Genomic DNA, 69,905 nt, shown 5'->3' with positions numbered 1-69,905 from the left:
CCAATTCACCTCCACTCGACATTACATCAGCACAGAGGATTCCTAATGCAGGCAGATTCCAGATTCAACCCACTCTGCCAGCGCTAAACCCTCCTGGGATCCAGGAGTGATCCAAAATCCCAGGAAAGAGAGAAATCCCTGCTGGGAGCATGTCACAGCACCCTCTTTCCCAGGCTACTGGGGCAGATACAGCAGGGTTCACATTCACCACTAACAGCCGCCCTCTGCACTAACATGCACTGTCGTGTGCAAACCGGGGAGTGAATGGAGCTAAAGGACCCCTTCACTGCCACAGTCCTCAAGGGTGAGTTTCCAATGCTGCAATAAGCAGGTGTCGACACTGAATTACTGTGGCTCATTTCAGCCCGGCCCTGGGCATGACCCAGCAATGCCAGGAGAAGGCTCTGGCTGGTTTACTCAGGTGACAGGCTGCAGTGTAGAGGGCTCATTGTTATCTGAATCTTGTCCCCCTAACCACCCCCAGGAAGTGACTCCTGCTCATGGGGGCATGGCAAAGGGGACCTAGGCCCCCCCAAGTGCTGCAAGTTCTGCGGGTGGCAGCTAACATGGATCCGCTCATCCCGGCGCTATACAGAGGCCTCACATGCGGTCTCTGGGAGGGAGCGGGAGAAGGGTCTGCAAGGAACATCCTCCAGGAATCCTCTGCCAGCTGCTGAAGCGAGACAGGCCATGAGGAGAGACTGACTACGGTAGCTCCAGGGGAGGGGAAAGACAGGGGCGGGGGGAGGGCACTGGAAATTCACCTGCCAGGACGAGCGATGGCAGCTATCAGAACCAAGGACACGAGAGGTGAGGACAACAGCACGATGATGGTGCGTGCTTTGTGTGTCTTGCAGTTACGCAGGAGTGTTCACAGAAACACAAAGACCCGCCAGGCCGGGCCGCAGGGACACGTCTCACTGACAGCACCAGGGCTGGAGCTGCCCTAGAGACATGCCCCGCTTCTGTCGATGGCTCCTTCCCTCCCAGACGCTCTGGGAGAGGGAGCCCGGAGTGCTCAGGCAGGCTGGGGCTGGCAGAACAGTCCCTCCTTCCCCTCTCAGCCCAGCACCCTCCCGGGCAATTCCCAGCCAGGCTGTCACGGGGCCTGGTGAGCTCAGGGCACAGAGACAAGGACCCTGACATGTTCTGCTGGCAGGAGCTCAAGCGCTGCCCTGGTCACCTGCCCTCCTTGCTCTGCCCTCGAGCGCTGGCTGGGCCCACACTGCCGAGTGCACCTGTCCCCACACACTGGGGTCTACCACACTGGCCACACACAGCAGAAGGGGGAGGATGAACCAGGCAGAGCTGGGCCAGGGCCATCCCAGGAGGTCTGGACACACCCAGCCCAAAGGCCCCTGCACAGCCCCACGAGCACCGCTGTGTGCGCCAGGCAGCAGCTGTGAGCTGGGATCGGTGCCCTGAGAGCCCCTGGGAGATCCAGTCCCTGCTGCCCACAGACGGGGGTTGCTGGGCACTGGCTGCTGCCACTGAGAACATGGCCCCATGTGGGGGCAGCCTCAGGAGTCTCTCTCCAGCCTGGTCCCAGGCAGCGACACCCCATTGGCCTGAAAGCTCTCGACAGTCTCCTGCTGTCCACTGTCACCATTACCAGGGTACCCCCACTGCAGCTAAGAGCATTTCACTCTCAGCAGCCCCAGTTGCTGACTCCATTGTCTCTCTTGGCGACACTCAGGCTACATGATGCTGCACCGCAATGCTGGGCTGGGATCCAGATCCTCTGTCTGGACTGGGTCCAATTCAGCGGCAGCAGTGAGGCCAAACTGGGGCAGGGATCCTGACCCTGGCTCACGCTCTCGTTCTGGACTCTCCAGCCAATGTGGAAGCTGGAAACAGACCAAGCAGGGTGATTTGTGGTTTCTCATTCCCTGCCCAGCAGCCCAACTCCCTGCTAGAGGTGGTGCCATGATGATTAAACCCCTTAGGGCCCTTGACATTGGCCCCCTACACCGCAGCAAGGGCTTTAGAGACCTAATCTGGCTACTAGACCCCACCCATCAGGAAGCGGGGGGAGAAAAAGAGATATGGTTGCCAGGTACCTGGTTTTCAACCAAAAGTCCAATTAGCCACAGCAGCCAGCTCCACAGCAAGATGTTCCTCTGGCTCGTATAGAAGCGCCAGAGCACAGCCAGGGGCTCCGCACACTGCCCCTACCTTCAGCGCGTAGCATCAACCCCACAGCTCACATTGACCAGGAACCACAGCCAATGGGAGCAGTGGGGCAGCACCTGCAGACAGGGGCAGATGCTACAGAGACTCCCCTGGCTGCCCCTAGGAGCCAGAGGCATAGGCGCGTAGGTTATATCTGTGTGCGGTGCTCTGAGCCCTGGCCCTCGGGGCACTGCCGGGCCCGGGGCGCTGCCAGCGGGCAGGGGCAAGCTAACAAGCCTGTTTACATTTAAAGACATCGTTCGGAATGGAATGTAAACAGTAGTTCTGTTTACATTTAAAAGACACGTTCGGAATGGAATGTAAAGCAGAAACTCTGTTTACATTTAAGGTAAGACACGTTCAGAGAATGGAATGTAAACAGAAGTTCTGTTTAGGCGATACAAGACACGTTACTGCCTGAAATGGAATGTAAACAGAAGTTCTGTTTACATTCCATTCGAACGTGTCTTTAAGGACATTCCGACTCATATGTTACTTAGCAGCAGATCTCAGTGTGCAATGTCTCTCTCTGCTAGTGAGTTCTGCTTCGCCAAATCTTGACAGGCAGTGAGCTTGAGGCTCTCTCTCTCTCTCAGTGGTTATTGCAGACAGATCAGTCACACACACATTGCACTGTGCTATCCAGGCTGAACTTTTGGAAGCAACTGCCCTGGTCAGAGCCTGTGCTCCAGTGCGCATGTCAACATTTCCAGAAGCACCAGTCTTGTTACACAGTGACCTTGGGGCACACTGTGGAGGTGCAGCACGGCCCCCTTGCACTGTTTCTGGAGTACAGTCAGTGGAGGTGCATGAAGGTCTCAGCCACACATGTGCCATGATCCCACAGCACAGTCATTACAGGGAGCATAGCCCCCGACCTGCACATTTCTATCCCCAGGGTGCAGTCACTCTGGGGTGCCTTGCCCCCCCATCCAGGGGCGGCCAGGAATCCGGCAGCCCAAGCAAGGCGGCATGCGCCCAGGGGGCACGCTGCCGGGCGCCCGGGTCCCGCGGCTCCAGGGGACCTCTTGCAGACTTGCCTGTGGAGAGGGGCCACATTGGTCCCGTGGCTCCAGTGGACCTCCCGCAGAGCATGACTGCAGAAAGGTCCGCCGAGCCGCCTGCCGCCTCTGCTGGCAAATGCTGTGCCTCTACCGAGCGCGCTTGCAATGCAGCCACTGGGGTCTAGAGTCGGCCCTGCCCCTATCTCACTGATCCTGGGGTGCAGTCAGTGTTTCACCCCAACCCCTGGTCTCTATTCTGCCCACCCTCTGATTCCCTGGCTGCCCGGTCTATGACAGTGCTCTCCCCCTTAAGACTTTATGAAATATACTTTATGAATGTATATATGACATAAACTGGAATATGTTTTTATGCGCACATATGTCATGTAAATATATATCTGTAAAGGTTATGAATCTATCAGATCTATTCATCCTATTTGTATGCATGTATCATTTTTGTATTTGAAGTTATGAATATTGTGGCTGTGTACTGGCTTGATTTTTAAATAACCTTGCGTAAGGCATTTTGAGTCAGCTTCTTTAGAAAGGAATTCTGCAAAGTTAAGTGCCCAATCAAAGAACCACCTAAGCCAACAATGACTTGAAGATGCCAATCCACATCTGAGCTTTCCCAGAATGTAGGCTTGGCTGGTAAAAACTGTTGAGTCCTGCATGTACATGTGCGTGCTGGTGACTCCCAGAACTCCATCTTGGAGCTGGACTTTTGCATAGGAGAGAAGTGGGGCCCCCACCACAAAGGAGATTCTATTCAAGCCCATGGGAGACTCCTGCATTTTGTCTTCAGCTGGCTAAAGAGAGCCTCTCACCCTAAAGAGTACCTGAAAGAAAGTGGAACAAAGGACAGTAATCCTTCCTACTGGGGTATGAGCGATTGCTGGACCCAGACTAGGAAGGAGGCTAGTCTGTAAAACAAAGCTTACTGGAACTGTTGAGGTTTTTATCTGTATTCAGTTGTATTACTGTATTCTGGACCTACACTTTCATGCAGGTTTTATTTTATTTTGCTTGGTAACTCACTTTGTTCACTGTAATAACAAGACTGGGTGCTTCCTGAAATGTTGACATGCGCACTGGAGCACAGGCTCTGGACCGCAGTTGCTTCCAAATTTCAGCCTGGATAGCACAGTGCAATGTGTGTGTGACTGATCTGTCTGCAATAACCACTAAGAGAGAGAGCTCTAGCTCGCTGCCCTGTCAAGATTTTATGAAGCAGAACTCACTTAGCAGAGACATTGCAATAATTTAGATCTGCTAAATATGAAATGGAATGTCCTTTTTAAAGACACGTTCGAATGGAATGTAAAATAGAACTTCTGTTTGCATTTAAAGACACGTTCGAATGGAATGTAAACAGAACTTGCTTACATTTAAAGACACGTTCGAATGGAACAAACAGTTCTGTTTACATTTAGCTGCAAAGAAAGCGTATCACCCACGAAAGCTCATGCTGCAAAACTTCTGTTAGCTCATATAAGGTGCCATGAGGATTCTTTGCTGTTTCTACAGAACCAGACTAACACGGCTACCCCCTCTGACACTGCTTATTTAAAGATTACCGTTCGAATGGATCAAACAGAAGTTCTTCATTATTTAAAGATTATCGTTGAAATGGAATGTAAACAGAAGTTCTGTTTACATTCCATTCCGAACGTGTCTTTAAGGACATTCCGACTCATATTTAGCAGCAGATCTCAGTGTGCAATGTCTCTCTGCTAGGTGAGTTCTGCTTTGCCAAATCTTGACAGGCAGCGAGCTAAGAGCTCTCTTTCTCTCAGTGGTTATTGCAGACAGATCAGTCACACACACATTGCACTGTGCTATCCAGGCTGAACTTTGAAGCAACTGCCCTGGTCAGAGCCTGTGCTCCAGTGCGCATGTCAACATTTCAGAAGCACCAGTCTTGTTACACAGTGACCTTGGGGCACACTGTGGGGTGCAGCACGGCCCCCCCTTGCACTGTTTCTGGAGTACAGTCAGTGGAGGTGCACAGTCCCACACACATGTGCCATGATCCCACAGCACAGTCATTACAGGGAGCATAGCCCCCCCGACCTGCATTTATCCCAGGGTGCAGTCACTCTGGGGTGCCTTGCCCCCCATCCAGGGGCGGCTGTAGGAATCCGGCAGCCCCAAGCAGGGCGGCATGCCGCAGGGGGCACGCTGCCGGGCGCCGGTCCCGTGGCTCCAGGGGACCTCTTGCAGACTTGCCTGTGGAGGGGCCACTGGTCCGTGGCTCCGGTGGACCTCCCGCAGGCATGACTGCAGAAGGTCTGCCGGAGCCGCCTGCCGCCCTGCTGGCAAAATGCTGCCCCACGTAGCGCAGGCGCTGGGGTCTAGAGAGTCGGCCCTGTCCCCATCTCACTGGTCCTGGGGTGCAGTCAGTGTTTCACCCCAACCCCTGCCCTATTCTGCCCACCCTGATTCCTGGCTGCAGTCTGTGACAGTGCCTCCCATAAGACTTTATGGAAATATACTTATGAATGTATATATGACATAACTGGAATATGTTTTATGCGACATATGTCATATAACATATCTCTGTAAAGGTTATGATCTACTGAATCTATTCATCCTATTTGTATGCATGTATCATTTTTGTATTTGAAGTTATGAATATTGGCTGTGTACTGGCTTGATTTTAAATAACCTTAGTAAGGCATTTGGTCAGCTTCTTTAGAAAGGAATTTGCAAAGTTAAGTGCCCAATCAAGCACCACCTAAGCCAACAGTGAACTTGAAGATGCCAATCCACATCTGAGCTTTCCCAGGAATGTGGCTTGGCTGGTAAAAACTGTTGAGTCCTGCATGTACATGTGAGTTGCCCGGGTGACTCCAGAATTCCATCTTGGAGCTGGACTTTGCATAGGAGAGAAGTGGGGGTCTCCACCCACAAAGGAGATTCTATTCAAGCCCATGGGAGACTCCTGCATTTTGTCTTCAGCTGGCTAAAGAGATAGCCTCTCCACCCCTAAAGATACCTGAAAGAAACTGGAACAAAGGACAGTAACCCCAAGGGTGTGAGCGATTGCTGGACCCAGACTAGAAGGAGGCTAGTCTGTAAAACAAAGCTTACTGGAACTGTTGAGGTTTTTATCTGTATTCAGTTGTATTACTGTACTGGACCTACACTTGCGTGTTTTATTTTATTTTGCTTGGTAATTCACTTTGTTCTGTCTGTTACTGCTTGGAACCACTTCAGTCCTACTTTCTGTATTTAATAAAATCACTTTTTACTTATTAATTAACCCAGAGTATGTATTAATATCTGGGGAGGGGCAAACAGCTGTGCATGTCTCTCTATCAGTGTTATAGAGGGCGAACAATCTATGAGTTTACCCTGTATAAGCTTTATACAGAGTAAAACGGGTTTATTTAGGGTTTGGATCCCATTGGGAGTTGGGCTTCTGAGTGTTAAAGACAGGAACACGTCTGTAACTTGCTTTCAATTAAACCTGCAGCTTTGGGGGCATGTGGTTCAGACCCTGGGTCTGTGTTGGAGCAGACGGGAGTGTCTGGCTCAGCAAGACAGGGGTGCTGGAGTCCTGAGCTGGCAGGGAAAGCAGGGGTAGAAGTAGTCTTGGCACATCAGGTGGCAGCTCCCAGGGGGGTTTCTGTGATCCAACCCGTCACACAGTCATTCTGTGATAGGTGTTAAAATGATATAAACACATCACAGAGCTCATATCTCCCTCCTGCTAACACATCCCACCTGGGTAACAACTCCCTGATTCCAGGCTGATGTGGGGGGCCGGTTTAGGTTACATGGCACATGGAGGGGAGCCAGATTGAGGGGTGCAATTCTGACCCCAGTAACTCTTCAGTGTTTCACCTCTCAGGGGTGCCCGGATTCCAGGGGGCTTGACTGAGGGGGTCATTCCCAGCTCTGGGTTTTCTTTGTTGCAGTCACTGGGGCTGCTCCCACCTTCCCTCCCTTTTTCTTCTTCTCGCTCCCCTCTTCTCTCTCTTTTTCCTACTCCAGTCCCACCTTCTACCCTGATTCTTTCCCTCCCCCTCCCCTTGTTGCATTCTCCTGCTCCCCCTTTTTCATCCTCTGGTTTTTTCAATTCTCCCTCCTTCTTCTCCACTCCTCACCTCAATCTCTCCCTCCTGTGTTCTCTCCCCCCACTCCTGAGCCTGCTCTGTACGGAGTCTGGGAGTGGGGACAAGGACTTTCCTAGTGTCCGAGGTGGAGGTCCTGCCAGGCAGCACGGCTGCCAGTCCTGTGGCTCTGAGCAGCATGGTATGGGAGCGGGGAGGGAGGTGTTGGATAAGGGGCAGAAGGTCCCAGGGGGCAGTCAGTGGACAGGGAGCAGGGGGTGGTTGGATGGGGCGGAGATTCAGGGGTCAGGGAGAGGGAACAGGGGTTGGATAGGTGTGGGAGTCATGGGGATGTAGCTAGAGGGTCAGGGCAGTCAGGGGACAAGGAGCGAGGGGTTGGATGGGTCAGGGTTCTGAGGAGGGCAGTCAGGGGGTGGGAAGTGGGAGGGGGCAGGGGCCAGGCTGTTTGGGGAGGCAGCGCCTTCCCTACCTGGCCCTCCATACAGTTTCGGAACCTCGATGTGGCCCTCGGGCCAAAAAGTTTGCCCATTCCTGTGCTATGTGGTTGTTACAGCCAAAAATCTTCCCTTCACCTCTGTCTGCATTGCTAGCAGCACCAGTATCCCCATCCACAGGTGTGCGCACGGGGTGTGCTCCTGGCACGGCAAGCTGCGGGGTCCATGCTCCCGGGCCGGAGCACCCAGCCAAATGCAGCAAGCTGCCAGCCCCTTCCCCGCCTTCCCCCCTCACCTGGAGCCATGCCAGCGTGCACACAGCACTCTGGGGCCAGGGTTGCGTGCTCCTGCAGGGCGGTGTTTGGCTCCGCTGGGAGGGCAGACATGCTCCCTGCTCATCTGGAGCCATGCCGCGTGCAGCATTCTGAGGGGCGGGCTGCCTGCTCCCACGGCAGTGTGTCTGGCTCTATGCTAGGAGCCTCATGGTAAGGATAGGGGTGGGATCCCAGGGGGTGGTTAGGGGCGGGGGGTCTCTGGAGGGAGCAGTCAGGGAGCAGAGGGGGTTGGATCAGGCATGGGAGTCCTGGGGTCTGTCAGGGGGCGGGGGGTGAATAGGGGTCATGGCAGTCAGGGGACAGGGGGCAAGGAAGGTCCTGGGGGGGCTCTTAGGGTGGGGGAGGTCTCTGGAGTGGGTGGTCAGGGGACAAGAAGCTCGGGGGGGGGGGGGGGTTGGATGAGTCAAATGTCAGGAGGCCCGTGTTGTACAGGGCCCATTGACTGTTCTGCCCTGAGGCCCTGAATTGCAGTCAGTGAGCCTGAGTGACTGCAGAGGGAGCGGCACAGGAAGGACCTGCTCCCAACTGGATTGGTTCAGAGCTGCTTTGGCTTCCTGTGGTGGAGGGAAAATATTCCATTTGTTACCAGATTTGCCCATTACTTTGGGGTACGCTCATTTATTGGGGTTAGTTTTTGGGGGTGGGGGTGTCAATAATTCTATTAATGTGCTGCTTGTGTTCTTATACAGAGCTCTACTTCTCCCTTCTGCCAGTTTCCTCCCAGTGGAGCTACCCTGCAGGGTCTAGGCTCCCCAAGGCTGGGTTCTTCCAGCCCCCAAATCAGATGAGTGTGTGCACACGCGCGCACACACACACACTAACAGAGCACATCTGAGAGGACCAGGTAATCAGCACTCACAAGCTGACCCCTTAAATGTCCCTGCACTCAGCAGGCTGGATTGAACAGCAATTTTAATCTGTTACCCTCATATGCCCTTGAAATCAGCAGGCTGGGCTAAACAGAACTTTTTAAGCTGCCACTCTCATATGCCCCCAGATTCAGCACTTAACCCACTTTCACGCCACAACCATTCCACTAATAACCCACTTGATGAGCAAACCCCACAGGATTTTTGGGCACTCCAGGGATCTTTAGTTTAGGTCAGGGGTAAGCAACCTATAGCATGGGTGCCGAAGGCGGCACGTGAGTTGATTTTCAGTGGCACTCACACTGCCTGGGTCCTGGCCACCGGTCCCAGGGGCTCTGCATTGTATTTAATTTTAAATGAAGCTTCTTAAACATTTGAAAAACCTTATTTACTTTACATACAACAATAGTTTAGTTATATATTATAGACTTACAGAAAGAGACCTTCTAAAAATGTTAAAATGTATGACTGGCACATGAATTACTGGGCCTGTGATGATGATGATGACCAGGGCTTGCTCACCGGTGGCTCCCCCTCCCTGTGCTGTGGAGGCACAGCCAGGCAGGTCTGCATCTGCAGGCAGGCACCCTGTGTTATGTGCAGCTCCCGTGGGCCCTGATAGCCACTAGACTGGGAGCCTCCCGGCCAATGGAATGGGCTGGGCTGGGGGGTGGACGGCAATGGGGGTTATTTTTGGGAGCTTTGGCGGCGGGGTGGCAGGGGGGGTGGGGTGTGGGCTGGCACAAAGGGGAGGGCTCTCTGGAGAGGAGTGACAGGGGCACAGGGGTCATTGGGAGTCTTTCGAGGGGGCAGAGGGTTGTGTGGGTCTCTGTGGGGCAGGGGGCTGTGATGGACAGAGCCAGCTGCAACCTGGGTCTGCTCTGCGGGGGGTGTTGCTATAGTCCCCTCAGGAAGCCCCCCATCCTGTGTATTTTATACCAGCCCCGGGGTGCCCATTGCTGCTCCTTTGCCCGCCCACGGCTCCATCTGTCTGTCCCCACAACCCCCAGCTGTGTCTGTTTGTCCCCACCAATGGCCCCTGCTGTGTCTTTGTGTCTGTCTGTCCCCCGCTGTGTGTGTCTGTCCCACAACCCCTGGCTGTGTCCTTGTGTCTCTGTCCCACAACCCTCAGCTGTGTCTGTCTGGCTGCCCCCACCACCCCCGGCTGTATGTGTCTGTCCCACAACCCCCCAGCTGTTTGTGTTTGTGACCACGAATGCCCCGCCCATGCTGTGTGTTTGTGTCTGTCTGTCCCAACCACCCCGGGCTGTGTGTGTCTGTGCCACAACCCCCCCTGGCTGTGTCTGGCTGTCCCCCGCTGTGTGTGTCTGTCCCACAACCCCCGGCTGTGTCTGGCTGGCTGCCCTGGCTGGCTGCCCCCACCACCCTGGCTGTGTCTGTCTGTCCCACAACCCCCAGCTGTGTCTGTTTGTCCCCACCAACAACCCCCACCCGGCTGTGTCTTTGTGTCTGTCTGTCCCCACCACCCCGGCTGTGTGTGTCTGTGCCACAACCCCTGGCTGTGTCTGTCTGTCCCACAACCCCCAGCTGTGTCTGTTTGTCCCCACCAATGACCCCGGCTGTGTCTTTGTGTCTGTCTGTCCCCACCACCCCGGCTGTGTGTGTCTGTCCCAACCCCCAGCTGTGTCTGTTTGTCCCCACCAATGCCCCCGGCTGTGTCTTTGTGTCTGTCTGTCCCCACCACCCCGGCTGTGTGTCTGTGCCACAACCCCTGGCTGTGTCCTTTTGTCTGTCTGTCCCACAACCCCCCGGCTGTGTCTGTTTGTCCCCACCAACGACCCCGGCTGTGTCTTTGTGTCTGTCTGTCCCCACCACCCCCGGCTGTGTGTCTGTGCCACAACCCCTGGCTGTGTCTGGCTGTCTCCCGCTGTGTGTGTCTGTCCCACAACCCCTGGCTGTCTCCTTGTGTCTGTCTGTCCCACCACCCCCCAACTGTGTCTGGCTAGCTGCCCCCACCACGCCCGGCTGTGTCTGTCTGTCCCCGCTGTGTGTGTCTGTCCCACAACCCCCGGGCTGTGTCCTTGTGTCTGTCTGTCCCACAACCCCCAGCTGTGTCTGGCTGGCTGCCCCCACCACCCCCGGCTGTGTCTGTCTGTCCCCAGCTGTGTCTGTTTGTCCCCACCAACCCCCCCTCCCCAGCTGTGTCCATGTGTCTGGCTTCCCCCACAGCTCACCGGCTGAGTCTGTCTGATAAAGACAGACGCTGCTGCTGCTCGGCTCAGGGCTCAGACGCTGCCGGTGGCTCGCTCCCCCTCCCTGCTGTGGAGGCGTGGCCAGGCAGCTCCGGCACCACCCCCGGCAGCTCCCATTGGCTGGGGTTCCCGGCCAATGGGCTGTGAGCCCAGTTGCTGCTGAGGGCTCTCCCGGGAGCTGCTGCTGCAGTGAGAGCGCCGGGTGTAGCAACGCGGGGACCCCCAAAGCACAGGGCCTGGGGCCCAAACATTGCTGGAGCTGGGCCCACCTTCTGGATTATTGGTGGGTCCTGGGCTCCACGGGCCCATAGAACTCGCCGCCTATGCCCGCAGGCATGCTCCACCGGAGCCGCAGAACCAGCGCACCCGCCACCGGAGCCGCAGAAACAGCGCACCCACCGCAGGCACTTCTGCCCGGCCCGCGGGACCAGGAAGGGCGGCGAGCGCTGCCCTGCTTGGGGCGGCATAATTTCTAGAGCCGCCCTGGCTTTGCACCCAACTTGTTTGGCAAAAGTGGGCATTTGTCCCATTTGCTTTGCCAAAAAAAAGTCAGGACAGCTGGGACAGGGCTTAAAAAGGGACTGTCCTGGCCAAAACAGGACATGTGCTCACCCTAGGTGCAGGCCAGTGGGGGAGAGCTGGGCCCATGGATCATCAGTAACAAACGGGGCCTTTAGCTTCAGTGGGGACCCACTGACACTTTCATTTGTAACAACAAGGAGTGTGTTAGTCTCTAAGGTGCCACAGGACTCCCTGTTCTTTTGGCTGATACAAACTAACACGGCTGCCCCTCTGAAACCAATTTAATTTTTGTCAGCATTACACTCCTGCTGCTGAAAAGCAGCTGTCAGAACGGGGGCAAACCAAAGTCAAATGTGGACCACGGAGGCCTGAATCTCTCCCCTCTCCCTCCACTTCCAGCCTCAGGCCTCTGCCTCACTGGGTGGCTACAGGGCTGGCCACTTTCTCCAACTGCCTCATCAAATCTCTCTCCCTCAGGCCCTGTCTGGACTATGCCCCAGCTTTTGAACAGTCACTTGCAGGAACCCCGTGAGTGGGCCAGGCCTCCAGAGGGTCTCAATCTCCCTGCTGGGTAGGCTCCTGCATTCAGGGTCCAGGGGGGATCTGGGCAGGGGACAAGCTCCTCCATTGCAGGGTTCAGGGGATCAGTGTGTGGGGAGGCTCCTCCATTAGTGGTGTTCAGGGGGAATCCGTGCATCCTACACACTTTGGGGGCCTCCCCAATGTCATCCCCTTCCCGCCACCCCAGCATGGAGCTCCAAGAGAATGGCTCTGCACTGGGCAGGGCACTGCCGGGTGCTGTGTGCCCCAGAGGCAGGGCAGGGCTCGCTCCCTGCAGTGAGAGGGGAGCTGTGGTGGTCAGTGATCCTGCTGGCCCAGATTATCAGTGGTTCTAGGCACCTAATACCCTATTTTGGAAGTGAGGCACCTAAATACCTTTGGGGATCTGGGCCTCGGGGCTTAAGCTACTTGCAAAAATGAGGCTTTATTCTGGGTCTGAGGCCTGGCCGTGCGGAGCCACCAGAGCTGCCCAGTGCCCGGCCCAGACTCTCTGGGAAGCTCAGCCCTTTTTTAAGCTCTTTCCCAGCTGTCCTGACTTTTTTTTGGCAAAGCAAATGGGACAAATGCCCACTTTTGCCAAAAAAGTGGGGTGCAAAGCAACCCCTAGCAGGGTGCGGATGAATGTTCAGTGGGACAGGAGGGGTGATACCAGCCCCCATGGGGGAGGGAGGGCTCAGGTGGGCAGCAGGATCCCAGGGGGGGAGTGAGTGGAGTGGGCCGGCCCGAGGCAAGTGCCTCAGTCGCCTCACCCTTGTTACGGCTCCGTACATAGCAGACAGGACACTGCCATGGCACACAGGCCCCGAGAAATTCAAATCCAGCTCTGCCTTCACTAACATTGTCATGCCACAGTAGGAGGGAACATGCTGTCCCTTGGCAGCGCTCCCCAGCGTTACAAAGTCCAGGCAGTTGGAAGTGGAAAATAAGTACAACCCGCCCACTTCTGTTAATGCAGCTCAGAAGCTGCTCAGTGCTTTGTGGTATGATCTCAGCTGTCAGGCTCTTCCTGTTTATTACTTTAGCCCAAGGCTCAGTACAAAGTAGCTCCCTTAGTTCACACAGCAGTGGGCTCTGCTTAAAGAGAACTGCCCGTTGTTCTGCAGTAGGGTCGCCAACTTTGTGTTTAAAAAATAAGTTTTCTTAGCACCCTCACCGCACCCCTCTTATGGTCAAGATGGGGGCCAAAGTGTCCACAAAATACCAAGTTTACAGAGCTGCTCTGCTCCCTTGTCTTCTACACCCATTAGAGACCTGCCCCCTCTATCGTCACCAAATCCAAATATGTAACTACCTGCAACACCACCACCTGCGCAGCAGAATGGGAATCAAATGGTCTGACAAAATCACCACCAATGCAGTGCTATGGCCGGCAGCCATGCCAGCGTGGAAGCTATGCTAGCGCAGAGGCAAATGACCTGGGTCAGCCCCGCCCTACGTACCGGTATGGATAACAATTGACTGCCTAAGAGAGTTCTGTACGGCGAATTCTGTACGGCGAATTTGAAAAAGTCAGTAGGAAGGTCGGCTGCCCCAAACGCCGCTACAAGGATTGCATGAAGTGGCAAATACAGGCTGCTGGGCTGGACTTAATGACCCGGGAGAATATGGCCCTTGGCAGGCAAGCTTGGCACCCTGCTTCGAAGGAAGCAGAATGATCAACAGAATATTGCTGTGGCACCTTGGCTGCCAATAGGAGACTGTTTGCATATAGAAGATCAGGGCAGGTTAGAAATATTCTCCCCAGTGGGGCCAGGCTGCAGCTCATGGCGGCTGAGGGATAAACCGGGCTCTGAGCTGCCCAGAGACACCTCTCTGGCTGGTTCATGCCTTGGGACAGGGTTACATTTTATCTTCTCTGGATCAAGGTTGTTTGCTGCTGCTGGTCCCTTTGCTACAAGAATGTTCAGAGGTTTGCTACAGGATGTTAGTGTATATCCTTAGGGGCAACAGTTTTAGGAAGAAATCACTGAAGACACAGAGCTGTAAACCTTGAAGCAGCCATTTATTGCCACGCACTGAACTAGACAAAATCAGCCAAAACTGGCTGTGCTATCCCCTAATAATCTAACTCAGTTGCCATAGCAACACAAGATTCTATTACCACAACAGCCAAATACACAATTGGAAATGCTGGTCTATTTTTAGCCGGACTTTTTAGTTCTGCACACAGTCATTCAGAAATGTTTTGGCTCAACTCCAGATGGGGCCTTGTGACAGATCCATTCAGTTCAGGGCTGGCTGAATGCCACAAATTACTCAAGGCTTTCCGCCCTCAAACCCATTATGTTACAGAAACAGCAGAATTGCCCCACCAGCTGTAGGCGATTTAGTTGAGAGGCAGGGGAACAGGAAACAAAGTAAGATGTCATGTGAGCTCTCCCTGAGAGAGCAGAGATCGACTGCCCTCCGGGCCAGCAGCAGCTCCTGACTCTGGGTCACTTTAGTGCACAAAGCAGCCTTAGGGTTACAGATCTGTCTCCCCCTCCCTCCACCCTACCAGCCAGCCACAAAGGAGGCTCCCTCCTTCACACAGATCATAATGGGGCCCCCTACTCTAACCACTGTAGGCCCACTCCCCTCCCAGACTAGCAGGAGATAGATCTTGCTTGTCTGTCTCTCCCTATGGGTGTCTGCATTGGCAGGAAGACCATATGTGAGTTTTAGAGGGAGCTGAGTCAGCACATAGCTCAGTTCCAAACCAGGTATTTAGAAGCGAGGACAGATTTTCTCCCCCTGTCTGGGGAGAGGAGAGACCTGGCCCTATAGATACTCAGGGGAAAAAGGTGAGGAGACGTGAGCAGGGGGTGAAGGAGTTAAGAGGAAGACTCAGCCCTATTGACACCCATGGGGCAGGGGATTTGGGACACAGAGAGAGAAGGGGCTGAGAGGAGAGATTCAGCTTATAGATACCCAGGGAGAGGGACCCCCTCAAGAGTCACCTGTTCCCAGCCCCTGGAGGGGCTTGAAGGTTTCCAGGGGCTCATGGGCTCCTTTTTCCTGGGGAGCTTATGGCTCTGGTCTGCCCTGGCCTGGGGGACTTTCATGTTCCTTCCCAGATACAGCAAAAATCCCCCCCCCCCCATGCACACACAATGGAGGAGCCTCCCTCACTCTCCCCTTCCAGATCTCTCCCTGCACTTCATGTAGAAGAACCTCTCACCCAGCTTGGGTTCCCCTCTCATGCCCCCAGGAACAGTGAAGCGATAATAACCCAGTGGTAAATGAGCTGCACGTGGGGTGATTGCAGAGAGAGTAGCACAGGAAAGACTCACGTCCAGGAGGGTTAGTACCAAGCTGCTTTGGCTTCCTGCAGTTGAGGAGAAAAAATATTTCACAAGCAACATCACTGGCATGGTGCCCAGAGCAGGGGAAAAAGTCAGAGCCTCATTGCAATTACTGAGTCACTGGCACTGTTCACAGTCACTGGCACAGAGCTGTGGAGCAGAGATCTCTCTCTGTTCCTCTTGTGGGACTGAGGACTACGCCATTAAGGGCTGAGCTTCCCAGGCAGAGAATCTGGGCAGGGCACTGGGCAGCTCTGGTGACTCCACACAGCCAGGTCTCAGACCCAGAATAAAGCTTTGCTCTTGCAAACACCATAAGCCCTGAGGCCCAGATCCCTAAGGTATTTAGGTGCCTCACTTCCAAATTGGGGGCATTAGGTGCCTAAATACTTTTGAGGACCTGGGCCAGTGTGATCACTGACCACCACAGCTCATCTCTCCCTGCAGAGAGTGAACCCTGCCCCGCCTCTGGGGCCCAGAGCACCCGGCAGTGCCCAGCCCAGCGCAGAGCCATTCACTTGAGGCTCCATGCTGGGGAGAGGATGAAATTGGGGAGGCCCCCAAAGCTGAGTGTGTAGGACACCCAGATCCCCCCTGAACACCATCAGTTCAGGAGCCTCCCCCCGCCCTGATCCTCTGAACCTCCCCAATCAGGGGCGGCTCTACAAATTTGGCCGCCCCAAGCAGTCATGCCCGGGAGGCGCCCCTGAGCCGCGGGAGCAGCGGACCTCCTGCGGGCATGACTGCGGAGGGTCCGCTGGTCGCGCGGCTCGGCTGGACCTCCCGCAGCTGCGGATGGTTCGCAGGTCCGGCGGCTCTGCTGGAGCTGCCGCAGGCATGCCTGCGGGAGGTCCAGCCGAGCTGCGGGACCAGCAAACCATCTGCAGTCATGCCTGCGGGAGGTCCACTGGAGCCGCGGGACGAGCGCCCCCTCCACAGTCATGCCTGCAGCAGGTCCGCTGCTCCCAGGGCTCCGGTGGACCTCCCACAGGCATGACTGCGGCAGGTCTGCCGGCCCAGCCTGCCGCCCCCCCGGGAAAGGGCTGCCCCAGGAGGGTGCTTGCCCCGCTGGGCTCTGGAGCCAGCCCTGTCCCCAATGGAGGAGCTTCTCCCCTACCCAAGTTCCCCCCGAGCCCCCAGTGAAGGGAGAGTGAGACCCCCTAGGGGCCTGGCCCGCTGACAGGGTTTGTGCAGGAGACTGTACAAAAGCTGGGGTGTAGCCCAGGCCCTGTGGCTCTGTGACGGGGACTGAGTGAGAGATTTGGAGGAGGCAGTTGGATAAAGCGACCAGCCCTGGAGCCACCCAGGGAGGCAGAGGGGTGGGGAGGAGGAATTGGAGGAAGAAGGGAGAGATTTAGGCCTCTGTGACCTACATTTGATCCCTCCATCTTGGCCTGCCCTGGTTCCCAAAGCTGCCTTTCAGCCGCAGGTAGGTAACGCTGACCCCAATGGAAGTGTCAGTAGGACCCCACTGAAGTGAAAGGCCCTGTTTGTTCCTGATGCTCCATGGGCCTGATTCTCCCCTGCGGCCCGGTACCTTGTGTTGTCCCTCACACATGTACATAGCGTGGAGGGGACACACTACTGTGGCGCACAGGGAGTGAGAAATCAGGCCATGCAAATCCAGCTCTGCCTTCAATGTGCTGTCCCTTCTCCCTTGGCAGCGCTCCCCAGCGTTATGAAGTCCAGGCATTTGGGGTGGAAAATAACAGTGATCCGCCCACTTCTGCTAATGCAGCTCAGGAGCTGCTCAGTGCTCTGATCCCAGCTGTCAGGCTCCTCCTGTTTATTACTGTAGCCCAAGGCACAGTAGAAAGTTGCTCTCTTCATACAACAATTGACTCAGATTAAAGAGAACTGCCCATTACTCTGCTTTGCCAACAGAAAATTTAAAAAATAAGGGACTGTTTTCTTAGTATCCCTACTGCATCCCTCCTCCTGATATTATCATCATCATCACTATTAATAATAAAAAGCAAAAGTCTACAAAAAAAGAGAGCGCAGGGCGGGTACAGACTCTTGGGGAGGCAGTTGTGTAACTCGCAAACAAGCCGGCTGAGGCTCAGCTCCCGAAACCGCTTGGTTACCCTCCGTCCCGAGCCCCGTGCAGTGGGCTGAGAGCCAGGCAGTGCCGGGAACTGGCGCCCTCCCGGTTTTTATCCCCCTGGAATCGGAGGCACGTGGTGCTCTATGGCACGTAGACGTCTCCTCGCACCAATTGGCTCGCTCGCTTCCAGGCCAACCTCCTTTCTGCAGCTCGGGGGCGGTGACTCGCTCTGCTCGCGATCTAACAAACAGTCTGGTTGCTTTAGGCTTTCGCTTCAGCGGTTCCTGCTCTGCTGTCCCGGTGAGTATCTGGGAAAAGGGGCGCGCGGGTCTGAGGGGCGAGACCCCGCCCCAGCGACACCCCGGAGCAGGGGGGGAAATGAGGACGGGGGAATGGGGGGGGCAGGGAGACCCTCAGCCCCAGAGACCCCCGGGGGGAGGGGATGGGGAACCGGCACTGGCAGAGACCCATCGTGGGGTGTAGGGGAAATGGGGACTGGGGGAGGTGTAGGGCGCTGGGGGGGGGAGACCCACGGGAGGGGGCTGTGGGTCGCAGACTGGGCCTGAGATTTCCAAGGGGGTTTGTAGCGGCTCGGGGGCTGCAGAGGAAAAGGTTGGAACTTGAAAGCGCTGCGGCAGAGCGGGGGGTGCCCGGCCCTGGGGTGCGGGCTGCGGAGAGCTCGGTACGGACAGTAACCACCAGCGCCCTGCAGGGGGCTCCCGGAGCACAAGGGCTGAACTAGCTGGGGACTGGCGGCGCTTCTGCTGCTCTAGCCTGGCAGGGGGCGCTGCAGGGCTGATCCGCATTTATAACGCTGCAGCTGCTGGTGAGGAGCCAGCTACAGGCGGGTGGAGGGGGGGCGTTTCCCAACAATCGACACCATCTTGTCTGCGCTTCCTCCTGATGTAGACACCCCCGACCCCGCCTCTTTTGGGGAAAAACCACCAGGCGGGGAGAGATCAGGGCTTGGAATTAAACCATGTGCGGGGCGGGAGAGTGTTAACCCAAAATTGACCCTATTAAATTGAGGCTTATATAGGCATAGCCCTGTGCTTTAATGCTGGGGGGGAGTGGGCTTGGAAGGATTTGATTTTATCAGTGTATGTCAGGTTCTCTGTGCACAAGCAAACTGAGAAACTATTTCCAGCAATGATCATTGATATTTACAGAGAGGCACAGTAAGAAAAATGCTGCCAGAGAACTTACTAGTGTTTGATTTAAGGCCATTGACTTTGTACATTTGGACATGTGGTGTTCACAGTTTGTGTTTTAACCTTCTGTATGTCGATCAATGTCTACTGGCCTTAAACAATTGTCTGACCTCCCCCCTGAGTTTCCCATAACTGAACATTTAAATTGATAAAAATAAACACTTAAACCCCATAACTTCATGCAACTGTGAAAATTTAAATTGATAAAAATATAGAAGCTTAAATATAAACATCTGTATTCTGTCAAAATTATAAAAAATAAATGAAAATTGAATTCAGCCAAGAGTGTTCTTGGCTGTTTGGTTTCTGAGCCTTTAGGGAGGAAATCAATCTTATTTTCAAGTGCTTTGTATCCACAGGGACTCAAAACTTAATTTTTTTTTCTAAATTGAAGTGAAATTCTCACGAGGACACTATAGCTGCTGGTTCTCTTTGTGGGTGGGCGGGTGGTATGGATTCCGTGCTGCCCTCTGGCGAGTAGAAAAATTCACTGCTCAGAACTTGCAGCCTTTTCACAAACAACCACCATCTTATCTGCTCTTCCACCATAGGGTTGCCAGATCTCCAGGAATTAAAGATTAATCATTAATTAAAGATCATCATGTGATTAAATCTCCAGGAATACCTCCAACCAATGGCAACCCTATTCCACCAGCAGACACTCCCCTACCTTCTTGGCCTCTGCCAGAGTAGCAGGACCATGGACAAAGAGGCATCAGAGTTAGTAACGTAAACCGCAGGCAGTTCCCTTCAGTTAACACAGTGGACAGACCAGCACCGAGTCCATAAAACCTGCATGTGTAACACCTGAGTGCAGGGATCGGCAACCTTTGGCACGTGGCTCGCCAGGGTAAGCACCTGGCGAGCCGGGCCGGTTTGTTTATCTGATGCATTCGCAGGTTCGGCTGATCACGGCTCCCACTGCCTGCAGTTTGCTGCTCCAGGCCAATGAAGGTGGCGGAAAGCAGCGGCCAGCACATCCCTCAGCCTGCACCACTTCCCGCTGCCCCCATTGGCCTAGGATGGCGAACTGCAGCCAGTGGGAGCCCGAACCTGTGGACACAGCAGGTAAACAAACCGGCCCTAGTGAGTGTGTGCCAAGTGTCACCATCTGGGCCAATCAGGAGGATATGTGAGGCTGTTACAGCCACAAGCTGAATTTTAGCTTAAATTGTAGCAGCTCATGCTGTTGGCTCTGGAGATCCAGGCCCCGTTCAGTTGCCAGTGTATTAGCCAAGGGTGGCGGTGGGGGGGCCTGAGTTGAGATTTTCAAAGCAACCTGGGGGATTTAGATACATAATTATCTGTATGCAGTAGTGCCTAGATGACCCAACTGAGATAACAGCCCTGTTGTGCACTCCTCTTCCTTTAATTTTAACGGAAGCTGTGTCCACATCGCAAAGATGTAAAGAAAGCAGGAGGTGTTTAAAAACATGGAGTGTGGGGTTTGGTTTGGTTTTTTGAAGCGGGGAGGACATCTGGAGCTGTACCTCTTTCTCTGTCTTGCTTCTTAGTATGGCAAAGACGTCCCTACTGAATCCTCTTTTTCCCACAGCACTGAACCTTTGTGGGGGAGGGAATCTCTTTGAAATTTAATTTCTTTTGGGATGACATGTGGGGCTAAGCAGGAAGGAGCAGTATTTATCTCACCCTCTTCACCTGGGGAAGGGGAGGGATAAAGGACCAATCTGGATTTGGAGAGCAAAATTTAAGTTTGACTTGTACTAAAGTCATTTCTGGGCTGTATGTTGCTGTGGTAGAGTTACTGTTTCACTTCAGGTGATTAAAAGTGGGTTGGTTTTCAGGAGTGAGAGAGAGGGCTGTGGGTTTCTATTCCCAGGTCTGGAAGAAGAGTGGGAGCTAATGGTTAGAGCACATTTTATGCCCTGTTTTGAGAGGAATAATAGTACAGTGGCTCAAGCAGAGCATGGAGTCAGGATGCCACATTCTAGTCCCAGTTCTGCTTCTGTTATCACAGCTGGCTGTTGGTTATAACTTCTACCTTAATTTCACCCTCAGAGATCTTTGAGGGGGCCGTTTAGGGGTCTGGGATAAAAATTTGTCTGGGGCTTGGTCCTGCTTTGAGCAGGGGGTTGGACTAGATACCTCCTGAGGTCCCTTCCAACCCTGGTATTCTATGGTTCTATGTTCGCCCTGCTCCGTGCAGAGCAGGAATAATCCATTAGTGTTTGTAAAGTCCATTGAACTCCTAAAATGAAGTTGTGTCAAACAAGATAATTCTGTTCTTGATGAATGAGGTGCAATGTAATGCTGTGCAATGCTGACACCTCGTGGAGACTCAACATTGCAACAGCCTCTCGGCAAACAGAACATTTGTTAGGAATTGACGATGATGTATAATCCTAGTGGCTGCCCTGTTAGAATGGTGTTAAACATATTTAAAAGTGTTTTTAATTTTTAAGGGGTGGGGGCACACACTCAAAGGCTTGCTGTGTGAAAGGGGTCACCAGTACAAAAGTTTGAGAACCACTGTGCTACAGTAGGGGTGATTCAGTATGGTTTAATCAGTTTATGTTCTCTTTAATCTGTATTTATGTGTATTTTTATATTTTGCACATTGGCCTGTGGCTAAGTCACTATTAATATACTTGACCTACAGTGCAGCAGAAGGCTGAGGGCAGGTCAGTAGAAACACCCACACGTTATTTGCTCCATTACTTTAGTACCTTACCAGCAAGAAAAACGATTTGGAGAGGAAATAAGGAGTAAACCTTCAATATGGCCGGTGGGCTGTGCTGGCCCCGCTATAGATCCTGTGAGTGGAGCCAGGGTTGCAGAAACCTTGCAGTGCCCCACCAGCAGGGGTGAGCTGCAGCCAGTTCGCACGGGTTCGCGCGAACCCGTTGTTAAATTTAGCAGCCATTTTAGAACCGGTTGTTAAGGGCTGCTAAATTTAACAAAAGTTCCGGCCCAAACTCACTTCCCGCTCCTCTCCTGCTCCGCCCCCTTCTCCTCTGCCTCCCCTGCTTCCCGCGAATCAGATGTTCGCGGGAAGCCTGAACAAGCAGCATGGAGGCAGGTAAGCTGGGGCGCGGAGGGGGAGGGGAGGTGCGGCTGGCTCAGCAGTTCCCGGTCCCAGACCGCGGCTCCCTCCAGCGCAGCGCCGGCCCGGGGAGTCGGGCCGAGCGGCTGCCGCCGAGCGGTGCCTGCTCTGGTCCGGCCGGGCTCGGGGAGTTGGGCCCCGCGGCGCCGGTCGTGGTCCTGGCAGAGTGGACCCAGTCCCCAGGCAGTGTGGTAAGGGGGCAGGAGGGGTGGGTTGTGGGGGTGGATAGGGGTCAGGGCAGTCAAAGGGCAGGGAACAGGGGGATTGAATCGGGGCAAGGGTCCCGGGGAGCAGTCAGGAAAGAGCAGGGTTGGATGAGGTGGTGGGGGCACTCAGGGACAGAGAGAAGGGGTAGTTGTATGGGGTAGGGGTTCTGGGGGGCCATTGAGAATGAGAGGAGGGGGGGGGTGGCGGCAAGGGGCAGTCAGGGGACAGGGAAGGGGGGGATGGGTCAGGGGTCTCGGAGTGTGTGTGTCAAGGAACATGAGGGGTTGGATGGGGCACGACCCCCCCCCCGGAGGGGGGGAAGGAGGGAACCCGTTGTTAACATTTTGGAGGGAGGAGGGAACCGGTTGTTAAAAATTTGGCAGCTCATCACTGCCCACCAGTCATCCCAGGTGAGCCCCTTCTGCCGGGTAACTGTGGGTTTAGTATTGCCCATGAGCTCATCCTTCAGACTAATCCAAGGGAGTTAGGAAGAAAGGAGTAAAACTGGGACCAAGGGGCACAGAATGGGGCGGCAGCAACAGGGACCGGATGCAGTTTACAGTTTTTTATTTGATTGCTGTACTGTAGAAAGAGAAAATCTTTAATCGTCTCCCTGCTCCAATAAAATCAATACTTAATGCATGTGGCATTTCCCCCATAATCCCGAGGAAATGCCCAGCAATTTACCACAGAATTAGGCCTCTCCTCTCCTCCAGCCTGTTGACAGTAGGACTTTTTTCAAGGCTCCGCAGGAACCTCCTACCCTATGGGCTACTTCTCTCAATGATTAGCGACGACATTAAACTATCCTAGATTGTAAGGCCACTAGGCATTGTTGTCATAGTGTTGTGTGTTCAGATTTACTGATGTGAGATGTCAGATAACTGGTTCATTTGGACTTTATTTAATCAGATTAAATAATCAAAGATTAATGCAGCCCCATACAGAAAGGAATACATGCATTACAAATGTGATCACTTGATCCACTTCTGACTTAACTTCCCAGTACGCTTTTCTTATACAGAGCTTGGGACAAAGAAATTCCTTTTCTATGATTGATTTAACTGGGAGTTCTATTTTGGATGCTTCAAAATAAGACACAATATCATGCCACTTTATAAATCCATGGTGCACCCATGTGTTGAATACCGTGTCCAGTTCTAATCACTGGAAAAGCTTCAGAGAAGGCAACAGAGATGATCAGGGGTATGGAACAGCTTTCGTAGGAGGAGAGATAAAAATGATCACAGCTGTTCAGCTTAGTAAAGAGATGGGGGGGTGTTATGATCACTAGTGGGCTAGAATGTGGTGTAATGCTGACACCCAGTGGGGACTTACTGTTGCATCACTTTGCTGATCGCAGCAGTGGTGATAGGGATATGGCTATGGCTGCATTGCACTATTCGGTTGCACCTGAAAGAAAGCAAGGTATGGAGGATGCTGCATGACTCCTGTGTGGATAGCGTAACTCTCCTGTGCACACCGTGACCATAAGAGGGTGAGGAAACAGTTTCACAGGGGTTGCTGTGGAATCCTGGTGTGTGTGTGTTTGTGTTTAAACAGCCCAGTAACGTTTTAGAGCCTCCAACAAGAAGGTGGAATATTTTTTAGATCACATGTGCAGCTTGATAGGTGTCGATACAGCTGGGAATCAGTGAGTGGAAGGCAAGGAAAGTGCAACATCTAAGCAATCCCCATTAGGTTCAGTAAATCATAGTCACTTAGCATCTTTCTTGCATTTGTGCTGTGACACTGTAGTGCATTTCTCTGAACATTTTGTCCCGCAGCAGCTAAAACTTCTCTCTTGTGGCTGAAAGGCCCTTCCAGCTGATGTGTCTCTGGTGCATCTGTTTAAAATTGAGGCCATCGATCCAAATGGGCTGTCACTGAAGAAGCTACCCTAACGTTCTGAGAATCCATAATTCTCAAGTCATTCATGCTGCTGGCAGGGCACATCTGCCGTGACCCTTTTAGGCACAGGTACTTTGGTACCAGACGTTAGAAGTGTGGTGCTGTTCCTTACAATGACAGCCCCTTGGGGCAAGGGCCACTTTTCGTTCTGTGTTTGTACAGTGTGTGTCTCAGTGGGGTCCTGGCTCTTGACTAGGGCTCCTAGGGGCTACCCCAAAGTAAACAGTAGTAATAAAGAAGGATTTGTTAATCTGCATCTCCTCTGTCTTCTGTTCTCTTCCCAGGCCTGTGAAGTTAGTGTTGCTGTTACAAGTCAGTCTTTCAGGTGACTCGTTTTGGAATTCCCAGCGTTAATTTAGGACCCTCGGTGTCCTCACTGTGACATCTGCCTTGGCACCAGGACATGCTCCTGTCATCTTTATCCAGGCTGCAAATGAATGAGACACTTCTCTCTCTGCCAGCTGAAAGCAAGCCCAGAGCATTACAGCTGACCTGCCAATGGAGGCTACCTCTGGGGATACACAGTCATCAACTGGGCATCTTCCCTGGCCACTACTGACCACGTTTGGACTGCACTGACCAGCTGCAAGTCCTCTGGAAGAGAAACTTGCTTGGATACTTTGCCTTGATGCAGACTTCCTGTTATATCCTTGGGGGGGAGCCGGTTTAGGAAGAAATCAGTTGAGGCCAGAGAGCTGACAGCTAACAAAACCACCATTTTATTTACAGAGACAGAGAGCTCACTCAGCCGGTTGAAGCTGGCTGAGCTAACCCATAATAATCTAACTCAGTTGCCATGGCAACAAAAACCATGACAACCAAATACACAACACTTCCCTTCACTAATATAGCACAGGGCTGAATATGGCCTGTAAAGTTCTCCCCCACACTTAATCCAAAGGAGTACAGCTGAGTCCAGGGGCCACATGTGGGCGTCTTTTCTGGAAACCAAGGAGTGGTCTTCTCAGAGACTGAGGTGACCGAAGGAGTGGTGTGGAAGCAAACTGATCATCTGAATAACAAGGCACCAGGCCCAGATGGTCCATCCAGGAGTTCTGAAGGAGCTCAGGTATGAAGTAGCTGAACAGCTAACAAACCTTTGTAATCTTTCATTAAAACCAGCCACTGTTCCAGAGCAGTGGTGGTCAACCTGAGCCTGAGAAGGAGCAAGAATTTACCACTGTACATTTCCAAAGAGCCACAGTAATACGTCAGCAGCCTCCCATCAGCACCCGCACCTCCAGCTCCCAGTGCCTGCCACCCACCAACAGCCCTGCTGATCAGCGCCTCCCCCTCCCTCCCCACCAGCTGTTTTGTGGCGTGCAGGAGGCTCGGGGGTGGGAGGGGGAGGAGCGAGGGCACGGTGGGTCCGGGGGAGGTGGCGGGAAGGGGTGGAGTGGGGGCAGGGCCTGGGGCAGGGGAAGGGGTGGAGCAGTGAGCACTCCCTGGCACATTGGAAAGTTGGCGTCTGTAGCTCCAGCCCCGGAGTCGGTGCCGATACAAGGAGACGCAAATTAACTTCTGAAGAGCCACAGGTTGGCCACCCCTGTTCCAGAGGAATGGAAAGTACCAAATGTTCTAGCTATATTTAAAAAAGACTCTAGGGGTGATCCAGGGAACTGCAGTGCTGTGAACTTTACAGCTGTGCCTGGTAAACTGGTTGTATTAATAATTATGAATAAAATTACAGCACATCTGGAAGATCATGATCTGATAGGGGCTAACCAGCAGAGATTTTGCAAAGGAAAATCATGTTTCACTAATCTTCAGAATTCTTTGAAAATGTCAATAAAGTAGAAGATAAAGGAAAACTAGCTGACATAATTTATTTAGATTTCCAAAAGTCCTTTGACAAGGTCCCTCACAAGAGGCTGCTAAAGAAGCTAAGTAGTCACAGGGTGAGGGGCGAAGTATTGTCATGGATCAAAAACTGGCCTGAAAACTGAAAGAAAAAGTAGGATTAAATGGTCAACTTTTATCATGACAAAAGGTGAATGGTGGAGACATCAAGGTTCCATACTGGGTCCTGTGTTGTCTAAAATATTTATTGATCTGGAAAGGAGGTGAGGAGTAAGATAGCAACATTTGCAGATGACACAAAGTTATTTCAGTTAATCAGGACCAGAGAGGACTGTGAGGTACTTCAGAGAGACTTATACAAGCTGGGTGAATGGGTAACACAATGGCAGATAAAATTCAGTGTTGCTAAAGTGAAATAAAAATAGGAGAAATAGTTTGATCCCCACTGCAAGTGTTAACGGGGATTGCTGTGGTGAACGAGGACGTCACGGGGGGTGGCACAGGGCTGGGGTGGCTGGGGGTGTGGGGAGGGAGCCCAGTCTGTCATTACAGGTTCTTATCTCTGTAATGTATTTAATTTTGATGTATTTATTAAGTATTAATGCACTATGAGAGTCCCCTCCTTCAGCCCTCTGTATAAATTGATCCCCTTCTTTCCATATGTTTTGCCCATAGGGTTTTCTGCAGCCGTAGGGCACCCAGCAATAACCCCTCTGCCTTTGTAGTGGAGGGTGTGAAGGGGACCATGAATTCCCTATTTATGTGATTTGCAAGAAGTGTTATCATTACTCAAGGTACCAAATGTGTTTAAATGATAGAAGTGCCTTGTAAAATCCCAAAGGAAGCTCATTTTCATTTCTCATATAGTCTCATATGCAGTATACACACTTTTCATTAATTATGAGTTGAATGTTTTATTATTGTTATTATTAGTTAAGTTACTGTTGTTTTTTTCCCTGTGTGGAAAAATGTGTGCTATTTTATGGGTTGAATGATTGAATGACATAATATCCCCACTCCTGATGTCCATCACTAAGGGTATGGCTACACTGGCGAGTTGCAGCGCTGGAAAGCCTCCACCAGCGCTGCAATTAGTAAGTGGCCACTCCTGCAGGGCACATCGAGTGCTGCAACTCCCTGGCTGCAGCGCTGGCCGTACACCTCACTCGGCATGGGGAATAAGGATTCCAGAGCTGGTGCTGCAGCGCTGGTCATCAAGTGTGGCCACACACCAGCGCTGTGATTGGCCTCCAGGGTATAAGGGTGTATCCCAGAATGCTTTTATAAATTACTCTCTTTGTTTTGTTATGCAGCCTCTCTTTGTTTTGTTGTGAACTCCTGAGCTCTGTTGATCCCAGAGCTGTTTATCTACAAACACAGCTCCTGTTTGCTGTGATCAATCTGTGAACAATCAAATGAGATAATGAGGCAGGCAGGGAGCGAGTGTTTGCTTGACAGAAACAGCGGGGGCAGAGGGGAGAAAAGGAGTCGTGTTGGCTGCAGGCTGTTTGCAGTTAAGAGTTAAGGGTAAGGGATCGGGAACATGTTCTGATTTTTCAAGTCAGGAAGCTAACACACAGTGTTGGCTCCAAAAATCCCCTCTCTCTCTCCCCCCGCTCCTTGTCACACTACGCCCCACCCCCCTCTTTTGAAAAGCACCATTGCTGCCACTTGGATGCTGGGATAGCTGCCCATAATGCATCACTCCCAACAGCGCTGCAAATACTGCAAATGTGGCCACACACCAGCGCTGGTAGCTGTGAGTGTGGCCACACACCAGCGCTGGCCCTGCACAGCTGGACGACCAGCGCTGCAACTACCAGCGCTGCAGATTTGTAAGTGTAGCCATACCCTAAGTCTTGTAATTTTGTCAAGTATTTGTCACACAACATAGTGGTGCCCACCTCTGCCTTGTGCTTCAGGTGGCCTAGGGAGTTAGCGGGGGACCTGGCCTCAGCGCACTCTGCTTCACCTCGCCGGCTCCTGGCATTGCTCGGGGTGGGAGCTTTGGGGAAGAGGTGGAGTGGGGGGCTGCGTGGGAAGAGGTGGGGTGGAGCAGGGGTGCTTACTGCTGTTGGTGCCAGGCACCCTACTAACCCCCCCCTCCCGGCCACCCTGGAGCCCCCATCCCCCGAAGCATGGGGCCCTCCCAAAGTGCGAGGCCTAGGGTGGTTGCCCTGGTCTGTCCTATGGAGGGACGGATCCACTTGGGCACCACCCAAAATTATGCAAACCTGCCGCCCATGACTCTTGGAGGGGGTGGGGGGCACTCACTGACATGGTGTTTGGAATGGCTTAGCAACCCCTTCTCCATAGTGACCCTAATCCCCCTGCCTCTGGTTATCCGCCTACTGCACTGACCTTGCCACTGCTGGTCTCCCGGCACTGAAAGGGTGACGCTGTGTGAGGGCTTCCCGCGAGTTTCCCTCTAGCTGCTGTACGGGGGAGGGGGGGCAGAAAGGTCTGTTCTAAGCGGTGAATCAAGTTACAACTTGATTGGGGGAGGGCTAGCTCAGTGGGTTGAGCATTGGCCTGCTAAACCCAGGGTTGTGAGTTCAATCTTTGACGGGGCCACTTAGGAATCTGGGGCAAAAATTGGTCCTGCTAGTGAAGGCAGGGGGCTGGACTCAATGACCTTTCAAGGTCCCTTCCAGCTCTAGGAGATTTTTTTTTTTTTAATCGTTCCTGGCCGCCCCGGGCAGGGCCCACACGCTGCACGGGCAGTTGGACACTCGCGGCCGGCCCGCGGCAGGCGGCTCTGGCCCGGGCGGGTCAGGCTAAGGGCGGGGTGCGGGGGAGATGTTGGGGTCGGGCTGCAAACGTAACACAGCGAGCGTCTCCCTCGCCCTGTGTTTGGCTGTGCCGGGCGGCCCGGGCAGCGGGTGCTCGGTCTCGGGGAGGAGTGTGTTCCGTAACTCCAGCTGCCTGTCCCGGGTAGGGGAAACAATGACGTGATCACACTGCGCGGCGCTGAGGGGCGGGGCTGAGGGTTGCGCGGCGCTGAGGGGCGGAGAGCGGAGCGCTGCCACTGCACACAGATGCTCAGCCGCGCCGAGAACTAGCCCCGGAGTCTGGCCGGGGGCGCGGCTCGTTTCTCCCCGTGTCCGGGCCCCGCGATCCAGGCCCGGCCCCGCAGGTGCCGCCCGCCCGGAGCCCGCGGGACTCTCGGGTAAGAGGCGCCGCCGCCCGGGGAGGCTGAAGGACAGAGCGGGGTGGGGTTGCGGCGAGGGAGAGAGACAGACACGGACCGTGTGTGTTGCGCCCGCGCGCGGAAGCTGGATGACGGGGCCGGGGAAAACGTTTCCCGCAGCTTATGGCTGGGGCGAAGGACCGAGTCGGAGAGGCTCGGGAGGGCGGGAGGAGGCGGAGTTTCCCCGATTTCTGGGGCGGGGGCAGAGCCAACCTGTCGATTTCGATCGTCACCCGCGCGCGCCCCTAGCAGCAAACCAGGGACATGCTGCACATGCGCAGTTAGGGACCGGGGCGTGCGCGCTCTATGCAAATAGGCGCCTCCCCCCCATGCTCTGTTGGGAAACCTCCCCGGGGCGGGGCATCGCGGGTCCCTCCGGCGCTGGCTGGGCCGCTGCCCCTGCGGGTCTGTGCGCGCGCCTGTTCCCGGGGGGCTCCGTCCCCCCCCCCCCCCCCCCGGGTGCCTGTCCCGGGGCGGGGCAGATCAGGTCTCCTGGGGGAGGGGCCGATGGGGGCTAAGGGGGTTTAATCATCATGGAACCGCCTCTGGCGGGAGATTGGGCTGCTGGGCCGGGAAAGAGAAACCAGAAATCACCCCTGACCCTGACCCTGTCCTGCTGGGTCCGTCTCGGCTTCCAGATCGGCTGGAGAGTCCGGAGCAGGGAGGGGGACCAGGGCCAGGACCCACCCGCCCGGCTCGGCTTCACTGAATGGGACCCAGTCAGACAGAGGAGCCGATCCCAGCCCAGCGCCTGCGGCAGCGTCTCTAGCCTGAGCGTCGCTGAGAGACAATGGAGCCTGTGGACACTGGCAGCCAAGTGCCACTGCAGCGAGGGTACCGTATTGGTGGCAGTGGACACCAGAGGAGTGGATGGTGGCCAGGTAATGGGGCGTCGCTGCCTGGGACCAGGCTGGAGAGAGACCCTGAGGCTGCCCCACATGGGGCCATGTTCTCAGTGGCAGCAGCCAGTGCCCAGCAACCCCCCGTCTGTGGGCAGCAGGGACTGGATCCCCCAGGGGCTCTCAGGGCACAGATCCCGGCTCACAGCTGCTGCCTGGCGCACACAGCGGTGGCCGTGGGGCTGGGCAGGGGCCTTTTGGGCTGGGTGTGTCAGACCCCCTGGGACAGCCCTGGCCCAGCTCTGCCTGGTTCATTCTCCCCCCTTCTGCTGTGTGTGGCCAGTGTGAGACCCCAGTGTGCGGGGACAGGTGCACTCGGCAGTGTGGGCCCAGCCAGTGCTCGGCAGGGGGCACGGCAGGGGGAGGGAGGAGGGAGCTTGAGGTCCTGCAACCAGAACATGTGGGTCCTTGTCTCTGTGCCCCTGGACTCACCAGGCCCCGTGACAGCCTGGCTGGGGGTGCCAGGGAGGGCTCTGGGCTGAGGGGAAGGAGGGACTGTTCTGCCAGCCCCAGCCTGCCTGAGCCTCCGGGCTCCTCTCCCAGAGCGTCTGACGGAACGGGGCATGTTCTAGGGCAGCTCCAGCCCTGGTGCTGTCAGTGAAACGTGTCCTCGTGGCCCGGCCTGACGGGTCTTTGTGTTTCAGAACCTCCTTGTAACTGCAAGAGACGCACTGTCACCCTCACAGTCGCCCTCGCAATCGTGTTCTTAGGTCTCATCATCGCTGTTATTGTCCTGGCAGGTGAGTTCTCAGCCCTCCCTGCCCCCTCTCTGCGCATCCCATTCCCCCTGGAGCCACCACAGTCACAGTCTCTCCTCCCAGCCTGTCTGGCTTTTTTCCCTGGGACAGAGGATTCCTGGGGGATGTTCCTCCATGACCCTCCTCCTGCTCCCCCCAGACCCCTGCACCTGGGCACTCTCTGTGTCGGACGATCTGACTGACATTAGCTCCCCCCAGCCCAGCTCTGAGCCCTTGGGGCCCAAGTCACTGTTGCCGGGCCCCAGGCACAGTCGCTGGTACCCCCGTGCAGAGTGGGGGTGATTGACAGGAGAAGGTGCAGGGCAGCAATGAGCTGGGCCCTCTGCCTGCAGCGTGTCGCCCTGAGGTACCAGCCTGACCTTCCCGGGTCGTGCCCAGGGCCGGGCTGGCAGGTGCTGGCGTGTCACTCAAATGAGCTGTAGAACGCAGCACAGACACCTCCATTAACGCCGTGTGAAACCCACCAATTAGTGACCTCGGCAGTGCAGGGTCCCGTAGCGCTATTGACTCCCCCGCCTGCACAGACAGCGAGTGCTAGCGCAGAGGGCGGCTGTTCATGGTGAACGTGAGCCCGGCTGTATCTGCCAATAGTCTGGGGGGTGGGAGGGGCTGTGAGACTGTCAGGGGTGGGATTTATCTGTTGCCCTGGGATCTGATCACTGAGCCCTAGGAGGGTTTAGCAGCTGGCAGAGGTGGGTGAAGCCAGGTCTGTCTGCATTAAGAATCCTTCGTGCTGATGTAACATTGATACAGTTGAATTGGTACGAACTGCTAATGTAGATGAGCTGCAATGGTGAAGAAAGGGGCTCGCCCTGGTGCCGCTCACTGCAGTAAGTTACCACAGCAGGACGTGCTGGAGCAGCATATCCTGCTCTGGTAAATCTGTGTGAGGAGTTTGCACTGATGTAACTGCCTCCCCATCCTTACACTGGTGCCAGCTGCTCTGCTACAGGTGGGCCGTGAGTGCCAGCTCCCTGCTGGACTGGCCGGCTGTTGGAATGGGCAGCACTGGCTCAAACAGTGTAAGGTGAGAATCTGTGAGCTTGGGGTTCCACAGCTACCTATGTAGAGAACCCCCAGAACGCAGTGGGGTCAGATGGTGGAGCTGGCACCAGTCAGCTCCTTGCTGTGCCCTGTCCCTCCTAGGCAGCACTGGAAGGAGCACACAGGCCTGGCTGGCAGCCTTTCTCCTGGGGGCCTGTGTATTCCCATATTCAGCACTCTGTGTAAGGTGTGAAATGTGAAGTTGTGCCCCACAGCTGCAGCTGCTCCCTGAAACGAGTGACTCAGATCACACACTAAGCAGGACTGTAAAGCATCGTATGCACTGACTGCCCTGCTCTGTTCTATGTGTGAGCACTAGCATGTACGGCACACAGCACCATGAAATCTCCAGGGACATGGCGTGTGACCTGCTTGTTCTTTTATCATCGCTGCCTCAGCTGCGAATGTTCTCCCAAACTTGTGTGTCCCAGCCACAGGGGGAGGCTTTAAAACCAGCTGTGGAGTTACTAGTGCAACATGAGGAGCAAAATAAATGACATGCACCAAAATGGTTGGAGGTGTTTGGGTCAGACTTGTCCCCACCCCAAAAAGGAAACAACATCTGTTATGTTCCCATTTTCAGTGTTGCCATCTAGGCGTCCTCCAGCTGCCCTGGGCCCCTGCTGCCCGGACGGCTGGGTCGGATACCAAGGGAAATGCTACTATTTCTCCGAGGCCGAAGAGAACTGGAACAACAGCCAGAGCAACTGCTCCTCTCTTGGTGCCTCCCTGGCTGCGATCGACACCCTGCAGGACCTGGTGAGAGACTCTGATTGCAATGGCCTGGCCTTGGCTCAGCACCAGCTGCTGCATTACGACCTGGGCTGTGCCCCTGTGGGGCGAGGAGCAGCTCTGACCCCTCTCGTGCTGGGAGGACGGAGTGAATGGACTTCCAGCCCCTGAATGCCAGGCCTGGCTGGCCCTGTGGCTCTAGTGTCAGTCTGTGACCGCGGGGATCATCCCCTGTCAGCCTTCCCAATAGGAGACTGTCCCTCTCTAGGGCTGGGCTGGCTCAGGTGTCTGCTGGGCTGCCTGGGTCTGGAGACAGGGCTGAAATCCCAGCTCAACTTGAAGAGCCAGTGCTCCAGGGCAGCCAGCTGAGGATGGGGGAGGCTCCTGTTAGCCCTGGCCCCTTCTGACTGGGGGGCGGGGGGCTCTCCTCTCATCCCTGGCCCCTCCCAGCATCTCTTATTGAGATCAGCTGGGCTCTTTCCTTCCTCTTCCCCTGCGATGGTGAGGGGAGCTCAGCTGCTCTGTATGGAGAGGCTTTGACACAGAACGTGGCCTTGCTCCCCTCAGTCCGCCATGCGGCTTAGACCCAGCAGCACCCAAGAGCTGCCCCAGCCCAGGGCAGATTGGGGTGAGGGGGAGCTGGGTTTGGGGGGAGGCTTAATACTGACTTACCCAGAGCTGGGCAAGAGGGAGGTGAAAATCCCCAGCCACCCCCTGGAAACACTCAGAGCCCTTCCGTGTCCACCTGGGATTCCCTGCCCGGAGCCTGGGGGAGCAGCAGGGCCGGGCTCTGACACCACCTCTCCCTTTGCTGTTTTTAGGATTTCCTGCTGCGCTATAAAGACAAACCCGACCACTGGATCGGCCTCCGGAGGGACCCGGGGCAGCCCTGGAAATGGGTCAATGGCACCGAATTCAACCACCTGTGAGTCTTTTTGACCCAGCTCTTCTGTGTGGTGTTACTGCCGCTCCTTATGCTGCTACTCACCTGGACTCTCCCCCTGGGGAAGACTGGATGGGTTGGGCCTGCAGGAGCCCATCCAGACCCAGCTGCATGTGCAGGGGGAGCAGGAACTGGGGTTAAAATACCCACCCAGCATAAAGGCTCCATGGAGGCCAGTTGATCTTAGAACCTCTCCTGGCCCTGCTACCCACTGCCCCCCCGCTGGGGGCGGGGCCTGTGGCTGGTGCAGGAGGGGGAATCGTGGGGGGTGGGGCCTGTGGCTTGTGCAGGAGGGGGAATCGTGAGGGGCTGTGAGTGCAGCAGCTCCCTGCACTGTGCGCGTTTCTCCCCCTGTCTGTGACTGATGGGAAACACCCAACTCCTGCCTGACACCAGCTCCCTGGCTTCTGTCTTGCAGGTTTATGATAACAGCAGATGGTGACTGCGTGTATCTGAATGACGAGAATTGGGTCAGCAGCTCACAGTGCACCAGTGAGAGACACTGGATCTGCAGCAAACCTGATGCGTTTACAAAGGCGAAGGAGGCAGCAGTGGAAGGGGGCTCATAACAAGAGTATTATCAAAATTAGCCCTGGAAAAGCCTGTTCACTCCCTTCCAGGAGCCCATTGGGTTGGAAGGGGCAGGGAGGGGGTAGGTGTGACACTGGCAGACCAGGTACCAGCTCATGCCAAAGGCCCCATGTCTCAGTAGGACACTGACAAATCCCCAGCTGGGGTCAGGCTGGCTCACCTGTGTGTTAAAATAGGTATTAGCATTACAAGAATGTGCTTAGACTTTAGTGAATGGGTGTGAGCTGCTGCAGCATTAATCCTGCTTCTGACAGTCGCATCCCACATCGTAAGGTGATATTGGAGCATTTGTGTTGGGAGCCTCTGTGGCTGTGAAAATCACCAGACAGGAGAGTGAATTAACTAGTGCGAAGTGCTGAACTCCCAACAGCTCGGAGCGCAAAGGAGGAGGTGGGATACAAGAACAGACTGTATCTCTCGGTGCTGCTTGGACACTGGGGGGCAAGACTTTCGGAGTATATGCAAGAGATCCCCAGCTGCTGAGCCTGGGTTAGCCCTAAAGGGCACAGAGCTTAGTATAGACCAGGGATACTCAGACTGCAGCTCACAAATGGCCCTTTGTGTGTCTCCTGTGTCTTTATAGCACATAATATTAAAACACTGGGTGATTTAATTATTAACCAATCAGGATGCTTTTACTATGTTAAGGGTTAACTTATTAACTTTCACTATGTTAACTTATCTGCTTTGGGAATAATTTATATATATAAGTAAATATTTCCCCTGTCATACTGTTTAAATAGGGATTGCACTATAACAAATGAAACAATGGAGTCACACTCCTGTGGCACTTTTGGGTAATGTTGATCGCTAATTTGGCTCCTGAACCACTGAGGTCTGAGTATCACTGCTCTAGGTGCTTCTGTTCCCTTTTGAAAATTAAGATTTGTAACCTATTTGTATTTACATGCTTACCTGCTTTAACTTTATAAATAACAGCTTTTATTTTTAATGAATTGTCATATAATATTGGTGACAAGGGCTGTCTTGGTTTGAGATTTAAGGAGCAGTTGACCTGGGGTAAGTGACTGGACCTTTGGATCTGGGAGTAACCTGAATATTGCTGTGATTCTGGGTGTAAAGGACCTTCTATCACACAGGCAGGCTCAGCTGGGTGGCGAGACAGACCGGAGTCCCCCAGGGGCCTGTCTGTGACTCTGTTAGGCTGTTACGGTGCCGGAGGAGTTTACACTGGATGTTTGGTTGGTGAAATCAGAGTCTAGAACTCTCAGCCAGTTTGGGGTTTGTGCCTGGTTCCCAGCAGTCTGCCCTGAGGTTGGCACTCACCCTCTCCACACACTGCAGACAGCATCAGAGCAGGGCCTTGGATCCAGTTCCCCTGCTTACAGGACAGGAGCTGAGCCAGCCCAGAGAGGGGGTTTGGGGGCAAGGTGTATGTGACCCAGGGACCCCTTGGTGCCAACTGGCAGAGGGTGCAGGCGGTTTACAGGGATTCCCCTGGGGCTGATCTCTACATAATAGTTCACCAAAGGGGGCATATGAGGTCTGTACCAAGAGCCAGTAGCTCACTGGTCATCATAGTTACTGAGATGTCTGCATGGATACTATGTAAGGAGCTGTGTATCTGTATTGAAAACGTTTCCCTTAAGGTCTTGGAGTTAAGGCAGGTCACCAGGAGGGGATGCGCCTCAGAGATGTTCTTGTCAGGCAGGCGATAACTGAGGTTATCTCCTTGTCTGACCAGCTGTGTATTGGATGCTATTTGTGTACTGAGCCTGGTGCAAAGTGAGATATCACAAAATCCACAGGCAGAAACAAACAGCGGGGAAGGGGTGTGTGTGTGTGTGTGTGTGTGCGCGCGCTATTTAACAATAAAGACAAAGGATTGGTCTGGTCTATCCTGGCGTACAGACACACACTGGATCCTTCCCCTCTGAGACAAACTGACAGCACACAGGTCTCTTGAAAGAAGGGTCACAGCCAGCCTGGCTGTAAAGCGCTGCAAGGATTTCAGGTGACCAGGACTTGGTTAGACAGGAGACTCGCTTGGTAAATAAGTCCAGGCTCTAGAACACGTTATGACTTTATTTTTGTTTCCAACGCTTCTACTTGACTCTCGGCTTTGTCGAACTGAGGCGTGATTTCACTCTGAGCATAGGTCAGCGCTGTGTGTTAAGCGGAGCAGTGATCTGGATTGGAACAGGTAAGTGTGTGTGAAGGTGGGAGGGGCAGGGAGTGTTACTGGTTCTCTGGAAGCAGCATCTCTGACTACTGCCAGTGTCTGGGGACAGATGCTCTAGGCAGATGCTCAGAGGGCTTGAGGGTAGAGTGCGCCTATTGCTAACTGCAGTGACTGCAGGCCCAGCAGCCAGCGCGTGTGTGTGGCCAGTGGGATTGGGGAGCTGACCCCCGGCAGGCACAGACAAGGCTCCTTCAGGCAAAGGGCAGGTGGTGGCGAGCCCTGGGTACCCCGGGAAGCAGCTCAGGGAGTAACTTCCTGCAGGTTTGGGGCAGTTATAAATTACACCCCAAAGCCCCAGCCCAGTGAGAAGGACCGAGGGGAGGGACTGTGACTGCGAGGGGCACCTGAGTCCCAGCACCTCCCAGGGCTCTGCTCTGCCCCCAGCTTAGAGCTCTGCCTAAAGCCCAATCCTGCCCCGTGAGACTAAACCCAGGATGCTGCGCATTACAGAGACAAATGTGGATCCTCAGACCCAACTGATAATATCACGGCAGCTTCTTTCTGGCAGATCCATTTGAACTCAGCATCACATGTCTCAGACTGAATCCGGCTGCCTCTTATCCAGCCACAGCTGTTCCCTTCAGCAGAGCCTGAGACTTGGAAGCTGCAGAATTAAAGAGAGTCAGTGTCACTGTGGTTCTCTTTAACAAGAAAGGCCCATAGGGGGAAGAAAGATAACACCTCTCTCTAATGGGAAGCTTGGCTCTGGTGTTGTCCTTCATCTTTGTAACTTTCCTGCAGAGCTTCAGGTGAGAAGGCAGCCCAGGAGGTGAGCTGAGTTAGGGGGTCTCTGGAAGGAATGAACTAGGCTGAAACTCATGGGTCAGTGACCTGGTGCTTTTTTGTTGGAAGTGGCCACCTTGAGCTCCTGCATCTCGGTTTTCCTTTAAAAACAAAGTCTGAGGGCTTGTCTACGCTACAAAATTAGGTTGACTTAATTTAGTTCAACGTACAGCCACCAAAGTAATTCAATCAGCTGTTAGTCTCCACACTATCCTCCTCCTGCTAGTGATGCACGTCCTTAACAGGTGCGCTCACACCGACTGAAGTGGGGCATTGTGGGGCACTGACAGCTCCATGGGGCTCACAGCTGGAGCCCCTCAACCGCCCTGGAGTAACAGCCCCAGCTGTGAGTGTGGCAGGAGCTCAATTTCACAGCAGGGAGCCTACCAAGCTTTTTTGTCAATTTCATGGCTCCAGCAGTGAGCCCCAGGCTGCAGAGCAGAGGGTGACATTGACAGGAGTGACAGCCAACAGGCAATGTAAGTGACACAATATCTATGTGGGCACTGGGTTGCCCTGCTACATGGACATAAGCGCTGTGCCTCTCGTGCAGGTGGTATAACTGGGTTCAAAAAAGTACTGGGTAAGTTCATGGAGGGGAGGTTCATCAACGGTTATTAGCCGAGATGATGAGGGATGCAACCTTGTGTATGGGGCAACCCTAAACCTTTGACTGCCAGAAGCTTAGTGTAGCCGATGGAATGGATCACCCCATAATTGCCCTGTTCTGTTTATTCAGATACTATGGTAATAGGGGCCAGATCAGCACCTTCGCCCTTGACTACGCTAGTGGGGGTTTCTGGTGCAGTTATACTGGAAGCCCTGTAGTGTGGACACAGCTATATCCATGTCTAAGGGCTTCTTCCACTACAGCTTATGCCAGTGCCCCCGATCAGCATAAGCTACACTGCTATAAGCACAGGCACATTGGTATAACTGCAGCTACACTAGGGCCTTTGCAGGCACAGCAAAAATACCCTTAACTGATGTAGTTACGCTGGTAAAACTTTTAAGGCCTTAGACATTGGATATTTAACATCAGCAAGTTATACAATGGGAGATTTTCCCAAACATCTCAAACAGGAAATGTCAGGCAGCACTTACAGCATTGGATCTAACGGGGAACCGTCCACCCAGGTCCATTTCCCTCCTGCGGGTGTCACCGTAAGTCCAATCCAGACGTAGCTTGAACCTTGTGTAACATCCTGTATGAAATCCTGTGAGGTGCGAGGCAGAGGGGGAGGGGTGAATATGCTGTAACAGGCTAGAAGAATTCCCTTAGTGCTCCTGTTTAATACCTGCTTTTGGCTTCAGTGGCTCAGCCCATAATGCCAGCAGGAGAACCCATCAGCCCCTGAGCTAATTCACCCTCGCCCCTGGGTGGGCAGAGTCTCTCTATGAAGACATGGTAAAACCAGCACCAGTCCTTGGTGAGCTGGCCCTTTAAGGGAGTCCTGGGTTCAGCCTGACCTGTCACTAGGTGCCCCTGGGCTGAGAGGTTCAGGTGAGGGAAGCAGGGGACCAGGATCCAGGCCTGGTGGGGCTACAAGGGCAGCCCGAGGTCAGTCTGGGCAGGGCGAGATTTGGTGGAGTAGGGGGGTTGTGTGAGTAGCTCTATGCAGAATGACTCTGCTGAGCTCCCAGACAGGGCTCAGGGGTGCAAAGCCTGCAGGAGCCAGCTGGGCAGTCTGGGGTGGGAACGCTGTGGGGGTCTTGTTCTGAACTGTATGTTAATCAGCCAGATGCCCCAGACTGGAGGAAAAGGAGAAGTGGGGCAGAGGGGTAGAGCCAGGCTGGATAAACCTGCTGCTCTGGGACTGTAACTAGTGACACACGTCTCTCTCCAGCTGGAGTCTGATGAGCCTGTATTTTATGTTACCATCTCCTCCTGGTTCTGGATCACAAGCATGCGAGAGCTCTTCCCCGAGCAGTCGTCACGGCTCCCAGTCCAGTCTTTACTCTCTTTAGACAGCCAATAGCACTTGTCCCCATGCAGCAGCCAGTCCCTGGGGCAGAGTTTGCACCCGGAGCCCTCTGGAGGGAGAGATGGGAACAGAGGTGTCATTCATTCTGAAAATTCAAACTGCAGCTGGCTGAAAATGCTCGTTCAAGTTCTTTTTTAATGGGAATTGCCATTTTGACCAAAAGGAAAGTGTTTATTTTAGTTGAAATTGTTCATTTTTTTGACTGTGTGTGTGTGTGTGTGTGTGTCTATGTAAATAGAAAATGGAAATACAGATTTTTTTCCATGGGCAGGATTTCATTTAGTTTTCATGAGTTAAAAATCACTTACCCGTAACATTTTCCCCACTGGAAACGAGAGGGAGCAGTTTTGCTTGTTACTTCCTTCAAAGGACAGCAAACTTCCATTTCTTTTCACATTTTCCATAAAATAGGTTTACAAATGTACCAGCTCTAGTTCTAGATATTGCTGAGTTTCCCCTACAGGCAGGTAAAGAGCCTTTGCTCTCAATGTACTAGTGAGGGCTTGCCTCAGGGCCAGCACTGAAACAGCCGGGCACCGCTGGAGGCCAGGTCAGCAAGGTGCTGGGAGGCCAGAGAGGAGAGAATTCGCTTCAAGTCGTTACACAGAGTTGGTTTCTTACTAAAGATCTGCTCTGACTCAGTCACAAGTTCTGGGCTCGCTGCAGCAATCACTGGCTGGGAGGAATCTCTGGTTTGGTGCATTCAAATGTAATTCCTTGTGGGTTGACTATGTCAGCTTATAAAAGCTGAACAGAGACGGACTCAGTCTGGGCCCTGATGCGAGACCTCAAGGGAAACTCACTGTTGAAACAAATAATAGGGGTGACTGAGAAGGAGGGACACCCCCGACTAAGGCAGAACTGAACCCAGAGACCCAACCTGGCAGCTGGGGGCGCTGTACCTCTGCTGGTGTCACGATTCAGCTGAGTGTTAAAAGCAAGGTCCCATTATGCTCATTACAAATCCTATGGCTCTTCTTTAATGGTGGAGGTCTGAGTCAGTTCAAATTACAGTTCGGGGGACTACAATTTGCCTCCCGCAAATGCCCTGGGCAATTCCAATAGGGGAGTGGATTCTGCTTCAACCATTCCCCTAAGAGATCGTCTGCCAGTGTTGTGTGCTGCTGAACAGCTGTTGAGTTTCACCCCAGAGGTGGCTGCATGTCAGTGGTGGGGGAAATGATTCCCATAAGTACTATGTGGTTTGTAAAGCACTTTGGGATCCCGCCTCTCGAGCAGTTGTATTATTACACTTTTGTTAAGATTGTCCGTGCTCTAGCAATGGGAATTATTCTGCCCACTAGATGTCACTGCTGCTCCTCTGCACAAAGGGCTGAGCCTTGTTTATTGTGCTTAGACTGTTCACTCCCTGGGGAAGGGATTGTCTTTTTGGGATGTGTTTTTTATGGCATCTGGCACAAGGGGTCCTCGATCCCCAAGGCAGGACTGCAATACAAAGAAATACAGTAGACCTGAGAGGTTCCTGCCCTGGATCAGGTTTGGGGTTGGGGTTAGGGTTAGGGTTAGGGTTAGGCTAGGGATGCTGCACACTAGGGTGACCAGACAGCAAGTGTGAAAAATCGGGATGGGGTGGGGAGTAATAGGAGCCTATATAAGAAAAAGTCCCAAAAATCAGGACTGTCCCTATAGAATCGGGACATCTGGTCACCCTACTGCACACACAGAGTAAGAAAATCTCTGCCACAAAGCGCTCCCAGCCTAGACATCTGATGTGAAACAGGTGGAGATAAAGAGGACGACGGCAACAAGGAAAGAGAGAGACAAGCTGGGTAATTCCTGTTCCTGGACTAGCTTCCGTTGGTGGAAGATACAAACTCGGAGCTCCACAGAGCTCTTCTTCGGGGCTGGGGGAGGAAATCAGAGGAAACCCGAAGAAGAGCTCTGTGGAGCTCCAAAGTTTGTACCTTTCACCATCAGAAGTTGGCCCGTGGTCTTGTCTCGCTAACTTTCTGGGACCAACCCTGCCACAGCACCACTGCAGCCAGCAAGGGAGAGTAACCCACCCATATTGGTACAGACAAAGGCAGCCACAGCATGTGTCTTGCACCCACCCACTGGGATGGATGAAGTGAAAAAACACAGAGGCGCTTGGGGTGTATAGCACAACATGACACCCAAAGCATTCAAGCATATTAAAAGGTCGTCCCGTTCCGCCCCCCATCAACTTAAACATCACCCTGCTGGCTGAACATTGTTCTCCTGCCGTAGTTATGAGCAGAATTGATTGAAAATTTTCTGTCCACTTTTCTTGACCCAAAAAATTGCCTTTTTCTTTCAGAATGAAAATCACCGCAGAAAATGTTTTCAGTTGAAATTTTCCAGTTTTTGGTTAAAATAAACGTGTTCCCCTGGAAACTGTAAATTTCCTCCTACATTTAGCCTCCTTTTCACTGCCCAAGCGGCAGTGTTGCCAACTCTCACATTTAATCACAAGTTTAATTATATTTGGTGTTTTTCCTTTGAGCCCCAGCTCTTGGAGTCAGGGGATTGTGAGAATTTCACTTTTTTTTAAAAAAAGAAAAGTTTGAAAATGTGACTTTAGTGCAACCTAGAAGCTCAGAAACCAGAAAGTGAGTAAGAAAAAAAAACCCCAACCGCAAAAGTATTATTTTTCTAAAATCTTATGATTTTTGAGGGCCTGACTAATGGTTTTTGAGCAGCAGGGGATGGCAGTGCTGGAGTAGTGTAAATGAAGGGACCTTGGTGCGAATGAGAATCTAACCCATGGTATTTCAAGCTGACAGTGTCCCTTTAACACAGTGACTGGGTTTTCAGTCACAGGGAGTCTGCAAACTCTTCCAGGGAGAGTGACTTGTGGTTCTGGGACAGTAGGAGCCGGGGTTACCTGCCAAGCTGCCATTGTGGGGTTCACACAGAATTGATTTCAAGCGAGACCGGAAATCATCCAGGCAGGAGCTGCATTCAGTGCTACTGACGATTCTGGCACCATCATTCTCTGATGCGTTTGTAGCTCCTCTGGTCTGTCCTTCACACGAGACGTGCAACTGGGCAACTTCAAAACAGCGTCACAGTCACTTCTAAGGCAACTATGTAGGGATTAAAAACCAGCCTGTAGAGGGTGTAAAATCAAGGTTCCATCGCAGCTAGGCCAGGGGCAGAGAGACAAACTCATTCACTACACCTGTAAGCAGGGTCTGATGAGCTCTCCCCTGATATCTAGTGATGAACTGGGGGAAGGTCTCAGGAGCAGAATGTATTTGCGTAGACATGCCTACTCTGGCTAGGCGTTCAGCAGACAGACCCGCTTTGTCAAAGTGATCAGTTTTGGCTGGTGATGGGTTACAAATTGAATGCAGGGTAATGAAATGTTGTTCTACTGATTGTACAGGTCAAGGGCAGCAGAACTGTGCTTTGCCTGACCTGATTGAGGGGGTCACCCTAACCTGAACCTCACTTTGCTAAGCACGGGGTAGGGATGCCAACTCTGAGGATTGGCGTATGGGAGCTAAGATCAAAAGCGTAGTGTCTGTTCTTATCAGTTTAATATCTGATAGGTCCTTTATTAGAGTTATGATTGTCTGTGGTATCTGCCTGTAGTGTTAAGGTATGTCTCCACAGTAGTTAAATATCTGTGGTTGGCTGGTGTTAGTTGCCTTGGGTTTGGACTTACCAATGTACATATGTAGGCTTAGGCTGGAAACTGGATGCTGGGAGTCTGCTAGTGTGGGGAGAGTCCTAGAGCCTAGGTTCTAACCTAAACCCAAATGTTTACACAGCAATTTTACAGACCCACAGCCTGAGTCAGCTGCTCCAGGCCAGCTGTGGGTGTTTAATTGTAGTGTAGACACATCCTCCCTTCTCCAGTGTTTAAAGAGAGCTGACTGGACTCAACTGAGAGTCCTTGTTTCTGTTCAGTGGTTCCTAGAGCTGAGATCACTGCTGAGCGGGTCTAGGGGCTGACCCTTAGACGTCAGATGGCAGTGAGCGACAAGCAGGGACAGTGAGGGGGGAGCCCATGTGACTGCACCTCTAAACTCTGGATCTTCGCTGACTAAGGACGGCAGCTGTGAGTGGGGTGCAGTGGAGGGAGCGGGGAGTGGTGTGTTTGTTCATCTGACTTCACATTGGAAGGTGGGAAACTGAGGCAAAGGACACTGCCCAGCGTACAGGGGGGTGGGTATTTGGACTTACCAATCGTGGTGGGGGGGGTGTTTTCCCAAATTAATGCTGGGTTCCCTTTTACTAAAAGTTTTTGTTTGTTGTACACATGGGAAGTTTTGTCTCTTAGAAGCACCCAAGGATATTTAGTTTTCCCAGATTACTGGCTGGGGGCTCAAGCCAGTTCTGATTTGTGTTGTTAAGAGGAACCTCTAGATGTTGAACCCGGCCCTTGGTGCTGGTGACACCACCTGGCAGAGGGGTTACACATAGGCTGGGTGTGTCACACACGCCGGGGAAGTGTAACAGTGACGCTGTCCCAGTCAGCTCACACAAATGTCATGTACTAAGCTCCTAACTGCACCTGCTGGGATAACATCTGACCCGCGAGGTGGTGATTAAGTGTCACACATGGACTGGACTCAGAGCTGGACTCACAGCGGGGTGGTGGAAAGAAGGGGGAATTCATGGTGCTTAGCTGGACTCTGAGCCCCTTGGAGCAGGGATTGTCTTGTGGTATGTTTGTGCAGCCCCGATCTCGCCTGAGCCTCTCAGTGCTGCTGCACTGGGGTGGGGGCCTGGACCCAACGTGGCAGCATTTCTCTGTTTGTAACGTGGTAACTTTGGAACGCCGCATCCGACCCATCCCGCCATTCCAGGGACTGTTCTAGGCACTGATGGGCAGAATCCAGCTGATTCTGGTGCAAATCGGAACCCCAGGAAAGCCGGATTCAGGGGAAAATCAGGCCTCCCAGGCTACCCGGTGCTGCCAGCAGAAAGTCTCTCTGGCATCCCCTGCACGGATCACAGAGAGCAGCTTAACTTGCTGTGTGTGGACGCTGTCTGTAGCCTGACCTCTAACAGAAATACGAGCCTGCCAGGCACAGTTAGTAGGGGGGAAGCGGAGTGGGGATGAGAGGGATGAGGCAGTGGTGGGGGGAAGCAGACACCTGTAGTGGAGATGGGGTTGCAGGGGAAGGTTGCCACCTGTGTGGTACAAATACCCAGCGTGATCCTGAGCCCATAACGCTGCACAGCTGGCAGCGTGCACTGAGCACCTGGGCAGATCTCCCAGGACAGCGACCTCAACAAAGGGGCAATCCTGGGAAAACCTGGCCAGGGGGCAAATCTAGGGGGGGAAAGTGGGGACCTGGAGATGGGGAGTCAGAGGTGGGGGGACACCCAGACCCTGCCAGGGGGGAGAGACAATGTGTGACCCTGGTGTGGGGGGAGGGAGGAATGAGAGAGACGTGCAGAACCCCTGGCATGGGGGGAGGGGTACACAGCGCGCCTGGCGAATGGGGGGAGAATGGGGGACAATGAACCCCTGGGATGAGGGAGGGGGTTGGGTTGCAGGGAGTCCCTGCAATGAGGGCTGAGGGGGCTGCCAGGAGCCCCTGGTCGGTGCAGTGAGCTCGACACAAGCTACGAAGTGTGCGACCCTCTAGTGCAAATAACGTCCGTGTGCCTGTTAAATGCCTCAGCGGCCTCGAGTTACTCACCCCAGACAGCCAGCGCTACCACTGCTCCCAGCAGGACGAGGCACCCGGCCCCGGCCAGCCCGAGGGACACCCAGATCCAGCGCGGGTACCGAGGGGAACCTGGAAGAGTCGTGTTTGGTAACACACCATCAGCCCCAGCAGGAGAGACAGTAACACACCCGGGGATGGGCTCCCCTCTGGGGCCAGCGCAGCCCCCACCGGGGGTCGTTCTCCCCCTCAGCCCCAGCGGAGCATCCTCCGGGCGGTGCCCCCAGAATGCAGCATTGGGAAGCTGAAGAACAGTTTAATACCCACGAGGACGGGAATGAGCTAGAGCAGCACAAGGCACCTTTCTAACCGGATCCTCCCCAGCACTTGCACCAGTGTCACTGTGTTGTTTCTAAACTGATAGTTGCAGTGGTACCAAACCTGGGGCCGATCAGCCCTCGCTCAGAGACCCCTGGAACTGCAGCTCTAAGGGTACCTGCCTGCCCTGCAGCTGGGAGGTGGCAGAGTGTGTCTGGCTACCTGGGCTGGGAGACACGTGTCCAGCTGCAGTGTAGACCTATCCCAGGTGTCTCTCTAGCTTCCCACTCCTGCCACTGCCCATCCTGAGGGATACCTGCAGTGACCACCTGATGGCGCTGTGCCACGCTTCCTCCCCTGCCTCCTACAGCTCCCCTTCCCCTGCAAACTGGAAACTCACCGTGCCCCTTGCTGGGGAACTTCTCCAATATTTGCCTAAAAATTCCCTGTTTCCAAGCATGTAATAATTTCCTGAGCAATTATTCCTGCCCAGGAGCTTGTAAGTTAGGATATTTGCAGGAAGTGAGCACAAAAGGGGCCCAAACACAGCTCAAAATTCAAACAAATCTCTGGGAAGATCCGTTGCAGTATTTCCCCAGTCCTCGCTGGCAAAGGAAGGAAAGAATAACGTCTGGGACCACTGACGTTCACATTAAATTGGTGCAACATTGTCTGGCTACTTCGTCCTTATGGAAAATGTGGCATCAGTCTCCATTTAGACCAAGACCCTAGGCTGTGGGAACCCCCTGAATGATGATGCACATTCAGATTTCATAATAAGGCTACAGGGCATTTTCCATTGTCTATCACAGCAGTGTCAACATATCCCATTGTTTGCATTCAATGTCCACTGAAAATACATTTACTGGTGGTCAGTCAAGCACCACACTGGTGGATTTATCGTAGCCCTAACATTTACTGGGTGCTTTGTTGGTTTGATACTTTCCTGCTGTGCAATGTTGAAGAAAATGCCAGACCTCAATGGTGCTACTCACAGTAGGAAATCCTGCACCCATGAGTAAGTATTAGCCATATCAAGCCCTTAGCAGTGACACTGGAAATACAGGGAGTATCTTCACTCACTCTCTGCTGCAGGGAGTTGTGCTTCACTCTGTGGGTCATCCACACGCCCCGAGACGCTTTCCCTCATCCCTTCTCTGACATGCGGCGTGTAAAGGCCCAGGCTGGGACTGTCAGAGCCGTCCAGTGGAGTTGGGCGCCAACTCCCAGTAAATTTCAGCTCCTGTGGTCTACACTACGGTGAGGGGTCGAACTAAGGTACGTGACTTCAGCTACGCGAATAGCTACCTTAGTTTGACTGACTTACCCGTCCAGACGCCGCGGGACCAAACTCCACAGCTCCAAGGTCGACTCCGCCACCACCGTTTGCAGTGGTGGAGTACCGGAGTCGAACGGAGCGCTTCCGGAGTTCGAACTATCGCGTCTAAATTAGACGCGATAGTTCGAACTCCGAAAAGTCGAACTCTCCGCGTCGAACCGGCAGGTAAGTGTAGACCTACCCACTGTGAAGCCCCAGCCACACCCTGTAATCGCTGTGTTGTGAAAGTGGACGCCCTGGGAGGATGCTCAGTCACTTACCTTGGGGCCCAACTCCCGGAGGGCGGCCTGGTTGTCTCTGCTTCGGACGGAGGTTTAATACCGTGTAGCCCTCTTCGTCCTCCATTGGCCAAGCGTCTCCCTGGTTTGATTTCCCAGCAGGTGCTCAGAGAGGGGAAGGAGCCCCCCCCCCCCCCGCCCCATTAACTGGCCCTCAGACTCGGTCTGTGCAGCGCAGGGCTCCCACCAGCACTGACCGTTCTTCAAGGGAAACCACACAGGAAATGCAGGTACCAAGCGCATGTGTGGGCTGAGCTACATCTCTCCTCCACCCTCCCCTGGACTGTGCTGGAGACCTGCACTGGTTGGACAGAACAGCTCTGAATACAAGCAGGTCAGGGCCCCCTGGCTGGCTTTGCTGAACCGGGTGTCAAACTGATGCAAGTTCGCCCTGAGTCCGCACTTGCGGGCTCCTAAATGGTTTCCACAGAGATGTCCTTGGGTACCGATCCCACACGCCCCAGCCCAGCCCCCAGAAGCAGTGCATTCTGGGAAACTCAGCAGCCCCACCAGGGCATTGAAGGGCAGCAGTGGGAGGGGGTGTATGGACCTGTATAAATCATTGGCCATGGCGTGTTCTGTGTCCCCGGCTGTGCTGATCTGCAGAGGATGTGGGTCTGTTACAGCCCCACGTGCAGCCCCTGGCTCTCTTGTTCACACTGTAGAGAGGCTCACGCTTTTCGCTCTGAAGCTGCCTGGTTCAGTTCCTGCTGGTGCTTGTTGTGCTCACACGCACGTGTTTCCAATCCTCTAATCATCCTCCTGTGTCCTCTTTGACCCCTCTCCAATTTATCAGCATCCTTCCTGGATTGTGGGCACCAGAACTGGACACAGGATCCCAGCAGCGATCATACCAGGGCCAAATCCAGAGGCAAAATAACCTCCTGGCTCCTTCTCCAGATTCCCCTGTTCCTACGTCCCAGGATCTCACTGGCTCTGTTAGGCCACAGCTTGTGTTCACCTGATCATCCACCATGACCCCCAAAGTTCTCTGTCCTACAGCGCTCATGGGCTTTGTGCTCAGCGTGTCCTGTAGCATGTGTGAGGCAGAGTGCTGGTATGTGTGTTAGTGGCACCCTGAGGCAGGGCTCAAAGAGGGCAGAGTTAAGGTTGTTTTGCGGGGTGTGGATTTTCCCTCTGAGTGTTTATACATCAGTGACCTACAATCCAGCAGGTCAATGGAAAGGTTTTGGAATTAGCACAGGTGGTTCGAAACTAGGGAGGACTGCAGCCAGCCAGAGAGCTCGCTGGAAATTGATTGTAGCCACTTCAGCAAACAAGTGTGCATGAGCCTGACCCACGGCCTCTCACAGGAAATTGTCTTTGGTCAAGAAGCATCAGGGGGGTTGTTCACACCATCAGCATCCTCTGATCCTGCGGGCTAGCTCAGATCGGCGCTTCCTGTCCATGCTGGGTGCTGCCATTTGCTGCTCTCACCTCCCACTCCCCGGGCTCTGCCTGTGTCCCAAAGACCAGCCGCACCCACTGCTGAGATGGGCAGGGGATGGGGGTGGGGAGGGGCGAAGGGTAATGACAGGAAGATGCCAGACCAGTGTTGTGTAGCATGAAAGGGCAGGTCATGAAACCCCAGACTGAGGCTGGGCCCCGGGGGAGGACCGGTAGCAGCAGAGCAAAGGGCGGTGATGGGAGCTGGCCCAGCGAATGGGGTTTGAAGAGGGATCTGAAGGTGGATTGAGAGGCTCCTTTGAGCCCCGGGAGAGAGAGGCCAATCCAGACACTGGGGGCTCCATGAACAAAACCCTGTAGGCTCAAGGGGGAGAAGATGAAGACCCAAGGAGGAAGGAGGTGGTGGAGTGGGGTCAGGAGGGACCTTCCCCTGGGCACAGGTTATCCTAGAACTGTGGGTGTCTTGCTCCTTCCTCTGGTGCTGGCCAGTGTCAGAGACAGGAGAGTGGGTAGAGGGACCCCCAGTCTGGCAAGCTCTGTGATCCTGGGAGTGCAGCCCAAGAACTGGAACGGGGGCAGGGCTAGGGATGGAGATGTGGGCAGGGGCAGGGCTGTGCAGCACCATCAAGTGAGAACGAGCAGCATGATCCACTCCTGCCTTGAACCTTGTAGAGTCAGTTACCCAATGGGTGGAGAGACTGATGGATTTACAAAGATAAATTCAATGAGTGAGAGAGAGAGAGAGAGAGAGAGAGAGCGCACCTGGCCTTGGGGTTACAGCACCGGGCTGGGACTCGGCAGATGTGGGCTCAGGCCCCAGCTCTGCCCCAGACTCCTTCGGTGACTGTGAACAAGTGACAGCCGTCGAGCTCAAACTTTGCACGTGCGCACAAGGGATCTGCTCTGGCTAGAGAAGGTGCATGGGAAACACCCAGTGCATATCAGCCTCTCTGGAGCAGATAGAATTGATCATGGGAAGCAGTTTGTTAGTAGCGAGGGGGTCACCACGAGGCGTGTCTGGCTCACAGGCTGCCTGTCCGGCCGCGCGTCTTTACTTCCTGTGTGGTGTCCCACTCACACATAGAAGCCGCAGGTTGTGCCTGAGTCCAGTTACTCAGTGTATTATATTTGCAGCCCAGAGTGAGGAAGCTGATTTGATCACAGCTAGCTGCTGTGTGGAGACTTTGAGTCTTCTGGCACCAGCAGGAACAAGGAAAGTGAGGCTGGGCTCTGAGCACAGAGCATCCGACCATTTAAAGAGGCAGAATCAGGACTGGCCCTTGAGCAAATGATGTACCAGCGAGGAGCATCTGTGGCGCCCCCACTCCCCCATTTGTTAAACATTTCATTATCCTATTGTTTTATTGCATTTGTAGCCCGTTTCATGACTTTCATGCGCGATTTGCATGCATGAGATCAGTGGCGGATTAGCCACTGGGCCCCTGGGGTCCATGGTGAGGGGCTCCGGCCAACTGGGGGCCCCTGGAGCCCCGGCCGCTGGATGGGCAGGGTGGAGGAAGCCCCCTCACCCCAACCCCACTCCCCAGCAGCAGTGCCAGGCAGGATGGGCAGGGGAATCCCCCCCAGCAGCTCCCAACCCCGTCCCCGGCAGAAGCCACAGGCGGTGGAAGCCCCACCCCCGACACCGCTCTCCAGCAGAAGCGCCAGGTGGGAGGGGCGAAAGAAGCCTACGCTGACAGGAGAAGCGCTCCCATTGGCTCAGGTAGCGTCTCCACTACATGCTACAGCCGCGCAGTATTACACCTGTCTAGAGAGAACAAATCCCAGGGGGTGAAAGCTGAGGCTGTTTCCCAACCGTGCCAGTGGCTGCTGACAGGCAGGGCAGGGGGCCCAGCTAGGGCAGCGTATTCCAGAGATTGTGGTACCCAAAACTGCAGCTAGATTGCCAAGGAGCTCAGCTCCCACTGAGAACAAGGGGTTGGAGGGGAGGGAGGATTCCTAGAGATAAAGGGACCAGAAGGACCATTAGATCATCGAGTCTGACCCAGGTCCGGCTCTACCGTTTTTGCCGCCCCAAGGAAAAAAAAAAGCTGCCCGGACTGTGTCGCCCCAGGAATGGCCGGAATGCCGCCCCTTTGCATGTGCCGCCCCAGGCACGTGCTTCCTCCACTGGTGCCTGGAGCCGGCCCTGGTCTGACTTCCTGTCTAACCCAGGCCAGAAAATTCCCTCCTGATGCCCCAGTGTTGAGCCCAATAGCTTCTATTGAGTTTCCATTGTCCTCAATAGGAGCTGAGCTCTTTTGACGACCTGACCCTGACTGTGGGTTCTAGCCCGTCTGAAAGCCCAGGCCTTGGTGCAGAACCAAGTGACTTGAAGTTACACAGCTACCCTCCCCCGCTCTCCCCTCCCCAGCTCCAGTCTGTTTGTGTTTCAAAGGTTCCTGGCCTGCCCAATGTTCTGGGAGCTGGTGGTAGCTCTGGTATCACTCTGCTTTCAGGTCAGTTGAAATAGATTTTTAACCACATGCTGCTCTTTCAAAACTCCACAGGACAGATCAGACCAGGGTCGGCTCCAGACCCCAGCACGCCAAGCACGCACTTGGGGCAGCGTCCCGCGGGAGGGCGGCAGGCGGCTCCGGTGGACCTCCCGCAGATGTGCCTGCGGAGGGTCCACTGGTCCCGCGGCTTCGGTAGAACATCCGCAGGCGTGCCTGCGGGAGGTCCACTGGAGCCGCAGAACCAGCGGACCCTCCGCAGGCACGTCTGTGGGAGGTCCACTGGAGCCGTGGGACTGGGACCACCAGAGCGCCCCCCCCGCAGCGTGCCACCGTGCTTGGGGCGGCGAAATTCCTAGAGCCGCCTCTGCTAGGGAGAGCCCAGCTGTGGGTTCCACCCTCCCTGAACTGAGCTCCGCCTGCGTTCCCTGGGCTGTTGAAGGAGGGGTTGGATCTCTGCGTTTCTCCACTGAACTGAGCAGCTCTGGAAACCTTTCACATGGGAACTGCCCCAGAGACACCCAGAGGAGTGAGGCATGAGGGAGATATTTGAGGCTGGAGAAGATCGGGCGTGTTGGGAGAGGGCAGAAACTCAGCTCATGGACACCCAGGGAGTGGGAGCCCCTCCGGCAGCCCAGTCCCAGCTCCTGAAGAGCCCAGATCAGGGCCAGGAGCTTGAATGGGATTTTGGATTCAATGTGGAGCCAGGGATTTGGGCAGCCAGGCCGACGGCCTCCCTTTGATCTGGGTTACCCCATCCCAGACTGGCTGGAGTTTTCCATGGCTCTTGTGTATATTCCCAGAGATGGGGTGTTGTAAGAATCTCAGCCGCCCTGCGCCCCCCCCCCCCACACCCTTGCCCCACCACTGCCTGGATCTTCCCTGGACCCCAAAGAGAAAAGTCTCGGTGCCTGCTTGAATCCCAACTGGGCAGACAGCGGAGTGACCGAAACCCCATAGCACGGATCAGCTGGGCGTGAGCTGCTGCTCTAGGCAGAGACTTTGCCAGTTAAGCTCAGAGCCTGTGAACAGCTCACACCAGCAGCCCAGTGTCTCAGTGCTCAACACTCGCACGTTCCCCTCCTCAGCCTCCTTCTCAGTTTGGCCAAGAGCCTTTCACTGCTGCCTTTCTGCACAGAGCCGCAGAGCCTCGCCCTTCCCCGCATTCCCTACACAGACCTGCAGAGCTCTCCTCCCTGCTCCTCCTCTCCTCCCTCCCCCCCTCCCGGGGTACCTCACACCCTGCAGGACCAGCCCGCTGCGCAGAGGGATTAGCTGGGGGAGCTCGGTGCTGGGACACTGGCTGGGAAGAGAGCGGGGTGATGCTGGGGATCAGGCAGGTGCTCCCTCTGCAGAGTGTGTGAGGTTGCTGCTTCCCCTCAATGCAGGAGCCTCCCCCTAAGCCCAGCAGTGGAGAAGGCTCCCCTGCTCCTCCAGCAGTGACACCCCATCTCACCGTAAACAACCAAAACATGACAGAGGAAAAACACAATTTTTAAAAATCATTCCTCCCCTCCCCCGTCAATCCATCTCCCAGGCAGAATTTTGACTCCAATAAGGGAGAAGAGCCAGAGTGAAGTCCACAAGGACTTTGCGGTTGCGGCTGATTATACAGGAAATGTGGCCAGATTCTACCGTCGTGGGCTGCCAGGGTTGCTGGAACAATGTGTCCGGGGGCGGTGCTGAGAGCCATTGAACAAAACTGCAAACCCTGCATATGATGGAAACTACTGCAAGCCAGGGGGTGCGGCAGCACCCCCAGCACCTCTTCTTCCAGAACCTATGGACTAGACAACCCCTTAAGGTCCCTGCCAACCCTACATTGCCAGGAACAGGATTCTATGACTAAGGAAGAGCACCCCTAGTTCCAGCACCTATGTGGAGCATGAAACCCTAAGATACATGGGTACACAGCTCACTTTGCTGCAGCCACCCTCAGACCCAGCACCCTCTGACATCAGACACCCAGGAATTCCCTCTGCTCCTCTCTCTGGTACAGAAGCAGCCGAGCCTGCGTTCTGCACCCCCAGCTGGGCGACTTAGTTGAGATGAAGGGGAACAGGAGACAAAGCAAAATCCGCTGTGAGTTCTCCCTGAGCAACGAGCGAGTCCTCTCTGCACCAGCAGGAGCTCCAGGCAGGGCTGGCTCTAGGCACCAGCGCGCCAGGCATGTGCCTGGGGTGGCACTTTCCAAGGGACGGCACTCCTGCCCTCCCCCCCCCCCCTTTTTTTTTTGCTTGGGACGCAAAAAGCGGCCCTGAACCAAGATGTTCCCTGTCGGCTGAGGCTTTCAGGCTGAGCTGGCACTGACACCGCAGTTCTGGCTGCAGTCGCTAGATAGCGTCATGGCAGCCTGAGTTGCCCAGGCTGGGCTGCAGTTCCGGCTGCCCTGCCAAGCATCATCTCCTGGAGCTGGGCCCGGGCTGCGGAGGCGAGAGGGGCCCAGGATGCAGGGAGTGGGGAGGGGTCCTGCTGCTCTGCACCGAGTCTCCCCAGGGCGGGAGGCATTTCCCCGCGGCAGTGGGCTGTGCAGGGCGCCACCGGGCTGGGCAAGGGGGGCAGATCCTGGCTCGTGAGGTGACAGGGCGAGTGGCTGGGCAGCCCAAGCTGCCAGGGAGCTGCCCCCGGACCCAGCCCGCCGCGCACCTCCCCCGCCTCAGACCCGCGCTGCCTGCCCTGGGTGGGGAGAGTCAGAGCCCGGCTCCGAGCAGGGCTGCGGGGGATACTGTCCCACCGGGGGACTCCCACGGCTCGAGCACCTGGGGGTCAGTGTCTGTCCTCTCGGCTCTGCCTGCACGGGGCTGGGGAAGCAGCTGTCAGCGCCTGCCCCTCTCAGCCCTTGCACCCCCCATCCCTCTCCCAGCCCCTCCACTTGTACCTCCCCCCATCGCTCCTTCGCCGCACCCCTTCCCCTTGTACTCTCCCTTCCCCCGCACCTCTCCCCTTGTACCCTCCCCCAGCCCTCTCCTCCCGCACCTCCCCCTTCCCCTTCCCCTCTTCTCCCACAACCCTCCCGATACCCCCTCTCCTCCTCTGAGTACATCACACCCCGCTTCTCTGCCAGTGTAGAGCCCCCACGCGCCCCCACACCCGCTCTGCTGCCTGATCCCTCTTTACTAGATCCCCATCCCTTTCCGGGTACAAGGTTTGAGGGTTAGTCCCTATGGCTTCCATGTGCATTTGGAGCACTAAAGATGGGGTTGTGGGGGGCGGTGGTGAGATTTATACTAAAGTGAAATAAAAATAAGAGAAACGGTTTGATCCCCACTGCAAGTGTAAACGGGGATTGCTGTGGTGAACGAGGAGGTCACGTTTCTGGGGGGGAGCCCAGGGCTGAGGTGGCAGAAGGGGCGGGGGGGGGAAGAGAGAGCCCAGGGCTGGGGCGGCAGGGGGTGCAGGTGAGGGAGGGCACTGGTGGGGAGGAGAGCCCAGGGCTGGGCTGGGGGGCAGCCAAAATTTGTTTTGCTTGGGGCAGCAAAAAACCTAGAACCGGCCCTGGCTCCAGGCCTGGGGATCACTTAGGCACAGAGCAGCCCTAGAGTTACACATCTGCATCTCCCTGCCTCCACCCCACCAGCCAGCCACAAAGGAGCCTATTGCCAATCCCTTGGGGCACACACTGCTTGGCAGCTGGGCCCTGCCGCTTCCTGCAGTGAGGCCTGCTGCTGTCTCCCAGTCAGCTACATCAGCTCTCTTGTCAGCCATCTTCAAGGCGGGGCAGCCCTTCTGCTGTTCACCACCCCTTCCCGGGGCAGGTTTTCCCTTGTTCAGCTCCCCCTGCTCTATGGGGAACACGCCTAACCAGTGCACCTTGCTGCTGAACAGGCCCAGAAGGGCTCCTTAGTCCCCTCTCCACCAGAGTGAGGGTCTGTCCCATCACACCTCCCAGAGCTGGGAACAGAACCCAGGAGTCCTGACTCTCAGCCCAGCCCAGCTTGCTCCAACCCACCAGATTCCACTCCTAACCTAGAACAGGAGAGAGAACCCAGGAGTATCAAAGGCACTGTTGGTGCCATTAGGCATATCCCTAGATAACTTAGGAGGGTAGAAAAACACAGTGTTAATGAAGCTTTTCTGTACCAGGCCTGAATGGACCAAAGTTATTTTATGTTTGTCCATAGTGCCTCCATGTCTAAACTCTGATTGAACTCCCAGGCTAGTATTGAGAATGGAATGTGTAACAGCTTCTTATCAGTGTAAGACACCAGAAAATAGGGCCCCTTTTTACTATCTCCTGTTTAGTTTAGAAAGAGGGGAGGGGAGACAAGGTAATAAATTCAGAAGTAAACCAAGGTAACAGCCTTGAAAAGTTACAAGATAAATTGTTTGCTGTCAAGAATGATTTAACCCGTTTAATGTAATTGTTAATTATACACTATATGTACTATATAGGAGTGGGGAGGAGACTAGTGGGGGGTAATGAGAATGCCTTATTGAAGTCATGTATAAAAAGACACACACAGCTTGTATCTGTGTGTGCAGGATTTGAGATTGTAAATACCTCCCTGGCACCTTACTTGAGCTCAAATAAACTTTTTCTGCATTCTCCACCCTGGTGTGATAATTAGTGCGACGCACACCGGGCAACGAACCACTGTTTGCTGCCTCAGGCCTTTTTGGGCCGGCAACAGTCTTGGCGTCCCTGGGTGGGCTCGAGGCAAAATTGTGCCTTGCCCGGACTCCTCCAATGGCGGTGGGCGACAGTCACAGCCGATGCCAGCGCACCGGTGCTTTTACCGGGGGCCTCGGCAGGGACGTGTCAGACCGACCTTGGAAGGTACAACGGTGCAACGCACTCAGATAGTGGAGAAGCAGCTGCGGGCGACGGTGAGGAACCGGTCCTGTGGAAAAGGTAGGAACAGTTCAGTGCTGTTAACCTTTTGTTTGCCTGTTAAGACCTGGGGACGCCCAGTGTCTTCCCATAGGTATGGGGCAGGGATGGAGTACAGGCAGGGCACGGTGTATGCCCCCAGAATGCATTCTAGCAAATTGGAAAGTGTTTGGTTTGGATCCAATGATTAAGGGTAAACTAAAAAGGTTCTGTACAGTTGACTGGCCTCAATATCAACTAGAGAGCCAGGAAAGGTGGCCACCAGAAGGATCACTTAATTACAACATGATCCTTCAATTACTTTTGTTTTGTTAGCGAATGGGTAGCTTTTGAAACTGTTTGTATAAAGAGCTCTTGTAAAAATCCCCCATCATATGCCCCAGAGCTGCACTGGGAGGAGGATTGTCCGTGGGAATAATGGTCTTGGTATGTGTGTGTGTGTGTATACCAGTGTGAGTGTCTGTTACTGGAAGACGCCCAGATTAACCTGTGAAGCAAATGCTAATGATCAGGAGTAGTCTAACGCAAGCCCAGTAACTAGTGGATCTTTAGGAGATCCGACCCACGGTGGGCTGACTCAGCCTGGCATCGTCCGGCGAGGAAGCTGCCTGGGTCTAGGAATGTGTGAACCTATCTTCCCCCCCCTTCTTTTCCGTGTGGGCTACTGACAGTCTGATCATCTCACTGAATGCAATTAGAGTAGCGGCTCCTCTCCCAGAGACTAGCCGAAGCTCTTTGCTGAAAGGAGGTGTAGAAGAGTCAGTCATCCTCGTTAATCTCTCCTGTGTGAGTGTCCTGTAGGGAGAGATTCTTAGTTTATGAGCCGCTAGTGCGGACAGGGCCCCCCTCTTTGTGTGTGTAAGTGGAAAATGGGGGAAGGGACAGTCTAAACATTCTACCTCACCCCCTAAGGGTACCCCAGCATAGTACATGTACGTACATTATGGTCCTGAAACCTGCAGGTATTTAGAGAATTGGAATCTTTACATGCGTGAAAATCCATCTAAACAATGTCCATTAGAAGGTATCTTCAATCTAGATAAGATCATATATCTTAGAGGAGCTTTTAATTACCAAAGGAAAAGCCTCTGACACAGTGTGAGCAATTCGTCTAGGAATGGGTTAATTTGAAACTCAGCTAAGCCCAGAGATAAGGAGAGCTGCTCTGTGTATTAGGTCAGACTATGTTAAGTACAAAAGAAAAACTGCTTTTAGCCCCAGTTGGCTGTGGGAAAATATAGACAGAGGTAAATTAAAGGTAATATAAGTTACAGAACTGAGATTGCATTTGCAAAGCTTAACTGTTCAGTGAGATTTAACAGTCTTTGCAATCCCAGAGCTGGTATGGCTTGGTGACCTGAACTGGAATCTCTGAAAGAGACACTACAGGAGATTCCAGGGTGTAAAAGAACAGCTCTCCCAAGAGTGGAAGCATGTTGGAAATTCTGGACAAGCTGTATACAGAATAATCTCCTGTCCACCTATTCCCCTTCTCTGAATGTTATATACAGACGTGGTCAGTCTGGATATGTGTGAGTATTAAAGTGGCTTAAGGCTTGGGGAAGCTTTGGGGTTTGGTTATATGGTGTGTTTTATCCTTCCCCCAACGTTCTGCAGTAGATAAATTGGTAACAGATTTGTCACAGTTTGGTGAGTAATTGAGAATGGGGGAGCCCTATAGAATTTACACCATCTATTTGTTTTACCTTTGTTATGTTGTGTTTCTTTTGTTTGGAACTGTTGGTGTTATATGTTGAGGATTGCATGATTAAAGATGAGCCTACTCTCAGCTGCAGTAAGTCTGAGAACTGGAAAGGGGTTCTACCCCCAGTTGCAGCAGGACTGGGCAATAGAGTAGTTGGAGAAAAAGAACAAATATGTACTTGATAACTAGAATTGAGCAATTAAGAGCATAGATCATGACCCAGACAGCAACTCAAACCTGCACCCAGGGCAAGTTGCAGGCTTTGAGACAGGATTTCTAGTTAGAAAAGGAAGCCCTGGTTAAGCAAGTACTAGTCCTTCATGGACTTGCCAAAATTTAACTATTTGTGCTCAGCATACACCGTAATAGCAGTGTGTTTGCTATAAAGGGAAATTAAATAATTAAACACCAGTGGGCCATGTGTTTTGCCCAGGTGGCAAGCCTCATAAGGGAGGACTCGGGTAGTCTTGTGAGTTAAAATGTTTTAGGGAAAAAGACCAGAAGGGTGGGGGCTAGTTGAGAAGCCAACCCCCCCTTAGTTAAAACTGGCAGTGGAGCAAATTGGTGTCTAGGGAAAGAACGGTTCAGCTAGAAAAGAAGGATCGGGCCCAGGCAGGCAAGCAACAGACGGAGAGATTGGAAAACGGGTTGGAAACTTTTGAGGGTCTAGTGGAAGAAAGGAGTACATAGGTATAAACATGGGGATTTCAAATACCCAGGAGGATACTTGTAATAGTGATTTAAGTTGAGAAAAGTGGTTGTTGGAGAAAACAAGTGAGTGATTTTAAGGCAGTGTGAAAAGTTAACTCCATAGTTGCTGGAGGGAACAGCAGTTGAACTTTGTAAAAATGCTAAAGAGAAAAATTCTTGGTGTCTTTGAAATGTTTGTAAATAAATTCAGGCAAAGAAATTATTAGATTGCAATCATTTGGTTATGACCCATTTAGTTGAAATATCTAAAAAATGTATATAGTGCTATGTAATTGAAATCTTATTAGGTTCTATAGGCACTATAAGTGGTGATGTTTTCTTTCAGTGTTTAAAAGCAGGAGTTAAAAGTAAAGAGCAAGTCAGGAAGCATCTGTATTGATGCAAGTTATCTAACTGATAAAGTAGAAGTCACTGAGACCTAAGCTGCCTATGAAACATATATATGAAAATATGGGGTAATTCCCCTGTTTTGCCTGAAATCAACTAAGGTACTTGTATATTTTCAGTGATGATTGATTGCCCAGAAAGGGCAGACTTCTGTTTTTGTCTTTCAGATAATCAGAGAAAACTGATGCTAGCTGAACAGCATTCAACATACCATGCCTTTGATGGCACAGTAAAAATTATGTTTTGTGTTTTATGTTCTGTCTTGTGGTGTCTGTCTGGTGGCCAAAATTGTTTTGTTTATGGGATGGTCTGGATTGGAATACAGATACTTGTTTTGTTCAACTTGGAATACAAAGTGCTTGGATAAATTGGGGAAAAAAATGTGATATACTAAAGTCTAATACATCTCCTTAAGTAAGAGAAAGAGAAACTTTATTGGCCAAATCTTTTAATTGAAAATTGTTAGTAAAACTTGCATACTAATAGTTTTTGGAAGCAAGGACATGGAAAGTTAACCCACTCCCATATTGTATTTGGATCCTTCTGGCTATCTCAGATTTCTAGCCAGAGGGCTGGGGATGGTGGGAAACTATTGGACTAGAGGCTCTATGAAATAAACTCGTCAAAGTGGGTGTGCTTGTCCTAGCTTGTTGTCCCAAAGCTCTGGAAAAAGTTATTTTAGTAAAAGGATAGATGTGACAAACTTTAACTAATAAGACTAATGTACTGTATAAAGGCAATGTATATGTGTTCATTGTTAGAAAAAGATGTATAAGTGAAGGCTAAGTTTCCTTTGTAGGTTAAAAGAAGCCAAACAGGACAAAGGAAGAAGAACGAGTTAACTGGGGAAAAATAGCTAACATGCTGAGTTTAAAGATAGGGCATTAGCCCCATTTCAGGACACTGCTCTCAGCTAAGACTTAGCTAACAACCAAGACAAGGGAGGCTTAAATGTGCCACACAGCTGTAGAGTCTGCAAATCGCTGACAGGCACTAATGAAATGTGTTAGGTTTCTTTTTTTCACAGGTAAAGACGCACTACACAAAGACCCTATGAGTCCTGCCACTTCTTGGAACCAGGAAACTGGATTAATGTAAAGCTCCACCAGCAGAAGACTGCTTTGGCTCTATGCTGGAAAGACCCTTATTAAGTCCTGGTGACCACCAACAGCGTTGTGAAGTGTCAGAATCCAGGATTTCCTGACCAAAAAGGACATTAAGGACTGACCCTGGTGTAGAAACTAAGAATTATACACTGGCAGGAAGAAATCTGTGGGACCCCTGTTTGAGACTGTGGTATTGATTAGATTTTGGGGTTTATTCTACAGGCTGCACCCTGTGGTTTGGATAAATCCTCCAGCATGTATTGCTCACAAGGGGCTGCCATTAGATTAGTACAACAGAGAGCCTAGATTGTTTCCTCTGCAAGAAGAGGGAATTGACCAGATCTCTGTGGACTCAGGCCAATAATGCAGCGGCCATTTGAAATATTCTTACAAGCTGGGAACATGATAAGAAATTGGGCCACCTAGAAAAAGGCCACTAGCCTTATTTTTAAAGCTCAGCTATCCCAAGTACAAGCTGGAGTTGGTGGGTTACATGTCATTTCCACCCTTAGTTCTATGACCCAGAAGTTGCTGACAGAGATGGTATTGAGAATCACTGAGACTGGGAAGGTATTGCAGTGGGATCTGGTATATTTAGATGGATCTTGAGCACCAGACTTGGCCCACTGCCCTTACAGACTATCAGGAACCATCTGATCTGTGGTCAGGGGGATGACATACTTGGACACTTTCTGGATGGAAGTATGGACATTCACAGTGCTCCTTCCAGGCATGTGGACCGGTTAGGGTGGGTGTGGGCTTCCACATACCGAATCCTACCGGGTCCATAGGGAGGATGAATGTGGAACTGAATACCCCAGCTCCCTAGAGTTTAATTGTTTTTTGTCTTCAAAGTATGAGAAAACTCAGCCAAATGTTTGTTGAGTATTCTCAAAGGGGGGAATTGTTGGTGCCATTAGGCATATCCCTAGATAACTTAGGAGGGTAGAAAAACACAGTGTTAATGAAGCTTTTCTGTACCAGGCCTGAATGGACCAAAGTTATTTTATGTTTGTCCATAGTGCCTCCATGTCTAAACTCTGTTTGAACTCCCAGGCTAGTATTGAGAATGGAATGTGTAACAGCTTCTTATCAGTGTAAGACACCAGAAAATAGGGCCCCTTTTTACTATCTCCTGTTTAGTTTAGAAAGAGGGGAGGGGAGACAAGGTAATAAATTCAGAAGTAAACCAAGGTAACAGCCTTGAAAAGTTACAAGATAAATTGTTTGCTGTCAAGAATGATTTAACCCGTTTAATGTAATTGTTAATTATACACTATATGTACTATATAGGAGTGGGGAGGAGACTAGTGGGGGGTAATGAGAATGCCTTATTGAAGTCATGTATAAAAAGACACACACAGCTTGTATCTGTGTGTGCAGGATTTGAGATTGTAAATACCTCCCTGGCACCTTACTTGAGCTCAAATAAACTTTTTCTGCATTCTCCACCCTGGTGTGATAATTAGTGCGACGCACACCGGGCAACGAACCACTGTTTGCTGCCTCAGGCCTTTTTGGGCCGGCAACAGCACCCACCCCCCAAACAGGTGTCAGCAGTTCGGTGGGAACTGAGCCGTTACACTAGCCCATCTCCAAACCAGGGATTGACTCTGAGCTACCAGCAGGGGCAGCTCTAGGCACCAGCAAAGCAAGCACCTGCTTGGGGCAGCCCATTTGCAGGGGCGGCAGGGATCTGTCTGTTACAGCTCCATTTTGTTCCTTAAAGCTGCCCCCTTACTCCATTTTGTTCTTGTTCTCCTCTGTGGCCGCCCCTCCCTGGCTGTTAAGTTGTTTAGCAGGGTCTCTGCCTTTCTCAAAGGGAGGGCCCCTTAAGTTGTTTAACAAAAGCCATTGCCCTTCTCAAAGGGATGGCCACTTATGCTAGGTGGGACCACTGCCCTGTTCAAAGGGTTAGTCCTGTTATCACCTTGTTAAAACCTGGGCTTGGTGTAGGGTAGGCTCTGTCCAGAGCTGCAAGACCTATTGTGTTTTTAAGATCCTGGGCATGAGTCATACCTCTGGGCTCAGGACTAGTCCAAACATGTCTTGGTGGCTGCCTGCAGGTTTTTTTTTCTCTGCCTTCTCTCCTACCTGTAAGAGGGGGAGCCAATCAGAGTTACTGGCGGGAAGCTGCCAGGGTTTGCCTTTATAAACAGACATTTTTGAACAGACTTCAGAAAGGTTCTTGCATTGCTGCCTGGTCTGATCAACCAGGGTTCTGGGGTCCTTTCTCCGCTCGTTTAATTTTTGAGCATACCCCGTTTTTGAAACCACCCCGAAGAACGAATTGCTGCCTGAGAGATCTCCTGATTATCAAGACTGTACTGAGCCTTCTGATGTGCTTGCTGTTTCTGCCTCTGCTGCTACCTTGGGGATGGTAAGAATCCTCTGTGAAACTTTCTATACTTTTATTTTATTATTTTAGCTGCTGGCTCTGTCTCCCCAGCACACAGACTCAAGCTAAACCTTGGTCTGTGTCCTAAAACCTCTCTTACAAACCCTCCCCATCCTGGCTGCTGGCTCTGTCTCCCCAGCACACAGACTCAAACTAAACCTTGGCCTGTGTCCTAAAACCTCTCTTACAAACCCGCCCCACCCCCATCCTGGCTGCTGGCTCTGTCTCCCCAGCACACAGACTCAAACTAAACCTTGGCCTGTGTCCTAAAACCTCTCTTACAAACCCGCCCCCACCCCCCATCCGGGCTGCTGGCGCGGGCGCCCCAGCACACAGACTCAAACTAAACCTTGGCCTGTGTCCTAAAACCTCTCTTACAAACCCTCCCCATCCTGGCTGCTGGCTCTGTCTCCCAGCACACAGACTCAAGCTAAACCTTGGTCTGTGTTTTAAAACCTCTCTCTTAAACCCCGTGGCACTCTGCCACTGAAAATGAGTTTGTGCTGCTGCTAAGTTTCTGTTCCTGTGGGCTTTGCCTTGGACTGTTTTCAGCTGTATCCACTGCTGCAGTCATCCCCCTTTGGAGCTGTGTCCTGACACACACCACTCAGCCCTCTGGAACTATCCTTAGCATAGGTGCACCCCTTAAGTTAAGTTTAGCATTATACTTTGTAAGTTAGGCTTAGAGAATTGTTGCATTGTGTTTTGTTACTTGCTAATTTGTGTAGTCTTGGTTAAGCTAGATCATAGATAAGATTTTGCTGTGTTCTGTATAATTGTAATTAAGTCTGTCTTCCCACTGCACCCCCCCCAGCTTCTCTGTGTCCTTCTACCTTGTTACACTCTCTCTGCTGCTTAAAACTTGCAGCCTGTTTGTTCTTCCTAGCCTGTTTGCTCTGTGTGTCTGTGTCTCTGTGCTCCTACTGCCAAACCTCAATTGTATTGCTGAAGTCTAGCACAAAACCCCATTGGTTACTTTTTCCTCTCTGATACCCCTCACATTCTACATTTACACCACTGTGACACATTTTACCTAAAATTGTTTGTTATTTAACATATTTTTCCATAACTATTAGTTGGTTATATGCTGCTGTGACACACCTTCTTACATAGAAATCGCTAGCTACCTGTTACATTTATACTTCAGTGTTAGTTGGTTACCCACTGTATTGTATCCTGCTGTGTTGTACCCCACTATTGAAACCCCCTTACTGTTCACCAAAAAGAAACCCCTCCCCAATTGTCTACCTTAACAAACCCCATACCCCTCACTATTGAATTTTCCCTGTTTTTGCATTTTATTAATAAAGTTTATTTTGCACCCCACCCGTGTGGTAATTGCTCCCCAAGATCCCATATACCTGCTGGCAGGGACATGGCATCACGAACAGGATCTTGGGGTAACAATTACTGCCCTCCCTGTCCCTGGAAAGAGGCCAAGACCTCTGGGACAGAGGAAGATCAGACCAACCACCTGCAGTACCACTTGCTGCAAAGTAAGCAGCAGCCTGAAGCCCTAGAATGGGTCTGTACTATTGGCAATGGCCAGAGCTCCAGGGTGTATACCACCCACCTGGGGCTCACTGATGTGGGGTGCCTCCTAACCTGCCACCCCACATTCAGGGCCAGCCCTGCTGATTCCAGCCTCAGGCCAGTCTGCACTAAGGCAGGAGAGCCAGCCGCAGATTCAGATCCCACCCGCCTCTGGAGAGAGGTGGGAAGGGTCATGAAAGCCTGCGGGGGGGCCCCATCTAAGCTCACCCCTGAACCTCGAATTTTGCAGGGGTCCCCCACCCACCAGATATTAACAGAACTGGTGCAGAAGCTGGATGAAAGTCGAAAGCCCAAGAAACTGTGGCATGACATATATAAGCCCCAAAAGGTAGCCACAGTTACCTATGAGATCCTGGCTCAGGCCCTTGATAAACTAACTGTTTTCCATGGGGCCCTAATGACCTCGGCCAAGGAGGGCACTAGCCAGCCTAGCCAGGAGGGACCACCACTGACCCCTAGCCTGCCCAGTCCCAATAAATCCCCTGAAAAACCACCCCCATATACCCGCCCAGAGGCCTCATCTCCCCTCAAGAAAATCCCACTATACCCAGCCCTACCTTCAGCCCCTCTAGAGGCCCAAGCCCATGAACCTGCACCCACTGTCACCTCTGGTGAAGCCCTGCCGGTATCCATCAGTCGTATAAAGATTGATGACCAGGGCAACACCACACAGGTGACAGAACTCCGACCCCGCTCCAAAGCAGAGATGAAGGAGTTCATCTCAGACACTGCTAGGGAAGCCAATGAGCCACCACTACTGTGGCTAGGCCGCTTGGCCCTGGAACATGGACAGGAGCTAGTAAATAGAGAAGAGGGCATAGTACTAGCCAGGACCAGTAGCTGGTCCCGGGGTCTCTCAGGGAGCCTGGTAATATCTAACACCGCATGGCCCCTGACTGCCCCAGCCCTGGCTTTCCTCCATTTACAGCACTCCCTTCAAGGGATCCAAGTCCCCAGAGGAAGCGTCAAGGACATCCCTTCCCTGAGATGTGCCATCGCAGGGGGGTCCATCATGCTGTGGTCCCCTACCCAACACCCTCTTGGACTTACTCAGGCCCAGATTAACCAGGTCAATGCCTTCAGGCATGTTATTGATCCCACCGAGATACCCATAGCCGAAGCTGCCATTGACTTAGCCATGGATAGCAGTACCACCCTGACACTGGGGCAGTTCTGTGGCTAAGGGGGTATGCTAGGCACCCCATTGGGCGACTCTATGAAGCCCTCGAGAAAATAAGATGGCCCTCAGCCCAAGCTCTACCCATCAGTCCACCCCCACCACATGCCAGTCCACCCCCACCACACGCCAGCACACAATCCAGGTCCCAGTACTCACAGCATTCATTTACAGAACGCAAAATCTTTGGGTTCTTATTGTACAAGGGCCTCACTAAGGAGGTTGTACGTAAGCTCAATAGTGAGCAGCAAAGAGCCTTGGCCATAGCTCTGGGATGGGAAGAGCGCCCAGAACCTTCCCAGCCAAAAAACGGATAGCGGCCGGGTGCTTGGCGGCGGCCAGCACCCGGCCAGGGGACCCCCGTCCCTATTATCCGCTAGTTTTTGACAAGGGTCTTGTCATCCCCTTTTTGCTGGACACGGGGGCACAGGTGTCCATTGTACCCCCTCACGTCCCTCACACTCCCACAGGACACACCATTTATGTGCAAGGCCTCAATAGCACAGAGCCCCGCTCAGAGGTAAAGGTACATGCACACACAAACCACACACCAATAACATTTTGGGCCCTAGTGGGGCCCACGCCCCTCCTTGGGGTTCAGGAGCTACGGCGTTTTAAACTGGCCAAAGCCGTGCTCGATGCACTACCAGTCACCCTATCGGGTGCCAGTGCCCCCCATGAGCCTGAACTGCTCAACCCCACACCCTGGAACTACAGACCCACACCCACAGATGGGCCTGTGGGCATCGCCATGCTTGCTGTCCAGTGTGCTCTCCCATGGGGTAAATCTGCCACAGGCACCCTAAAGGGGCCTCATGTGGAGCTTCTCCCATACCTCACCTTCACCCCGGCCCCCCAGTTCCAGGGAGCCCCTGCTACTTGGGAGCGACTTGTTTACCAGGCCCAAGAGGTATTTGGACATTGGGCCCTCAAGTCCTCCTCCACCATAGCTCCCACTGAGCCGGAGGCTATTGGCCAACTAAGTGCCTATGCCCCTTGGATTGTATCTGATGGGGGCACATCGCCTTCTCCCCGAGCAGGAATGCTGTGTGCTACCTGTAATACCCTCAAAGTTAAACTCTTAGATTTTTGCAGCTCAGCTCAGAAGGCCGAAGCAGAAGGCGTCCTGTTGGCAGCCTCTCACATTGTGGCAGCCCGCCCGAAAACACGTGTGGTCCTGGGAGTGGACTCAAGCTACTGCGTGTCCATCCTGGTGGGAGAAGGACGGCCCACCGCTCATGAAGAAATATGGGCACAGATTACTCAACTGGCAGCACAGTCCAAGCTGCCATGGTTTGTTACCCATTGCCCTTCACACAGGTCTGACAGTAACCCTCTTCATTCCAGCCTGGATCCACAACTCCGAGAATATAAATGTAACACATCCCAGGTTAACATTATCTCTTGCAGCGATCCCTTCATCACCTGGCTCCATAAAGAGTGGGGGCACCTGCCTGCCCGTGCCCTACATCAGCTGTTGACTGACCGAGGAGACGAACATCGAGTGTGTCTAGGCAGCAGTGCACCCAAGCTGTCCAAGGGTGTCTGAGCTGCCAACAGGCACGAGTCACTAACAAGCCTGTCTATGCTCATGGTGCTTATAGCCCTGAGCACTTTAGCCCGGGTAAAACCTGGCAGATGAACCTCATTGGCCCCCTCCCGGGGGCACAACAGTATCTAATGTGTTCTCCTCAGGCGATCTACTGCACCAGCTGTTTCTGTAGCCCGTCTCCAGGTAATTGCTGCCTGGGGGGCACCAGAAGAGATCCAGACCAAAGGAGGGCCACCGTTCACCAGTAGAGCTATAGACCAGACGGTGTCCCAGTGGGGGGAATCAGTCGCCATGATTGCCGCCCCGCCTCGAGAAAACCCCCTGGTTGCCTGGTTGAGAGCCTACGCCCTACAGGAGGTCCTCATCGGGAACCTGTTAGATGTCCCCCCATCACACGATTGCGTTGCCTGTACAAGACCAGAGGCCTCAGAGGGAGGGTCCCCCTCCCTCTGGGAGTTCCTCCCCCTCACGAACCTGACTCCACAGCATCCAGCTTCAGCCTGCAACGACACAGACTGGGTTCATCGGCCTCTGTTCATGTGCCACACCACCAGTGACACCCTCACTATCCTAGCCAGCTACGCCGAGCAGAACTGTCTTCTGATCCAGACCAACCTACAGAAGGACTTTTGTGTTGCCTTAGAGGACCCTGATCCTCGCTTTAAGGGACAATGTTGCCTGCACCTTCAGCCTGGGTGGAACAACATCTCAGCCGTGGTTAACCAACTGTCCTTCTCCATGCAGATTCGTAAGGAGCGTAAGCAGTGGGATCCTGGCCCCAGTCCATTGAGCAGTGGCTTATTACTGTTGCTTTTATTCTTGTAGCCTTTTTGTTGGGGATGACAGAGGTCAAGTAGCTAATTCGTAAGGTTGTGTCAGCCCTGCCTTTGCAGGTGAGGTATTCCTCCATCCCTTGGACAGCAGCAAACCACCACCTCCATACTACGAAGACGACTTGTAAAACACATTTTTTTCCTTCTTTCCTCTTTTTTTTTTTTTTTTTTGGGTTTGCATGGGATATCCCCCTCACAGCCCGTTCGGGTCGGCCAGGGGGGCATGTCTTTTACAGCTCCATTTTGTTTCTTAAAGCTGCCCCTTACTCCATTTTGTTCTTGTTCTCCTCTGTGGCCGCCTCCTGGCTGTTGTTGTTTAGCAGGGCCTCTGCCCTTCTCAAAGGGAGGGCCCCTTAAGTTGTTTAACAAAAGCCATTGCCCTTCTCAAAGGGATGGCTACTTATGCTAAGTGGGACCACTGCCCTGTTCAAAGGGTTAGTCCTGTTATCACCTTGTTAAAACCTGGGCTTGGTGTAGGGTAGGCTCTGTCCAGAGCTGCAAGACCTATTGTGTTTTTAAGATCCTGGGCATGAGTCATACCTCTGGGCTCAGGACTAGTCCAAACATGTCTTGGTGGCTGCCTGCAGGTTTTTTCTCTGCCTTCTCTCCTACCTGTAAGAGGGGAGCCAATCAGAGTTACTGGCGGAAGCTGCCAGGGTTTGCCTTTATAAACAGACATTTTTGAACAGACTTCAGAAAGGTTCTTGCATTGCTGCCTGGTCTGATCAACCAGGGTTCTGGGGTCCTTTCTCCGCCTCGTTTTATTTTTGAGCGTACCCCGTTTTGAAACCACCCCGAAGCACGAATTGCTGCCTGAGAGATCTCCTGATTATCAAGACTGTACCGAGCCTTCTGATGTGCTTGCTGTTTCTGCCTCTGCTGCTACCTTGGGGGATGGTAAGAATCCCTCTGTGAAACTTTCTATACTTTTATTTTATTATTTTAGCTGCTGGCTCTGTCTCCCCAGCACACAGACTCAAGCTAAACCTTGGTCTGTGTCCTAAAACCTCTCTTACAAACCCTCCCCCTCCACCCCCATCCTGGCTGCTGGCTCTGTCTCCCCAGCACACAGACTCAAACTAAACCTTGGCCTGTGTCCTAAAACCTCTCTCTTAAACCCCGTGGCACTCTGCCACTGAAAATGAGTTTGTGCTGCTGCTAAGATTCTGTTCCTGTGGGCTTTGCTTTGGACTGTTTTCAGCTGTATCCACTGCTGCAGTCACCCCTCCCCCCCTTTGGAGCTGTGTCCTGGGGACACACCACTCAGCCCTCTGGAACTATCCTTAGCATAGGTGCACCCTTTAAGTTAAGTTTAGCATTATACTTTGTAAGTTAGGCTTAGAGAATTGTTGCATTGTGTTTTGTTACTTGCTAATTTGTGTAGTCTTGGTTAAGCTAGATCATAGATAAGATTTTGCTGTGTTCTGTATAATTGTAATTAAGTCTGTCTTCCCACTGCACCCCCCCCCAGCTTCTCTGTGTCCTTCTACCTTGTTACACTCTCTCTGCTGCTTAAAACTTGCAGCCTGTTTGTTCTTCCTAGCCTGTTTGCTCTGTGTGTCTGTGTCTCTGTGCTCCTACTGCCAAACCTCAATTGTATTGCTGAAGTCTAGCACAAAACCCCATTGGTTACTTTTTCCTCTCTGATACCCCTCACATTCTACATTTACACCACTGTGACACATTTTACCTAAAATTGTTTATTTAACATATTTTTTCCATAACTATTAGTTGGTTATATGCTGCTGTGACACACCTTTTTACATAGAAATCGCTAGCTACCTGTTACATTTATACTTCAGTGTTAGTTGGTTACCCACTGTATTGTATCCTACTGTGTTGTACCCCACTATTGAAACCCCCTTACTGTTCACTAAAAAGAAACCCCTCCCCAATTGTCTACCTTAACAAACCCCATACCCCTCACTAATGAATTTTCCCTGTTTTTGCATTTTATTAATAAAGTTTATTTTGCACCCCACCCGTGTGGTAATTGCTCCCAAGATCCCATATACCTGCTGGCAGAGACAGGATCCAGCCTGGGAGCTGAGAACCAACAGGGGACTCTGGGAGCTGTAGTTCCTTGGTTAGCTCCCTGCCTATAGAGCCAGCCCTGGAGCAGGGAAAGAACTACATTTCCCAGCATTCCCTTGGCCACTACCAACTGGAAAGGAAGGAGGGGGACCTCATGCGGCAGCATGTTGTGAGTGCTGTGAATGGTAGGGAGACCATATTTTAACATTCAAAAAACAGGACACTCCATGGGGAGGGACGCCCCACCCTGCCACCATCCACTCCCTCCGACTGCCCCCCACACAAACCCCAACCCATCCAACTCCCCTGTCCCCTGATCACCCCTCCCAGGACCCCACCCCTATCTAAGCCTCCTTCTCCTTGCCCCAACTGCCCCCTCCTGAGACCCCCAATTTCCTCCCCAGGACCCCACCCCTACCTGTCCCCTGACAAATCCCTGGGACTCCCATGCCTATCCAACCGCTGCCTGTCTCCTGACTCCCCGCCCCAAACCTCCGCCCCATCCAATCCCCCACTCCTTGTCCCTTGACTGCCCACCCGAACCCGCTACTCCTTCTCCAACCCCCTGGCCCGCTTACCATGCCATTTAGACCAGCGTGTCTGGCTCCGTGCAGCTCCAGACACGCTGCTGCATACTTGCTGCTGTGCTCCCCCATGGAGCCCACAGCCCCCCCCCACACACACACACTCCCACCCAGCACCTGCCTTCCAGATTTGAACACCTCAAAATTCAGGAGTCCTCAAGCTCGGTTTGGGCAGCTGTTACTTCATTTCTCCCAAATCAAATATATTGATCCACTGTAACTTGCTGTAGAAAAAGTAGGATAAAATTGAGCAAGAAATGCTTCCCAGTGGTTATTAGGACTGGAATTGCTATTTTCAACAGCCATTGCCTTTTTTTGTTTGTTTGTTTGTTTAAAAGGAAGACAGTGATATTGCATTGGCAAATTCCCCATAGAAAGAAAGAGTGGAACAAAAGAATAATAAAGGCACCTCAACTTTTCCTCATTTATGGAGGACAGTCTTATAATATGCATCCAGATATCCTCCAATCACACAAGCTGAAAATTGTTCCACTTTACTGCAGCTCTGTAACCATATGGGAACCAATCCTGTCTGTGTTTTGTGCACATCCAAAATTCCTGCTGAATGACCTGCCCTGGGAGCGAGTTACCAGTGACCCAGGGCTGCGGTGGAAGGAGAGTGCAGGGTGGGGGGCGGGGGGCAGGGCTGGGGCGGCAGGAGGCGTGGGGGGGCACTGGTGAGGGGGGATGGAGGGAGCCTAGGGCTGGGGCGGCAGCGGGGTAGGGGGAGGGCACTGGTGGGGGGGAAAGGGGGAAGCCCAGTGCTGGGGTGGCGGGGGGTGTGG

The 69,905-nt window shown here is 53.0% G+C and overlaps 2 protein-coding genes across 2 annotated transcripts; one reads left to right on the top strand and one right to left on the bottom strand.

Moving 5' to 3' along the window:
• The first annotated feature begins 17,711 nt into the window (after positions 1–17,711).
• Positions 17,712–33,981, top strand: LOC120395005 (C-type lectin domain family 2 member D-like). The gene is made up of 7 exons (XM_039519177.1): positions 17,712–17,820; positions 24,198–24,982; positions 29,542–29,784; positions 30,447–30,542; positions 32,188–32,363; positions 33,158–33,261; positions 33,698–33,981. The coding sequence occupies exons 3-7, from the start codon at positions 29,694–29,696 to the stop codon at positions 33,846–33,848; spliced, it is 618 nt and encodes a 205-aa protein (XP_039375111.1). The 5' UTR covers positions 17,712–17,820; positions 24,198–24,982; positions 29,542–29,693; the 3' UTR covers positions 33,849–33,981.
• A 2,536-nt stretch (positions 33,982–36,517) lies between these two features.
• Positions 36,518–46,452, bottom strand: LOC120394999 (killer cell lectin-like receptor subfamily F member 1). Its single transcript, XM_039519173.1, has 6 exons — positions 46,368–46,452; positions 44,484–44,582; positions 41,708–41,875; positions 38,736–38,890; positions 37,961–38,073; positions 36,518–36,677 (listed from the first exon to the last, which is right to left on the bottom strand). The coding sequence occupies exons 1-6, from the start codon at positions 46,450–46,452 to the stop codon at positions 36,518–36,520; spliced, it is 780 nt and encodes a 259-aa protein (XP_039375107.1).
• Positions 46,453–69,905: the final 23,453 nt, after the last annotated feature.

The sequence above is a fragment of the Mauremys reevesii genome, unplaced genomic scaffold (genome assembly GCF_016161935.1).
Source record: "Mauremys reevesii isolate NIE-2019 unplaced genomic scaffold, ASM1616193v1 Contig89, whole genome shotgun sequence".
NCBI classification, from domain to species: Eukaryota; Metazoa; Chordata; order Testudines; family Geoemydidae; genus Mauremys; species Mauremys reevesii.
This window is presented reverse-complemented; position numbering and strand designations above follow the sequence as displayed.

What these genes read in the sequence shown, in the direction of transcription:
- LOC120394999 (XM_039519173.1), bottom strand. Translation starts at nt 46,452, where the DNA reads ATGGAGGACGAAGAGGGCTACACGGTATTAAACCTCCGTCCGAAGCAG. An exon ending in TCCAGAACCAGGAGGAGATG is followed by an intron (nt 38,074 to 38,735) that starts GTAACATAAAAT and finishes CGCACCTCACAG; the next exon opens with GATTTCATACAGGATGTTAC. An exon ending in TCCCCGTTAGATCCAATGCT is followed by an intron (nt 36,678 to 37,960) that starts GTAAGTGCTGCC and finishes TTAATTCTGCAG; the next exon opens with CTTCCAAGTCTCAGGCTCTG.
- LOC120395005 (XM_039519177.1), top strand. Translation starts at nt 29,694, where the DNA reads ATGGAGCCTGTGGACACTGGCAGCCAAGTGCCACTGCAGCGAGGGTAC. An exon ending in GAGGAGTGGATGGTGGCCAG is followed by an intron (nt 29,785 to 30,446) that starts GTAATGGGGCGT and finishes TTTGTGTTTCAG; the next exon opens with AACCTCCTTGTAACTGCAAG. An exon ending in TCGACACCCTGCAGGACCTG is followed by an intron (nt 32,364 to 33,157) that starts GTGAGAGACTCT and finishes TGCTGTTTTTAG; the next exon opens with GATTTCCTGCTGCGCTATAA.